The sequence below is a fragment of the Syzygium oleosum genome, unplaced genomic scaffold (assembly GCF_021117445.2).
Source record: "Syzygium oleosum isolate NSW1041296 unplaced genomic scaffold, Sole_v2.1 Sole_v2.31, whole genome shotgun sequence".
NCBI classification, from domain to species: Eukaryota; Viridiplantae; Streptophyta; class Magnoliopsida; order Myrtales; family Myrtaceae; genus Syzygium; species Syzygium oleosum.
The window spans coordinates 2,442,742-2,513,084 of record NW_026607515.1 but is presented as its reverse complement, the minus strand read 5'-3'; the positions used below and the strand labels follow the sequence as shown (position 1 = coordinate 2,513,084).

General features: G+C 39.7%; 4 protein-coding genes and 1 long non-coding RNA gene across 5 annotated transcripts in view; 1 reads left to right on the top strand and 4 right to left on the bottom strand.

Moving 5' to 3' along the window:
- Positions 1 to 10,189: 10,189 nt before the first annotated feature.
- LOC130135312 (MADS-box protein AGL42-like) lies at positions 10,190 to 19,800 on the bottom strand. Its single transcript, XM_056304117.1, has 8 exons — positions 19,250 to 19,800; positions 18,955 to 19,176; positions 16,675 to 16,756; positions 13,611 to 13,672; positions 13,409 to 13,508; positions 12,414 to 12,455; positions 12,275 to 12,316; positions 10,190 to 10,413 (listed from the first exon to the last, which is right to left on the bottom strand). Exons 2-8 carry the CDS (start codon positions 19,137 to 19,139, stop codon positions 10,297 to 10,299), a joined length of 630 nt encoding a protein of 209 aa, XP_056160092.1. The 5' UTR covers positions 19,140 to 19,176; positions 19,250 to 19,800; the 3' UTR covers positions 10,190 to 10,296.
- Positions 19,801 to 26,174: 6,374 nt separating this feature from the next.
- Positions 26,175 to 27,036, top strand: LOC130135350 (uncharacterized). The gene is made up of 2 exons (XR_008814766.1): positions 26,175 to 26,894; positions 27,005 to 27,036. It is a non-coding gene; the product is annotated as an uncharacterized LOC130135350 (long non-coding RNA).
- A 408-nt stretch (positions 27,037 to 27,444) lies between these two features.
- On the bottom strand, positions 27,445 to 29,646 carry LOC115683211 (uncharacterized). Its single transcript, XM_030607666.2, has one exon. The coding sequence runs from the start codon at positions 29,523 to 29,525 to the stop codon at positions 27,561 to 27,563; it is 1,965 nt and encodes a 654-aa protein (XP_030463526.1). The 5' UTR covers positions 29,526 to 29,646; the 3' UTR covers positions 27,445 to 27,560.
- Positions 29,647 to 57,907: 28,261 nt separating this feature from the next.
- On the bottom strand, positions 57,908 to 58,773 carry LOC115683099 (uncharacterized). The gene has a single exon (XM_030607524.2). It carries the CDS (start codon positions 58,631 to 58,633, stop codon positions 58,229 to 58,231), a length of 405 nt encoding a protein of 134 aa, XP_030463384.1. The 5' UTR covers positions 58,634 to 58,773; the 3' UTR covers positions 57,908 to 58,228.
- A 9,754-nt stretch (positions 58,774 to 68,527) lies between these two features.
- Positions 68,528 to 70,343, bottom strand: part of LOC115683131 (L-idonate 5-dehydrogenase-like) — a 2,953-nt gene continuing 1,137 nt past the window's right edge. Inside the window, exons 3-6 of the mRNA XM_030607559.2 lie at positions 70,270 to 70,343; positions 69,446 to 69,736; positions 69,065 to 69,252; positions 68,528 to 68,883 (exon numbers count right to left, since the gene is read on the bottom strand). The exon at positions 70,270 to 70,343 is cut by the window's right edge and continues 163 nt beyond it. Of these exons, the coding sequence (XP_030463419.2) occupies positions 68,691 to 68,883; positions 69,065 to 69,252; positions 69,446 to 69,736; positions 70,270 to 70,343 (746 nt within the window). The 3' untranslated portion in view covers positions 68,528 to 68,690. The remainder of the gene's footprint in view (positions 68,884 to 69,064; positions 69,253 to 69,445; positions 69,737 to 70,269) is intronic.

The following is a 70,343-nucleotide window of genomic DNA, read 5'->3' as shown; positions in this document are numbered from 1 at the left end:
CCAGGAATGTTCAAAGCCCAAAATTGGGTAGGACTTGCTCTGGGTTGAGGGCATTTGGAGGATTTTGAAAATTCAATGCATCTCCCAAATGCTCTCCCAAAAAGTTGCTAAACTTCTTAGCAAGTTGCCGAGTGGTCTTTTAGAGATTCAAAGTCATTTCCAAAGTCGAATCGAACGCTTGGTCCTCTCTTATCTGCCATTATGTCTTACACTCATTTTCCTGTTTTCTTTAAACCGATCACTTTTTTCATAAGTTAGTAGTGAAAAATACCTTCTTCTTTTTCCATAAAAAGTCTGCACAACCCTAAAATCGAGTTATGTGTTTCTCTTAATGGGTGGATGAGTACTGGCAGCACTAGGAATCCTCGAAAATATTACCATGAGAATTTTATGGATGAATGAATACAAATGTTTACTTTAGCTTATCATTTCTTTTTGTTCTATTTTAAATTCATCATTATTGCTTATCAGGATGTTGTATAATACGAGACACAGCTCATGAATCCTCCCACAATATTCAAGACCCCAATTGCCTAACTACTTCAGAGAGCTATTTATGAGCCGATTTGGATCTAGCTTAGACAGATTTGCAACCATTCAAGCCTAACATTTTTTATCTGATAATCGCATTCGCGATATGCATAGCACACCAAAAGAGTTTGAATTGCAAAGAAGGGGAAGTATACACCATGTAGATTGCAGTATACACCACTTTTTAACCTACTTCAAGTAGCAAGCTTATCAAGTCGGGGTAGCCTTTCTTTACTTTATATTGGAAAAATAGTGATTTTTGTTTGTTAATTTCGATAATGTAATTCCATAAAATGAAGCTTATTTATTTTCTACCACTCAATATAGAGGTTAAGAGATGATTCAGCACCAAATCGCTTGCTTCTTTCTCTTCCTCTCTGAGTAAATATGAGCATTTCATTTACTAATTTAAACAAATCAAGTCAATCATATTTCATATAGAAAAAGAAGTATTGAAATTGACACTAGCCCCACTAACTGACTGATTATGACAGGAATACATTTAAATGCCCTCAACGATATTGATAATTGTAATTACTCATCGAGCAGCAAAAAGTCAAAAACAAAAAAAATAACTATTTGTGCACTTTACTAATTTTCAATGAATGTAGTAGCCACTCGGGTTATACGCATAAGATAAATTATTGGAGACATAGAGACATGGTGCGTGCTCACAGGAATCCAAGTTTTGAGTGAAGAAGATGAAAATGTTTATCGCTTAAGCAATTGTATGAAGTTCTACTAATACTTGCTTGATTGTGACATGATTTCGGCGATTAATCTATGGATATGGAATGAGGGTTCATTGGCTATTCTTTCATTACCAATTCCAATTTTGAGTGACTCTACCTTTCATTTATCTTTCTTTGCTTTTTCTATGGCCTCTGCCGAAAAGTCTCCATACATGTTTATTACAATTACATTCACCCCAATCCTGTAACTAATGTAAAGAACTTGGATAGGATCAACTGCAGCTATTAAAGACCCCAATAGCCAGACTATTGGATGATTCAAATTTTTTTCTTACGGAATATATGTTGATGTATCTTCTATATTATTAAGCCAAAATCGAGTTTTGCCTCACTTTCATCTTCTTCCCAAATTTATTCGCACAACAAAATGTGAGATAGTATAACAAATAATGAGGTTTTGAAGGGTTTATATGTCAATTACTTCACATCTTGGCGAGGACCACTAACCCATTTAAGTCTAGTTTAGAGAAAGAGACATTTTCCTTATTTCTGATCTTCTTTCCCTCTAACTTGTATTGGAAGCTCCAGTGTGCGTCTCCCCTAGCTTTCTAATTGCTGATGACATTCTTCTCCTTTTTCCCAAGTTCCCATTCCTATGATTTTAGTTTCTTGAATTTTGATGGAAAAATCTTGATTTCAATTTAAAAATAGAAAGTGTGAGGACGGTGAAGCTAATGCATTGCGGGGTTCATGAGGACACCACAATGGCATGGACCCTTAATTAAATCGCATATCAGTAACGTCATATGTACAATCATATTAAGCCAAAACATGCCCTCATGCATATAACCAATCTCTACCCACCGTTTAGTCCCACTAGGCTATTCCACATTATCTTTTTCAATAACTAAGTATTATAGCGCAAACATCAACACTAGCCCAAGAGTCTCATTCCCCTACAAACTCAATACAAGAGGCATGTCTTCGAAACAAGATGCAATCAAACTTCTACTACTACTAATACTGATTGAGCTTCTTGGACGACAAGCAACAACAACAATCTCAATGAACCTTATACAAAGCTAAAAGGCTCCTAAGCCAGATTCAGAAATCCAAATACCCCAGGAATCACACAAATCTTTGTCAGCTTGAGATAGAGCAGATCTTTTATCATTTAGCAACTAGCAACCTTAAGTCGGGCTGACAAATAGACTGCTTTTAAAAGCTTTATGTAACATTTGCAGTTATCTCTCTGTTACTCATAGTTATCTACAGGTAGTAGTTAATATTGAGAGATATATGTTTGTCTAAATTAAGTAATGGCTAAGTAACGGAAAAGCAATGCTAAATCGTGCATTGACACGGTTTACACATCGTTGGTTGATTAAAGACTCCAACCCGCGGGTCATCATTTCAACATGTATAAAACTGAGTTTTGAGGAAAGTCATCTTTTGGCTTTTTGGTAGGATGATTCAAAAAGAACTACTCATTTCAAATAACATTTTGCATAAAAAGATAATCCGACTGTATTTGAATCATTTAAATGGAATCTTGTCATTTTGATCAATGTGATGCATCTCAACAAGTTTTGCATTTGAATTTTTCAAAACTTTATACTACAATTGATTTGTTTGCCTACGTGTTATTACGAGGGGTTGATTCGAAGCTCAAAATCCCTTCTTCTTATTTATGAGGACACTAAGGTACTATTTTCTGGGCATGGAATTGACTCGTCCAAGACAATGTTCTTGTTTTAAGGAAAGGAATTATATTTGTACTGTAGTATAATGCTTAATAAAAAAATATATATCACTTTAGTATTATGGCTGACAAGCTAGCCACGGATCTTGACGAGGACCACCCAAATTCACTCCTGACCTGTGACCAGGGAGAGAGGCATATTGTCTTTCTAATCCAAGCAAGAAAAAGGAAAAGAGAGGGAAAAATAGAAGCTTATACATAGATTGTTGGGTTTATTACTTTAGAGTATTAGCAAGTTGGAGATATTTGTGTAAATGTATTAGGCTTAATCCTAAGCCTATAAATACTCTTTGTTATCTCTGAAATAAACAAGTTACTCTTTTATCATTAACATGGTATCAGAGCCTAAATTAAAAACCTAAACCCAACCCTTCTCACAGTAAACCCTAGCCACCATCACTGTAGATCTCGCCGGCGACCTACTGTAGCTCCCTCCGGCGACCTCCGACCGGCGTTGCCCAAGGCCGGCGACCCTCCGTCCGGCGTCGCCCAGGGCCGGCGACCTCATATCCGGCGAGATCTAGGTTCGGCGACCTCAGATCCGGCGAGATCTAGGTCCGGCAACCTCAGTCCGGCGTAGCCCAGGGCCGGCGACCCTCCGTCCGGCGTCGCCAGACCCCGGCGTCCTCCATCCAAGGTCGCCCAGCTCCGGCGCACCTCCGGCGACCTCCATCCGTGGTCACCGACCTCCGGCGACCTCAATCCAGGGTCGCCCAGCTCCGGCGAATCCAAGAATAAGGCTACTGGAACTCATCTAGGTCAGAAATCAGTGTTGTCTGACCATGGTATCACTCGCCTCAGATCTCTCATGTGTTTTGATGTATTGAAACCCAGAAATCGATGTCATCAGGGGAGTTTCTGAGGCCGAGGATTGTGTGGAAGTGATTTGTGGAGTTGAATTTGCTGTTTTTCATTGTGGTTTGTGAAGATGGAGCATTGAATTTGGTGGTACTGGTTCTTTTGGCTGAATGTGATGTTTTGAAGCGTCAGTTCTCTGAATTTTGTGTTCTGTAGTTGGAGTGACATGTAGGGTTACTGAGATTTGCGGATACTTGCAGAAGTTATATAATAAGTGGGGTGTGTTATTTATTACATACGCGGGTCAAGTTTCCAGTGATTAGTGGTTTGTGAGGATGTCTACTGGTTCATCTAATTCACCGTCTATTACTTCGGGGTTGGGCTCCTCTAGTGCTTCTTTGAGTTCAGTATCTTTTTGTCCATATTATAGTATGACTAATCTGCACAATACCTTGGTCAAGTTGGACGGTGCCAATTACCCTTCTTGGTCGATGGCTCTTTCAACTTTTATTTATTCTAATCGCCAGTCTAGATGGCTTGAAGAAGAACCACCTGCAGATTCAGCTAATCTAGATGAATGGAAGTACGTAGATGCTACTTTGCGTACACTTTTATGGGGAAGTATGGCTGAATCTATTCGTCATCTTTTCATGGATTGCACTACAGCTCGTGAGGTATGGACAAAGTGTGCTCTACTATATTCTGGACAGAATAACATGAGTCGAGTTTGTGACATGTGGGAGGCTTTATTTGAAGCCAAAATTGGTGATGCTAGTTTGGCAGAACATTATGCTCGTTTTGCATCTTTGTATCAGCGCCTCAAGTCTTATTTTCCACATGCTACCACAGTTACTCAGATACAGCAATGAGAAGCGGACATGATAACCGTGCTCTTTCTTCGTAGCCTTGGTCCAGATCATAGTGCTCTTCGTCAACAGATTACCTCTCAGAGCACTCTTCCTTCCATTGAAGAAGTGTATTCTCGAGCTGCTCGTTACACTTCCAGTCCCAAGACTTCAGTAATTTCAGATAGTAGTGCTACGGTGGCTCGTGGAGGTCAAGGGACTCGTGGTCGTATTAACGGCCGTGGACAATGGAATTCTGATAGTTCTTACCGTGGTCGTGGTCATGGTTTTCAAGGCCGAGGTGCCGTTCGTGGTGGTGGTAGTAATAATTCTAGAGGAGCACGTGGTGGTGGTCGAGCGAACCGTTTTTGTACTCATTGCCAGCTTTCTGGGCATACTGTTGATTATTGTTATGGCCTCCATCCTGAACTGCGGGGTCTACATGCTTCTATTGATACTGAACCTTGGGCTCCTTCCCTTGGATCTTCTTCTGGACAGGGTACAATACAGTTGACTCGTGCAGAATATGATGAGTTGGTCAGAGCACGACAGAGTGAGAGTGGTGCTGTCTCTGGTCCTACTGCTACTTTAGCACAGCGTAATGATCCTACATGTCTATTGTCCAGTACAACTCCTCCTCGTTCTTGGGTTATTGATTCGGGTGCCACTCATCATATGACTGGTGATCCTCGTCTTCTCACATCCACCTCATCTGTTCCTTCTATATCAGTCACCTTAGCAGATGGTTCTCAATCCAAAGTTACTGGTACAGGTTGTGTATCATTGAGTTCCTCGGTCTCCTTACCTTTTGTTTACCATATTCCACACTTTCCTTACAATCTATTATCAGTCAGTTCTTTTACTCGTGATCTTGATTGCAATATTATCTTTTCTTCGTCTTCGTGTGTTCTTCAGGATCAGAAGACTGGACGCCGAATAGGTGGTGGGAGTGAAGCTGGTGGGTTGTACATCCTGGAACCTGAGATTATAGCTGCTGCTACAACAGTTCAGAATAAAGCCGTGGATGATCCTTATCGATTACATTATCGTCTTGGTCATCCATCAGCAGACGTACTCCGACGGTTTCCTTTCGTGTCTAGTTCAGGTCTTCAGTTTAATTGTGAAACGTGTCAGTTAGGTAAACACCATCGTGAGTCTTTCTCTCCTCATATTTTGAGTCGTGCGTCTCATCCATTCGAGTTAATTCACTCCGATGTGTGGGGTCCTAATCGAGAGTCTTCATTTGGTTTTCGGTATTTTGTCACTTTCATTGATGATTGTACTCGTACAACTTGGTTATATTTAATAAAAGATCGTACTGAAGTTTTTCATTCTTTCTGCCAGTTTTATAATGAAGTACGTACGCAGTATGATTGTTCTATTAAGTGTTTGCGTATTGACAATGCTCGTGAGTACTTTTCTTCATCTACCTTTATTCCGTTTCTCAAATCTCATGGTATTTTACATCAGAGTTCTTGCGCTCACACTCCGCAACAAAATGGAGTTGCTGAACGTAAGAACCGTCATTTGTTGGACGTTGCTCGTTGTCTTCTTCTTCACACTCATATACCTAATCATTCTGGAGCTATGCTCTACTTACAGCGTATCATCTTATTAATCGTCTTCCGTCCTCCGTGCTGAAAGGAGCTATTCATTATGCTCTTCTTCATCCTGATCGTCCTTTATGGTCTGTTCGCCCTCGTATCTTTGGATGTGTCTGTTTTGTTCATTCTTTGTCTCCTGGATTAGACAAATTATCACCTCGTGCTGAAAAATGTATATTCGTTGGTTACTCCCGTACTCAAAAGGGATATGTTTGTTATAATCCTACTCGTCGTCGGGAGTATGTTTCTGCTAATGTGACTTTCTTTGAGGATAAAGCATTCTTTGGCGATGATCGTCCTCAAGCACCATTAACCCTGGACCTTCTGCCACCCTCTGCACCTACATCTCAGCCGGAGCCACCGTTTGTTACTTTTGGTGTTGCTCCACCGGATCCAGGCTCACCAGCACCGAACCCTCTTCAGGTCTATACACGTGGTCCTCGTTCTATTTGGGGTAATACATCTTCACCAGCAAGTATTCCACCACCACCACCAACTTCGGTCCAGGCTTCCGATCCTCTTCCACCGTCTCCTGACAGTTCTCCTATTGCTCACCGTACTCGATCTCGGTATCCTCTTTCTAATTTTGTGTCTTATCATAACTTAAGCCCTCAGATGTCTGCCTTTGTGTCATCTCTTGCTTCTGTGTCTGTGCCTAGTAATGTCTAGGAGGCTTTGGCCCATCCAGGGTGGGCTAGTGCTATGGAGGACGAGATGGCTACTTTACATCATAATAAGACTTGGGAGCTCGTTCCTTGCCGGCTCATAAACAATTGGTAGGTTGTCGCTGGGTCTTTGTTGTTAAACACCATCCAGATGGTACAGTTGAGCGCTTAAAGGCGCGTCTTGTGGCCAAGGGCTATACTCAAACTTATGGTATTGACTATGATGAAACTTTTTCTCCGGTAGCCAAAATTCCTTCTGTTCGTATCATTATTTCCTTGGCTGCTCGGTCTCAGTGGACTCTTCATCAGCTTGATGTAAAAAATGCCTTCCTTCATGGTGATCTTCACGAGGAAGTATATATGGAGCAACCACCTTGGTTTGTTGCTTGGGGGGAGAAGGTGTGCCGATTGCGAAAAGCTCTTTATGGGCTTAAGCAATCTCCTCGTGCTTGGTTTGGCCGGTTCAGTGATGCGGTTATTACTTTTGGCATGCATCAGTGTAGTGTGGATCACTCAGTATTTAGTATGCATCTTCAAAAGGATGTGTTATTCTTGTTGTTTACGTTGATGATATCATTGTCATAGGCAGCGATGTTGAAGGCATACGACGACTTAAGCAGTTTCTTCAAAAGGAGTTTAACACTAAAGACTTAGGTCGTCTGCGATATTTTCTTGGCATTGAAGTTGCCTATGCCAATGGTAGCATTGCTCTCTCCCAGTGAAAGTATGCTCTTGACATTCTTAAGGAGGTTGGCTTACATGATTCTAAACCTAGTGACACACCTATGGATCCTGGAGTGAGGCTTGACAATGAACAGGGAGAACTTCTTCATGATCCAGAGAAGTATCGTCGGTTAGTAGGCAAGTTAAATTATCTTACCATTACCCGTCCGAATATTTCATTTGCTGTTAGTATGGTGAGTCAGTTTATGAGCTCTCCTCGTACTAATCATTAGCAAGCTGCTCTACAAATTGTTCGATATTTGAAGAGAGCACCAAGTCAAGGACTTGTGTTCCATAATCAAGGTCATCTTCGTATAGCTGGTTATTCCAACCCTGAATCTTTGGAGGTGACAGGATATTCTGATGCAAATTGGGCTGGTTGCCCTATGGATCGCCGGTCTACTTCGGGATACTGTGTATTTCTTGGTGGTAATCTTGTGTTGTGGAAAAGTACGAAACAGTCTGTTATTTCCCGATCTGGTGCAGAGGCCGAGTATCATGCTATGGCTAATGTTACCAGTGAACTTCAATGGGTTCGTATGTTGTTAGCTGAGGTTGGACTACCTATGACCGGATCATCTATTCTGTGCTGTGATAATCAATTTGCTATTCATATTGCTAGCAATCCAGTGTTTCATGAGCGAACGAAGCATATAGAGGTGGATTGTTATTTTGTTCGAGAAAAGGTGAACTGCGAAGACATACGGTTGGTACACACACGTTCTGAAGAGCAACTAGCAGACATTTTCACAAAGCCTCTTTGACGTGGACGAGTTTCATATATTTGTCATAAGTTAGGACTTTTTGATATGTACGCTCCAACTTGAGGGGGAGTGTTGGGTTTATTACTTTAGAGTATTAGCAAGTTGGGGATATTTGTGTAAATGTATTAGGCTTAATCCTAAGCCTATAAATACTCTTTGTTATCTCTGAAATAAACAAGTTACTCTTTTATCATTAACAGATTTTATTTCTTTTTTTCTTGTTTATTTGTATATCTTCTTAGTAAGTTTTTTTGGTCAAATCTATCTTCCTATTAATTGCTAAGCAGGGTGCACTGTACATCTTAGTCATCTCATGTGTCACTTAGGGTGCGCATGAATACCATTCTGTGCCCGGGCGCTATTTCTGAACAGAAATGATTTTTTTTTATTCTGTGCCCGGAAACAATTTCTGAGTATTTGAAGGCGTTTGATAAATGTCCAAAATTTCTATTCCTAGAGTAGAAAAGAACAAATGCGTTTGGTAACTACACAAAATTTCGTTCCCAAATAATATTTTAATAATATTTTGAATTGTTTAAATTTTTTTTTCTTTTTACTTTCTTCTTTGGCCATGGCCGTCGCGCGACCACCACGCCTGTGGCCGGCGAGGCGTCACGAACCTCGCCGGCCGCCGGCGGAGCGAGGCGAGGCGGACCTCGCCGCCGGGCGAGGCGGCCTCGCCCGAGACGGCGAGGCTCGCCTCGCCCGATCCGGCGAGGCCGAGCCTCGCCGTCGCGACCCACGGCGGGCCGACCTCGCCGCGCCGTGGGTCGCGACGGCGAGGCTCGGCCTCGCCGATTTGGGCGAGGCCGAGCCTCGCCGTCTCTTGGCGAGGCCTTGCTCGCCGTCGCGACCGACGGCGAGGCTCGGCCTTGCTCGATCTGGGCGAGGCCGCCTCGCCCAGCGGCGAGGGTCGACCCTCGCCTCCGCCGGCGAGGGCGACGTCGCCCGCCGCCGCGGCCCTAGAGCGCGTGGCGCCTCGCCGACCCTAGGTCGGCCGGTGCCGGTCGCCGCGGCGGCTCGACTAAGAACAACACCACAAAATAAGAAAAGAAAAAAAGTAAAAGAAGAAAAAAAACTGATTCTCAAAATTGTGCCGAGAAACAAGAAGCAACTTTTTTTTACTTCTTGTTTCTCTTCCAAAACCGTTTCTCGGCACAAATTTTTGCAAAAATGTGCCGAGGAACAAAAAATTTTACCAAACGCATTTCTGTTCCCAAACTATTTCTGGGAACAAAAGAACAGAAATTTTCACTATTTGGCACGTTACCAAACGGGCCCTTAGAATCCTTCATTGTCTGTCCCGCCAATCCCTTCCAATTAAGGCATCGCATAGGAAACATGTCACGACTCATGAGTTCACATGTTGAAAAAAGTTGGACCTCGTTGTTTGGGATGCATCGCAAGTCAACTGAATAGCCTTACGTTGCAACATGACAATTTTGACTCCAGAGTAGTTCAGATGCCCATGACCCTTATGTCTGCATGTATCTACGCTGAAGAAAATTATTATGTGATCGGATGAACATTTTTTGGCTTAGCCAACCTCTAAGAGGTGACCAGTTAAGTTGAAATGCAATCAAGCCGTTTGAGATTATATGCTCAAAAGAGAAGTTTCTTTCTTGGAATCAACTGTTGTGTGACTCAAATGGGAAGCCCAAGGTGCAGGCAAGTTATTTCTTTTGTTTCACTGATCTTCCTCGTATTGATCCTGTTAATTGCTCATTTCTGAACCGATCTTTCTTTGCATTCGCTATTCTAACTCTCAGATTTTTGAAATGACTGCCATGAATCCCGTGTCTATGTTGTCGTGAAAGTGCTGAATAAAGATATCACTAAGTGATATTGCAGTGATTCTCATTACATTCTATACAGGAATTATTAAACTTGTGTCGGGTGATGGCAAATCAGTTCAACTCTCCGGCAATCCGATGGACAACCTGGTCTCAACATGTGTACTCCGGCAGCTCTGGCTATGTATTGCTGCTGCTCTCGAATGAGCTGTTGACTCCCAACGATTTGCATGGCACTGAAATTGGAAGAAAGAAAAATAAAGACGCAAAACGCTCTGTTAGATAAAAGAAATAAAAAATGCAATTGAATGATGATGAGGGACCTAGAAACCTTCACTGAATTAAAATGGGAAAAAGCTGAAACTCAATGTGAGATTTACAGGCATTGAACAAGCCTTTCACTGGATCTAAATTAGATGATGCAAGCATCGGTCTATGCACCCAGATCTATCAATAGTCACTGGGAAATTTCAATTCCCAACATCTGACTCTAGAAGAGATTCTCCTAGGTTGCCGGAAAAAAAAACAAAAAAAGTGGTTAGCTACAACAGACATGACTACAAACTTTGGTTCCACCTATAGTCCATGTTTAGAGTACAGACTAGTATCTCATGATAGTAATATCCTCTATGTTGTTGTAATTTTGTCACCATGGGTTGGTATTTCAAGGCTAGTAGTTTTTGTTATCGAGTTAGTATTTCTAAACAGATCAACTAATAGTTACAAAATCAGAGAAAGACAGGAACTTTCAGTCCTCCAATTCCATGTTAGAAGCATAGAATTGTACCCAATGATAGTAAGTTGGATAGTAGTTTTCTCAACATTGATTACTCAGCAACATTGTGCTACTGATTTTTATTACCATATTGGTAATTACTAACTTTCTGATATTTTCACTAGGAAAAATTCAATATTCCCAACAGCTAACTTCAGAAGTGGTTCTCTCTTCTGTTCTCAAAAAAGATGAAGGATGAAAAAAAAAACTAAAAAGCTCAAAAAGTGATTAGGTACGCCAAGTGTGATCACTAAGTACTTTGGATCCGTCTATAGTCCCTAGTTGGAAATATAATATATTCTTCCGTGAAAACAAGATTATCAACATAGTGGTATTTCACAATGCGGGCTACTAACTTAGTGCTAGTAACCTTTTTTTCTCGAGTCAGTAACTTTCCAAGCATATCAAGTAATGGTCATGGGATCACAGAAAGACATAGATTTGGGTCCATCTACATTCTTACAGTACCATACACATAATTGTATCTCATGATCGTAATTTCCTCAACAGTAATTTTCTCAACATGAGTTAGTAAATTTGCATTAGCAACTTCTATTATGGAGTCGATCACTTTCTTAACAGATCAAGTACGGGACCATAGTCCAACCCAAAAAATAAATAATTATGTGACCATAGTAGAACACCCAGAGATTTGAGTTTGTCTACAGTTCCCTGTAAAAAAGAAAAGTAGAATTGTATCTCGTGACAGTAAATTCGTCAATGTGGTGGTAATTTTCTTAGCATTGATTAGTGCTTAGAGCTAGTGGTAACTTTGCAAGCAGATCAAACAGTCGCAAGATCATAGAATTCTTTGGTGATGTTCAACGTCTGCTCATTCTAAATTATGCTATCAAAAATCAAAACTTCTCATATAAAGAAAGGCTTAAAATAAAACCGATACAACACCCTGAAATTTTGCGTTGTCCTTCTCATAAAAACCGATCATGTCGCAAGACCCTTTATCGGTTTTACCACCAGGAGTATAGAGAGCAAGACAAACTGATGACCACCACATTTAACCAGTACATTATACTGTGCAGCACATAATCAACTAATATTGGTGGATGGACAAAAGCAACAAGCTTCTTCACTACACAAGCCTATTAAAACATAAGAGCAAAAGACATTCTTAATCATTGAAGACCTCTCTGGTCCTAGCAGATCATAAAACTACGCTGCTAGATCATACATGAAATTCATTGAGAGATTCTATTGTAGGTTTCACAAGTTTGTGGAAAGTGGTTAATTTATGCACAGAAGAGTGATGATGTATGGCAAGTACTAGGTAGGCAATAAAAGCATAGATGAGAAAGAGGGTTCACCTTTGCAATAAGCTTTGCATTCTCTTCTTTCAGAGACCTCTCCTGAATTACACCAAACAAAGTTGCTAGATTAATAAAACCAGGAATTTAACAATGCCTGATGAGATCAGAAATGCATTCATCTTATTCCTCCATTTACCTTTGCTTGTAACTGCTGTATTTGATCGTTGAATAATTGAGCCTGTAAAAGAATCCATACAGACATTTTAACTTTCTTGTGTGTGCACGTTGTCCACATACCTTTCTTAGTAAAAGGAAAAAAATGAGAAAATAAGTTCAGATGATGATCGCTAGAAATGAAAGGACAATGCTTTGCAACTTGCCAAGAAACACAGTTCAAGGGAGCAATTTAGACAGAAATTAATCAGGTTAATAAACTAAAATAACTCAAAGAATTCTATTGTTCCATGGCAAAGAACACGGATTTTTTATTTGTGTTGGTAAGTTTGATTTAGGGTTAATAAGCATCAAGAAACTATTGGTAAAATATAACCGATGACTTTTTTTCCATGCAATATATTGATAAATCACAGACACTTTTATGAAGTTACATATTTTTTCATAGGTTACAAACTACCAACTTTTATTTTCATAACTTATTAACACTTTGAGTTTATTTGAAATTACAATCTAAATCATAGTGACTTATTAACTTTTGTCAATTTAAACTACCAACTAGTTTTGGATTATCAATTTTCATTTGACTTACTTACCAACGTTTAAGCTTCTTTTTTTAGTTTTACCAACTTTTATTGGAAAAAGAGTCTTTCAAATAACTCAGGGGAAAATGATGATAAAAAATAACCATGATCTTTTCCCTGTTTATTGGAAAAAGAGGACAGGTCAATAACAATGAAGAAAAATTGAATCTCTTCTTTCACACGCCAAGTTTGACATGTTTAGTCTATTCATTTTCAATCTTACAATGCAACTGCAGTCTCTATTGAAATTGGTGTTTCGGTTCCTGTATTTATTAGGTCAGTCTTGTTAGTCGTTCGTGGGAAATTGTTTCTCTTAGTTTTCTTTCACTTCTCACCATCTCCATGCCTCCAAACACAGCGGCTACTTGATGAAAAGTTCTCAAAACATCTTTAGGCATAGAGAAAAGGACAAATATGCCAAAGAGGCATGTACCTTTCTTGCCCTAACGCTGCTCAAACTTCGCTCGAGCTGATCCCCTATCATTTGGATTTCGTCGATCGAACAAGATGCAAGACATTGTCCTGATAACTTCCTGATGAGAAAAAGAAAAGGAGTACCATAGTTTAGGGAATTAGATATCAGGAAGCCATTTCAATCCGTAATTTATAAGAGAGAAGTCTCAAAATTTGCGGACCGTAGAGAAACTTCAAGAAGCTCAATCTTCCTCTCCATATCCATGGTTTCTTGCTTCAAATGCTGCGCATTTATGGAGATTGTGATATTTATGAATCCAGTGAACAGAGCAATACAAATTGAACATATGTGAAATCATGCAATGGATAAAACCAATCATAGTGAACAAATCTGTAACACCACAGGATCCTGCAAAACTAAGATTGCCACTGCAAGAACCCTAATGTTCTTGCAAAATTTGTAGCTGGACAATGTAAACCACAGTCAATTAATATGGCCCACCACCTCAGTAATTCTTGGGATCAAGAAGAGGGTTCTTATCAAGAACACGGTTTCATATTATTACAATCTGCAAATACATATACATATACATATATATATTATATATATATATATATAGAGAGAGAGAGAGAGAGACAACAACAGTAACTTTTAAAACTTCCTTCAGAAAACAATAAGAGTAAGGCCCATGGAGGGCTTGTAGTCGAGGTATCAAGTGGTGGATGATGAGTAGAATTTCAGAAGCTGAAGCATTTTAGAGGACCAGTTAATGTCCTGAGGACATGTACAAAGATCAAAATAGCATTTTTAAGGATTTAATTCACTTGAAACCTATTTGTCACTCTATATATATCAGCAGTTTCTCCTCTCTTCTTCCTAGTCATTACCAAACCACATGAATATAAGAGTGTTGTGGCTTGTAATTATAGTACAAGTCCTTTATCTAACTATAACAGCACTTTGATAGCAGAGCTTTGATGGCTCTCTCAAATTATTCCCTCCTGTACTAGACTCACATTTTTATGAGAAACTTGACTTTTGCTGTAAAAAATAAAATTTGGATGAGTTTTCTAGAATTGGGTTCACAAAGATATGCATACTTCAAGAATAATTCTAGACAAATTAAGACTTGTCTCCTAAATTTGTTTACTAAGTGAGGTAGAGTCCTGATAGGTACTTAAATGAGTTTACTAACTTAAATAACACTTATGCAATGCAACATTGCTTAGTAAACCAATGCAGAAAGTATCCCAAGTTTTCCTCATGCTTATAAACCATGAAGCATCTCTCATGTACCAAAGCACATGTATCCTATGTATATTTAACACTGTGAACGTTCATAAGTTTCACACTTCAGAGAACCATTCCATAACACAAGAAAGAGTTACAATCATCCATACGAACCCCTCTAGGATTGATCATACTCCTAATTCAGATAGGAAGACTCCAAACAAGAAATAGAATTGAAATAGAATTCATCTACACAAGAAACTTAATATCGCACTTGTGACAAAAGTAGAAAATTTAATAAAATCCCGACGGTACCCAAATCCTAATTGAGAAGACTACCATAAATTCAACTAAAAGAAGAATCCAAATCCTAGTTGTCACAAGCCCCTAACGTCCATCCTCATCAAAGCCTTGTAAAAACAGTGGCCTGTTTGATCTTGTTGCCTTTATTAGTGGCTATAGTTAATGATTAATCCTCAATATAGTAGAAATCATTACAACAAACTCAAAACAGAAATCGATTCAGAAGTTTGAAATGACACATTGAGAATTGAGGCCATATCTTTTCATCTCTTACAATGAATTAACACTTATAGAGTGCCAGATCACTTAGTCAACAAGTTTAGAAAGTATCCCTAGCATTCCTCATGCTTAAGAACCATGAAGCATCTCTCATGTGCCAAAGCACAAGTATCATGTATATGTATATTTAACATTGTGAAAGTTAAACTTTTCTAACTGCAACGTGTTTTGCTATAACTTCGCCAAAAGATGTATCCACTATCCATGAATGTGCCTTCCATGTGAGTGTTTCCATCAATAGAGATATACTATTGATGCAGACAAAAGGATTTACTATGTTGATATTTGAAATATTGATGTTTTTACCAAGCTTTGGTGAAGATGGATGTTGTGAAAATCCACAACTTAAATAACCTAAAAGATCATATTGAGATCAAATTTTCAAATGTCTGCAGTAACACATTGAGAATTGAGATCATGTCTTTTCATCTCTTGCAATGCAAATAAACCACACAAAGAAGCATCTTCATCAAACAAGAGAATTATGAAAGTGAAGTTTAAAAGATATTCAAAGAGAGAGAGAGAGTCTTTGATCTGCCCTAAATACGAAGGTTCATGATCCGAATTTTTTTTGCATCTATTTAGACGTTTAGCAGAACAAAGGTTGTAAACTAGTACCTTGCAAGTTGCTATTTGTGAATTAGAGATATTATAAATTAAAGAGATATAATTTTTTTAAACATGAAGAATGAGAAAAAATGATGCATAACCTTTCATCAACATAGTTTTATTGAACCTGGTATGGTTCTAGATTTAGCATTTGACTGGTAAGTCAGTATGTGAAGACAGTAGCTATCGCTCTCATGAAGGTGCTTATTTCTTCATTTTATGGTTTCACTTGAATTGATCAAACGGAAATGAAATAATTGATTTGGGACAAAATAAGTTTATCCGCAACTTATCTTGGATATATATCTCTCTTCATTAAGAGAAAACTTACTATTTTAAAGATTTATTCAGAAATTGAATTTTACTTGACTCTATCCCTCATTTTACAACTATATCATCATCATTAGTATGATCCCTACTTTATGGTTCTAGTGATCCGTTTAATTCGTGTACACAGTTAGATGCAAGCGTGATTCTTTGCATACAAGACGACTATTTATGTATATATGAGTCTATATTATGAGATTGTTGGGGAAATAGATTTCTTGCCATTTGTGTTCGTATGTTTGACTTTTTTGTAAGTTCTATCCAGAAAAATGTTTTGTATGTGATGTTTATATGTTAATCCACACCAAAAAAGCATGAAGTTGCTTTCTTTTATACAGCAAAATGAATAAAAATCGAACTGCTCGACTTGGTTAACCTTTAAGAAATGTGCATAAAAAGTCAAAATATTACTAGTCGGACATTTTTGACTTCTTATGCCTAACAAACTTGGCAACTTGTTTAATTATACTGAGAATCTCACTGAACTCCTTACGAGTGCACCCAATGTAGCATCATGGAAAGGTTAGAGCACTGACCAGAATATATTGTTCCATATTAGCCTTGTATGAATCCACATCATTTACAGATCTACAATATCGATCAATTATCTTTTGGATTCTGAAAAATTGCAAAGACAGTATATGAGCTCAGGCACTGGGAATGCATTCTCCAAATTAATCAAGTATCATCAAAACTAAAGTAAGCGAACATTAAACAAATTAATGATCATTTTTGTGAACCATGCATGACTTCCAGTGAATATGTATCACTATTACTCACCAACAGAATATGCAATAGGTACAAGCCACTGCAAGAAGCTTTTAGCCTCTAAGCAACTTATATGCAACGATATGAAGTACTTGTAAAGTCTTGGATGCCCACCTTATACTTTGTAAATAATCATGCCAGCAATATTTTTCTTCAAATTTTAGCGTGAAAACATTCAAATTGATATTATAAAAGTATATCATGTGCGCAGGCGAAGTATATTTGAACGTAATCGCAGAGTGAATTAATGCAATGTTTTTTGCTCAAGCCCAAAGTCTTCAGAATTCTACATGCCACCCCATGTCATTAAGAAGTAAGAACAGCACATGATGCATGTAAAATCATCAGTTACAATGTGAAGCAGTACAAGGGCTTACCACTTCTCGGAGAAATTATAAGAGCAAGCAGTTGCATCTTCATTAACTTGTGATTTCTCAAGTACTTATTTTTACCCGGTAAATGAAGAACAGTGAGTACTTATATAATGGAGCAACTAAAATGGCAAACATGTACGATTGCAGTCACTTTTTTTTTAACATAAATGCCCTATGAATTAGAACTCCAAGAGATCAGTGTGTTGTGTCATGTTTGCCTTAGTCTTTTATATTAGAGAATGCACTCGATCCCTTAACATCATCAGTACACAAATGTAGTCAAGCCCATAATTTTATTCACCCTTCAAAGCACCATATAACCAAAAGTACATAAAGTTGAAGATATCTATTACTGGTTTTTACAGGCTTTTGTTTAGGGTTAAAGTACCATTGAAAAATCAACTTGAACAACTTTTGCCGGATTGGTTTGATTTGGGAAAGAGATAAATTAATCGCATAAGTACATATGCTTTAAGTTTCGATTTCAATGAACCATGACCAAGCGGATAAACCAACAAATGCTTTTTGTTTAATTCGAAATGCTTCATATATATGGCGGTAGATAGATAACAAATTATTCGATTTTCCGACTAATATAATATGTTTCATATGAATTTCGAGCTTTTGCATCGTGGAATGCTCAAAGACTTGAAACACCAATTTTTATGATTTGTGAGATAACCATTATCAGATAGGGTACATACCATAGTTTTAATCCATGTCTACGTGGTGTAATTAGAACAAACTGAATCAAACAAGGTATCGTTTGAAGGCTTCCCCCTTATCAATTTAAGTTTGGTTTCCTTCAACATTTTTCCAACCAATCTACTTTGAATAGAATAATACCTAACCGTGAATACGCTTACTACCATCAGCCCCAAGCATTACTTAATGGAGATCAATCCCTAGATAGCAGATTACTAGATGCAATACTTAAGCAGCCTTATAAACTATAAAACTTTGACACTAGTCGGCATGTTCATTTGATATCAATGTGGAATTGGGGTGAAGGCTAAATTATAACTTGTCAAAACCAGAAGGACCCAACAATACCAGTCCCTAGTTCCACTAACATCAATATATGATTCATTTCCCAAGACAAAGTACTAATCATCCTAACATGTGAAGTGGCTGGAGGAGATCAGTACTAGCAAGATATTCAACAATTTGTTTCCTCAGAAGAACCATTAAGAAAGAGAGTCCAACTCCAACGCAACAGCGTACACAATGAATGCCTTTGATCATCAAATCCCCCGGATCTAGCCTTTGATTAGGGTACACCTCAGTGCATTGACTATCCAGGAAAAAGCGAAAAAGAAGATTTTATAGTTTTATACTTCATTTTCTCAGCTACTTTCGACTAGGATATCTGAACAAAAGTCATATTGTTTTTAAAAATTGTCCGAAAATGAGAATCTAGATTGGTCATCATGGTGGGTTCAGTCCATGATCGAAGGGGAGAAGCACTAAACATTTGATCAAAACAAAAAACGATACAAAAGAAAACGAGAATAAGAAAAAATCCATCCCATGATGCTGTCCCTCACAATTTACAAACACAGCGTATGTGTGCACATGCCCTTATCTTGGAAACAAGAATGTTAAAATGGCTCAATCATGCTTCCCCATCTAAAATCAACTCGAGAAATCGAAAAATCAGTAGAGGAACATTACTCGGAATTGCTCGCGAACTCGTAAGGCCTTCCTTTCTGGGAAAAGATGATCACGGCGACTTCGGCCTCGCAGAGGACCGAGAGCTCGCGAGCTTTCTTCAGCAGCCCGCTCCGGCGCTTCGAGAAGGTGACTTGCCGGCTCGTCGGGTTCTCAATTCGCCTCATCTGAATTTTGCCTCTCGCCATGATCAAATTCTCCCCACAGACGTTATGATTATCAACCCTAGAGTGACAAGTACTCAGGAATAGGGATATACTTAACAAATATAGCACAACGTTAAAAAACGAAGACTCACCAAGTACTTTGTGCAGCTTCAACCAGCTGAATACTTATCTTTTCTTCCTCCTCCGATTCTGAAGACTTTAGACTGAAGCACTGGAGAAGCTAAAAAACCCTGCAAAATTAATCACACTTTCTTTCCACACAGAAATGGACGAACATACCATTCGAACCCAAGCAAAAACCACAGGACAAAGATTTCACAAAATCAATGGTCGGAGCATCAAAGATCTGCACAGCATATTAGAGGGAGGAGCTTCTCTTCTCTATGTCACAAAGATGACCATGAATTCAGAAACCCTAGAGACGGGGATGAGAGGGCAAAGACAAAAACCGGAAAAAAATAAAATGAACGCAAAGGATCTATTGGCAGTTGATAGATCTCTCTCTTTATTTTGCGGCCACAAACATAAAAGGAAAAGAGAAAAAGGCCTTTTATTACCCATAAAGAGGAAATACAAACAAAAAAGGAAAGAAACGAGGAGGAAAGCAAAGCATCCGAGTTCGACCGAAACGGCATGGTTAATTTGGTAAAGAAGATTCAAAGACGCAGATGTGTTATCTGAGTTATCTTGTTTTGATAGAGAGAGAGAGAGAGAGAGAGAGAGAGAGAGAGAGGAGATTTTTTCCCTTTTTCGAAAAGAAAAATCTATATTTGCAGTGGTTTTCAGCTTCAGCTGTGGCCTTGGGGACCTGCGAAAGAGAGAGCACCAAGAAACGAAAACCCGGGGGGGGGGGGGGTGAAAAAAAGGGGAAAAAGGTCGTACGATAAATATGGGAATTGTCGACATCATCGTACCATGACGTGCGCAGCTAGCCAATGGGACGTTGACAATTCGGGACACAGGCTATTTCTTTTTTTTTTTTGGTCGAATACTACCAGGCTATTTCATTTTTTTTTTTTGGACATAACTACCAGGCTATTTCAGAAAGCTACTCATGAACCGATTTGGATTTTTTGCTTTGGTAGACTTACCACCATTCTCAATATAGTCTGGACTTTATTACCCAATATTTATCTGATAACTGGCATTGGCGATGTGCGTAGCACACCAAAAGAGTTTGGACAGCAAGGAAGGGGAAGTTGCATTTAAAGAAGAGATGATCCCTATCATCCGCAATGTAGATCGCAAAGAACACCACTTTAGCCTACCTCGACTCGCAAGCTTATCAAGTAGTGATTTTTGCTTGTTAATATTGATAATATAATTCCATAAAATGAAATCTATTAGGGTTTTCCAGCACTCAATATAGAGGTTAAGAGATAATTTAACACCAATTCACTTGTTTCTTTCTCTTCGTCTCTAATCTCAAGTTATACCTCTTTATGCATGCATGAATACAATTACTTCATTCATTAGTTAGAGACCTTTCTCGCTGATTAAATTGTTTCTCTCCCTTTCTCTTATCTCTCCATTGTCTTCTTCAAGCTTCAGCAATGGTGGAAGGTTTAAGCTAGTCTCACCCTTCCCTACCATTGATTTTGTTGGAGTTTTTTTTTCTTTTCATGTGTTTTTTTCCTCTCCCGATATCTAGAAGCTCTGTTCTCTCAGTCTAATTCTAGATCTGAAAGTTTAAATTCTCTTGATTTAGTTTTGGATCTAGAAGTTTTTCTCTCCCCATTTAGATATAGGAGTTTAATAATGTTTTTTGGGATTCGAAACCCTCGTGCTATGTCTATGTACAGATGCTTTACCTCCGGTTTGAATGATGATTGTAGGAGTTATGGGGTCTCGCTGAACTACGAAGATTTGCTTTTCCAAAAGTTAGATATGTGTTTTTTCAACCCGTTTTGGTTGTCTTCGTACGATGATAGTATAAAGGAAGCCGAATCTAAGCAGGCACCGCCATAGTTATTAGAGAAAGAATTTCCAGCGTGTGCTCATCACTAATGATAGTACGAGATCCAGTGATCGACCGCCAATTATTTTACTTGACAGATCCGGTTTTATGGAACAAGTGTGTGCTTAACTCTGTTGGTGCTATGTTAATCCTCCTTGTTTTCCAGATTTGGATTTGTTTTGTTGTATTCTGCTTTGCTCTTCTTCGATTTGCCTTGTTATAAAAGTCTATGTACTTCTCATTTATGCTTTTGAACAATGAATAAAATTTTTCTTTCAACCAAAAGTATTGGAGTCAATACTAGGGCAACTAATTGGCTGATTGTAATAAGAATACATTTGAACGCCTTGAAGATTATAATTACTCATGGTGCACTCAAAAGTTTAATAATAAAAATTATCAAACGCTTATATTTTTTTTGCTAATAATAGAGTGTTGTCACTCTTTGATCACGTAATTAATTCCCAATGAGTGTAGTGGCCTCCCGATTCATCGCGTAAGATAATTATCGGAAACACACAAATATGGTTTGTGCTCACAGGAAATGTCCTAAAACAAGGCAGTAACATGGTAATTTGAATCCAAGCTTTGAGCTAGAAAGATGAATACTTGCTTGATTGTGCCATGTTTTCAATGTGGTGATTATGATTGATTTGGAATGAGGGTTCACTTGCTATTCTTTCATGACCAAATCCAATTTGGGAAAATGATACAAATTATCATTTAACTTTAGCTCAACGTGTAATGTTGTCCCCTAACTTTTAATTTGTTCAATGTGATTATGAACTTTTGGTATATGTTCAATATGGTCCCTAAAGTATATGAAAATATTCAATGTTTGTCTCTGAACTTGAATGAGATAAATTAAACAAATTAAAAATTTAGAGACCACATTGTACATTGAGCAAAACTTTAGGGATCACATTAAACAAGATTGAAGTTCATGAACGAGAATACACATTGGGCGAAATACAAGGACCATTTATGTAATTATCTCTTTCAATTTTTGGTGACTCTACCTTTCTTTTATCCTTCTTTGCTTTTACTATGACTTTTTTGCCGATAAGTGTCCGTACAGGTTTACTACAATTACATTCACCTCAAGCCTGTAACTAATGTAGAGAATATGAATAGGAGCAATTGACGCCATTCAATCTTCTTTTTCACAAAAATTCTGATGTTTTAGTTTATTTTTTCAGGTGACAAAAAACCATATCTGTCTTCTATATTATTCAGTCAAAAGTGAGTTTTATCTCGGGAAAATACCACCAAAAACCCCAAACTATGCCACTTGTGACAAATTTACCCTGAATTTTTTTTGTGACACGAAAAACCTCAAACTATGTCATTTGTGACAAATTTACCCTGAACTTTTTTTTTTTACACGAAAAACCTCAAACTATACCACTTGTGACACATTTACCCTACAATACTTTGACCCATAAGCATTTTTGTCTTTTTCCTTTTTCTTTTTTTCTTTTCTTCTCCGGCAAGGGCAGCCATCGCCTGAGTCGGGCGAGGGCTGCCCTCGCCCGAGAAGAAAAGAAAAAAAAGGAAAAAAAATAGAAAAAGAAAAAAGACGAAAATGCCCATGGGGCAAAGTATGTGGGGTAAATGTGTCACAGGTGGCATAGTTTAGGGTTTTTTGTATCACAAAAAGAAGTTCAGGGTAAATTTATCACAGATGGCATAGTTTGAGGTTTTTCATGTCACAAAAAAAAGTTCAAGAAAAATTTATCACAAGTGGCATAATTTAGAATTTTTGGTGGTTTTTTCCTTTTTATCTCCCCTTCATCTTCTTCCCTAGTGTATGCGTACAAGAGAATGTGAAATAATTCGAGAAACGACGAGATTTGAAGGTTGATATGTCAATTCCTCCACGTCTTGATAGTTACCTTATATTGAGGATGATCTCTTGAATAAAATGGCCACCCCTCAAACTTAACATTAACCTCTAACTACCTTTTCCAAAATAATTGACCTCTTGAACTCCACGTGTGTAAAATGTAAAAAATTAGGGTTAATACCACGAAAAATTTCAAACCGGTACACCTGTAATAAATTTACCTTAAACTAATTTTTTTACCACAAAAAATCTCAAATTGGTATATTTGTGAGAAATTTACCCTCCGTTAAATTGGATTAATACCACAAAAAATCATAAACCGGTACACCTGTTATAAACGGAGAGTAAAACCCCAAACTGGTACACCCATTAGCTGCCACGTGTCATTCAACTTAGAAATTTGACGATAAAAATTTAATGAAAACTGACAGAGAGTAAAATTATCACAGGTGTACCAGTTTGTGATTTTTTGTGGTTAAAAAATTAGTTTTGGATAAATTTGTCACAAGTGTATCGGTTTGGAGTTTTTCGTGATATTAACCCAAAAAATTAACTAATTTTCTAAATGCTCACGCTATTTGCACTACACAAATAACTTTAGACACACCTTAAAACTCAAATTGTCCAAAATAGCCCTCAACGAGAACTCATTACTGTTAAGATTGATGAAAGGGGAAAAACGTACTTTTAACGTGGATCAATCAATTTCATGATTTTTATCCACATTTCCTTAATTATATCTTCTTCTTTTGTGTTTAAATCGGAGAAGTTTACAGATTCTTTACTTTCTTTTATTAGTATCCTCTAAGATTCGAATATTTTACTATACTTTATGATTGGAATTATGACCGCGAATACGGCACTCCAAAATCTTCATAGCTAGAATTTATAAAACATATAAAGTAAAATAGATTTGCTCACCTGATTTGGAATCCATCTTTTTGTATGCGGAATAGTGACGATCCACCGGCTCAATAAGTTTGCCTTTCACAGTTAGCGTTTGCTTCTTATGTGAGATAATTTGTGTGTTGTGTTTAGATGAGGGACTTGAGCAATATTTATAGAGTTTTAAGCCAGACTCTCTCATCACGGGTCGGGCCTTACTTGGCTCACACTAACCAGTCCCGTATTAGACTATTTAAGAATATTTACATCTTACCTTATTAGATTGATCCCAACTAATCCCGTAAAACAATAAATTACAATCTTAACTAATGTAGCCCATATAAAAAAAATCTCTTACACGGAATTCTATTTGAAAAGAATATTAAGAAATCGATGATGTCTAGAACATTTATTTATAATGTCTCTCCAAAATTCAATCTCTAGCAACTCGGTTGTTACATACAATTATGTGATTCAAATTCTTTTTTGAATAAAATTCTTTGGTTCAAGTTGTGAACTCTATATGATTACAATTTGGATTTGAGATATGTTAATTAACAAAGAATACTGATAAAGTTTAGCTTAAGCATGTTAGTAAGTATAAGGGAGGAAATGAAGTTTGTCTAAAAACGAAAATAAATAAAACAGAAGACGGTGGAGTAAAACAACAATTTTGACTGATACGGACAATCTTGTATAGTTATAATAATATGCGACTTTTGTATTTTCAATAAATAACAACTTTCACCATTCCACCCAATAACTTTGATCAATCAGTTCTTTTAAGGTTATTTTCGTCAACCCAATAAGATAAGGTGTATTATAGCCATTTAGAGTGTGAAAATAGAGTGAGCTTTTTCTAAATCATGTGATCAAAATGCACAAAAGCGCGACGATCAATAATTTTTTAAGTCTAATTTAGAGACAGAGACCTTCTCCTTATTTCTGATCTTCTTTCCCTCTGACTTGTATTAGAAGCTCCAGCAAGCTTCTCTCCTAGCTTTCTAATTGCCGATGACATTCTTCTCATTTTTCCCAAGTCCCCATTCCTATGATTTTAGTTACGTGAAATATTTCGATGGGCAAATCACGATATCAGTTGAAAAGTTTACAAAAGACGAGAATGGTGAAGCTAATGTAATGCGGACACTAGGTTAAGTCGCACGTCAATAACGTCATCTGTACTAATATATTAAGCCAAAACGCGCACCTTATGCATATAGCCAACATGCCCTACTCATCATCTTCCTCCATCACAACAATCTCTACCCACTAGACTATCTCACATTATCTTTTCAATAACTAAGTTCATTTCGTAGGGCAAACATCAACACTAGCTCGAGAGCCACTCCCCCCTACAAATCAATACAAGAGGCATGTCTTCAAAACGAAGATGCAATCAAACTTCCACAACTGCTAATGCTAATCGAGTTTCTTGGACAAACAGGCAAACAAATAACATTTGCGAGTTGTCTTTGTCAGCTTGAGGCAGTGCAGATCTTTCCTCCTTTAGCAAACCAGCAACTTCAAGTCTGAATGACAAATGGAGTGCTTTTTGAAAGCTCAAACGTTTGTGAGCTGTCTACACCCAGCAAAGCGGGCGCGCGAGGGTTGGTAGTTTAATACTGAGACAAAAGTATGTATGTGTTTGTCTAATTTAAACACTGGTTAAATAATGAAAGAAGCAAAGCTAAATCGTGCATTGGCATAATGTAAATATCCCGGATTGATTGAAGATTACGATGCGTTTGTTGCCGTCATTTTTGACAGGTAATATTGAGACAAGTCATCTTTTGGATTTATGGAAGGTTGATTCAAATGTTTGAAAAAAGAACTACTCGTTACAAATGAGGGGAGATTGTCTAATTAGTCTTGAATCTATTGAACGGAAGTCAACTCAGTCATAAACTTTCCAATTTTATCAATTTAATCCTAAACCTCTGCTCGAATTCCAATCTAGTCATTCCGATCAATTTTCACCGGAAATCATTGACGTGGTAATGTGCCACATAGGATGGCCGGCAACGACTGAACTGCCATATCAACCATTTCCAGCAACAATCGGTCGAAAGGACTATGTTGGAATTCCATACAAAGATTTAAAATTAAATCGGCAAAATTGAAAAGTTTAGAATTGACATCCGCACAATAGACTTAGAACCGATTAAGTAATTTTCCCTTACAAACAACATTTTGCATAATAAATAATCTAACTCGATTTGAATCATTCAAACGGGACGCTTGTCATTTCCATCAATCTAGTGCATCCCGACAAGTTTCGCATTTGAAAGTACTCTGAACCACTATTAATTTGTTTCCCCACGTGTGATTGTCACGGATTCATTTGATGCACGAAATCCCTTTTTTTGGTTATCTACGAGGACACCAAGGTACTTTTCTTGGCATGGGATTTACTCATCCAAGGCAAATGCTCTTGTTTTAAGAGATGCAATTATTTATGGTCTGCAGTATCATGCTTTATAGAATCGCTCTAGTATGGTAGCTCACAAGCTGGCCACGGATCTTGGTGAAGACCCACCAAAATTCACTCCCTGACCAGTGACCAGGCAGAGGGGCCTGTTCTCTTCCTCATCCAAGCTTGTCCATAGAATTCTTTCAAGAAAAACGAACAGAAAAAGGGGAAAGTCAGAAGCTTATACATAGATTTTCTTTCTGTTTTTTCTTAAGATATCTGTCCCTCCAATCCCTTACTTTTGAGGTATCCCATAGTAAACATGTCATCACTCATGAGTTCACATGTAAGCTTAGCTTTTGTCAGATGGAAAAAAGTTTTAAGACTTCATTGTTTGGGATGAATAACCAGTCTGGTGAATACCCTCAATTTGCAACGTGACAATTTTGAACCCAGAATAGTTCAGATGTTGATGATTCTTATGTCTAGATGCGTCTATGCCGAAGAAAATTATAGAGGTGATGGATGAACATATTTTTTTTTTTGGGCTTAGCCAGCCATGAAGAGGTGTCCAATGATGTTGTTGGAATGCACGCAAGCTGTTTGTAGATATGCTCGAGAGAGATGTTTCTTTATTAGAATCGACTGCCGTGGGATTCAAATGTGAAGCCCAAGGTGCAGGCAAGCTATTTCTGTTGTTTCGCCGATTCTTCCTCGCGTATGTGTCCTTGTCACTGCTCTTCTCTGATCTGATCTTTCTTTGCATTTGCTATTATTACTCTCAGATTTCTTAAATAACTACCACGAATCCCGAGTATATGTTGTCATGATGGCGCTGAGGCTTCTATTTATGAGTCACCCCGTCAAGTATGTATCTCCTCTTTCGACGCTGAGCTTTTATCCTCCTTATACAATTTGAATTACTAGCTTCTTCACGTGACAATAATAATCTGAGATTTGTTGCTGCCCAATGAAACATGTGAACTTGGCCCGAGCGAGAAAAAAGATCAAACGAACTGCTTTGATATTAAGAGTAAGAGTAACAAGTCGTGGCCACAATAAACTACGGCTTTGACTTTCGAACTGTCAATTCCTGCCAAGAACATAGAAGCAGGAATACTGGTATCGTCATCATGTTAGCTGTGCATGTTTCTCGCTCAGTTTGATTGATCAGTTCGTAAATGAGACAACGAAACAAGTTGGATGCAGCGACTGGAACAAGGTATGAGAAGAAGGTGAGTTTGTATTGGAAATGTGCTCGGTCTTGACTTCCCGTACAGACTCACAGTTGTAGAAATCAATCCATTACATTGAGAAAATAAATAAATGGCTTTTCAGAGGCTAAACTTCGATAGTCTTCTGGTTCAGAGCAGTGTATCTCCATCTTTCCTTCTCCACAAAATCTGCATCCAGAAACTGAGAAACAAATGCCCATAACTTGTACACGTCCTCAAAATCGGATAGAAAACTAAGAGCTAAGGTGACCACTCTTACGCCCTGGTTGGCTTTGTCCTTCTTGTTCGACACAGCCACATTTGCTCCAGTCCCTCTTTTCTCTAAAACTTTCAATTTTTCTTCATTGTGTTTATCCAAGAAGCAGATGTGGCGCAAGAATCCATAGCTAAGCGAAATGCTGCTTCTGTCGGCAAGCTTCTGCACAAGAACAGGCTCGACTTTTTCCCCTTTCCAATCAAACACATTGAATGCCAAAGCCGGTCCACGATCGAACTTGATCTTCGGTCCGTATATTCTGACCAGGCGAACACCTTCTGTGTTGGGATGCTCGAGTTTCAACATGGCGTTCACAAGCCAATTGATCAGGTACCTTGCTCTGTTGCTGATCAATGTCATTCCTAGTGAATCCACATGATCCAAACCCGCACATTGGAGCTCCGAGTTTCCGTTGCTGCTGTTATTGCCAACATTTTGTGGGGCTTTGTCATCAGTCTTCTCTGATAAAACAATCTCAGAAGTTGCTGGTTCTCTACTTTTGATGGGCGGTAGTTCAACAGCTTGGGGGAAAGAGGTTCCCAGTTGCTCAGAATCAGATGGTCCACAATGCGTCTCAACAGGTATGGGACCTGAGAAAGAGTTTGAATTAGAGTATGTCTGATCAAGTTCTGTGTCGGTACCAGAGGACTCATCCGGCGGTTTCAGCGAATTCTCAGCCGGAACAAGACTGACAACTCCCATAGCGAGCGATGTTTCAAGGCTCGGAAGGGTGGATTTCTTGACGAAAAGGCATCCGAATCCTGATGGGTTCTCGCTAAATATCTTATAGAATGAACAGATGATGAAATCTGGCTTAAACAAAGACAGACCCAAGCTGTCCATGTCCTTTGGTCCCAGAGCACAAGCATCAAGCAGAACATGCCACCCATTCTCCTGCGCCATGCTCATCCACAGATAAGGATATCTAGCTCCCGTCACTCTCGAATGGACGGGAAAGACAAAAAGCCCTCTCTTGTCTTTCTTCTTCTTCTTTCTAACAATCGTCTTCCTCAACTTGGTCGATTGGATCCTGAGCCTCGGCCACGAGAACTCAGCCGACATTACTTTGGCTCCTCTCTTGGCAGAGCCATTTACCATTGCTTCCACCGCCTCGCTCTCGTAGTCATAGACTGTCAGAAGCTTACGGCTGGATGGAAAGGGGTACGACTCTGCCAGGAGCTTGAAAGCCGACGTTCTGTTCGCAGTGAAGACCATGCAGTAATCACTCTGGGAGACGTTGAGAAAACCCATGATCCTTTTCTTCATGGATGATTCCAACTGGGACTCCTCGCCGCCCAGAAGCAGCCGTGTCTTGAGGCTCCCTGTCTTGTAAGATAAGCTAAAGAAGGGGAAATCTGGTTTTTGGGGTGGAGATGAGGACGAACCGGCTTGTGGGGATCTTGAGGATTCCGGGTTCTGCAATTGGGAATGAGAGAAGAGGCCTACGCCTATATAATCAAGGCAGGTGTGATTGGAAGCAGATAGGTGATAGTATTCCCGGGATCGGAGCTCGTCCACCTGAACGGTCCCGGTGTATTGAGGATAGACCCTGGTGAACTCGGTGAACGACTCTTTCAGGGATGGGAGTGACTCGTGGTTTGTGAATTGAGCATTCGGAAAGATAGAGGACGAAGTGGTGGTCGCGAAATTGCGCCGACAAGCCGAGAAGGCGCTCCTCGGCTTGGGAACCGCGGAGCTCCGCTGCTCAGGTAGTCCGAGCAGCGGCGTCGGGCAGCACCCGTCGAGGCAGACCTGTTTCACCTCCCCCGTGCCATTGCCAGAGGTCTGCATACTAAACTTTGTTGCAGATTTCATCTCAAAAGGGACCTCAATGCGGCACTCTCTCTCTCTCTCATTGGTTTCAGATCAAGATTTGTTTGCTTTGTTGAATCAGCATTGATGGGTATATAACGAAATCTGATTGGCCTGAAAATCTGCCACGACCTCCTTTTGTTTGTAGTGGGGTGGTATGGACAGGGTTGCCTGATAGCTTTTGGGGCCTGATGTGAACACATTGAAAAAGTCTAACCTGTGTACTTGTTTGACCTTGTCCTTGGTATACATTCACCAGGGATGATGGGGGGTCTCCCGTTCATGTCCCAGCAGGTATGGTGGATACATCACTGGGCCTTGGTTTTAGTCTAAGGCGCATCAAGTGGGTGGCCATGCTTCCCATGGATTAAAAAATTTAGAATTTAATGATGATGTAGACTCGTTATAGTAAACCAAGTCAATCGCTGTTCCTTATACAATGATACGCAATTACGCGCACGCGATCTGTGACCCCGTGCCGGGTCATGTTATTATCGAGATGGCACGAGTTTGACAACATGTTATTGTAACTGTGTGCAATCTCGCTCATACACGGAGACGGAGCAAGTTGTATGTCCTAGATAATTTCCTCGAATCACTGATCGATGCAAATTATGTTTTCCAAACAAAACGAGTATTTAGCTGAGTAATGCTCAACTCTATGTTTGATCTACGACATTAGGATTGAGATCACCTGTAAAAAAAAAAGTCAGAAAGATCATTGGGGAGCCAAAACACTGTCATGGTTATTGAGGCCTTTCCTCTTTTGCTTTTGCTTTTCCCCTTTTCCTAACTTTGTTTTGTTCCAACAACTTACTTTTTCAAAAGGCAGCGGGAGTGAAATTGGAAGGGGACAAACATGAGTGGACGACAAAGCGAGCTGTATGCTGCCCGGCGTCATCGACCTTGTCCAAAAGAAACAGCCAGTTTTACTATGCTTCTGATATGATCGATGGCGCCAATTTACTAATCCATCCCTTTCTTTCTTGGGTCTTCCGGGATTAGGAAAACGAGCCTTGCTTTCGACCCCCACATCTCTGTTTTCTCTTGCGGATGAGGCCAAACTTTCGCCAAGTTTTAATTGGAATTGCGCAGGAAAAGTCTGAAAATGTCTCATGGGGGTGATGATATAATTACAACAGGGTCGGTTTTTGTTGACGATGTCCGATCATTCCGGCGTTTCATGGAGATGCAAGCGAAGCCGACGCATTGGTTGTCAAAAGGCCTCTTTTGGAGCCCCTTTTGCCCCGTGCTTTCCGGCTACCATACATCCTTGGCATGTAAGCTACTTAAAAAGCAGATTTGGTTTTGCTTTTCATGATGAGAAGTGGAGCCAAAACCTTAATGCTACGAACCCACATAGAGATTTATAAAAACCCATAAGTTAAGGCCGCGGAAATTACTAAACGATACGACCCTAATGCATTAAGAATCTAAGAATAATTAAAGCATGCTCAGATCACATGATTAGCAACAGTTAATCAGTGATGAAATCATGGGTGCTTGATTCTTGGGGATAATTGTTCTAAAAGTCCTAAACCTATTGTACGGCGGCCAGTTTAGTTCTAAACCTTTTTGACAACTTGCAAATTTAGTCCCAAACCTTTCAATTGTCTCAATTTAGTCATAAACCTTTTGAAGATTTACCAATTTTATCCTAAATCTATTATTTAGATATTTCACCGGAAGGACTATATTGACAAATCGTCAAAAGGTTTAGGACTATATTTGCACAAATGAAAAGTTTAGGACGAAATTGACAAATCGTCAAAAGGTTTAAGACTAAATTGACATAATTAAAAGGTTTATAATTGAATTTGGCCTCCGTATAATAGATTTAAAAGTATTTGGAATGTTGTCGTGATTCTTGGACAGCAGTTCTAGCATTTGGCGTGAAACATATGTCCTTAGTACATAAGATCATGGCGACTCTTTTGAGGTTATTGGTTGTCCACACCCTGGAAAAAACAGCGTAGCTTCGGCAATGAGTTGTGCTGCATTTTTGTATTCACTTTGATCGTCTTCTTTAGTAACAAAGCATGGTGATAATCTTTAATATGTAGAAAGGAAGAAGAGGGATCTTCTCACCGGCGTGCGCGTTTTGACTGCGTAAGCAGAATTAGTATGAAGCCAGCAACGCCAGGACTTTGATTAATCAATGCAATCCCAAGCTCTAATTATGTTATAATGTCATGATTAGTAGAAGGGACATTTGCAATCCCCCTTTAGCGTCCAGCCCAAGGTAGGGGACTCCCAATTGTCCTCCGCCGTCCCCGGCATTAGAGGGTTAGAAACTTATGTAACCAATGATAATTGAGTACGGGAGAAAAATTACCGAAAAAGTCATAAATATATTATATTTGTGTCAATATAGTCTTAAATCTTTCGGTTTGACCAAGTTAGTGTAAACCTTTTTCAATTTTGACCAAAAATCGCTGATGTGGACACTCAACGTCCTATGTGACATAACCGACGCTAACGTGAACAATTTTTGAATTTTTTCTTTTTTTTTTTTTTTTTATTGTGCCGTGACCCTCGTCGGCACCCAGTTTGGATGAGGGCGGGAAGGCCCTTGCCAGATCTGGGCAAGGGCCACCTCGCTCGTGGTTGACAGGCCGTGATGGCCACACCGGGGGCCATCGTAGCACTGCCGACAACAGGCTAGGAGGCCCTCCCCTCATCTGGGCGTGGCCTTCGCACGGTGACCTTCGCAGGCTCAATGAAAAAAAAAAACATAGAAAAAAAAAAGGAAAAGAAAAATTCAGAAAATAATAAAAATTTTATTTTTATACAAAATTCACAAAAGTTACCTATGTTAGCACCAATTCTGTCACAGAGTACGGTTGGCGTCCACGTCCTTTAACGTCCTTAGCGGCATGAATTCTCACGTTAGGTTCGTAAATTTTCAACCCATGAAATGATACAAAAATCGCGTAAGAACAAAACGAGACATGGGGTTGAACCGGAACGGACGGCTCTCATCGATCCCACAAGATCAAACTTCTATCGAGGAGCGTCGGCGCATCGTTCCGTTCCGTTAATGAAATTATTGCATCGGACCCGTTCCTGTTCCCATCCTCACGCTTGGTTTTACCCAAGTCAAGGTGAACAGAAATAAATTTCGACATTCAATTGATGCCAGACATGGGTGCCACTGCGTACCATCATATCAGCTAGACTGGGGGGACGTGCAGCTAGGGCATGGACCAGAGCCAAACAAGGAAGGACCGACTGGGGAATTGATCGTTGGGGGGTCCCCCGGGGCGTCACGAGGGGTCTTGCAAAATTCAATCATTGTAGCTGCCTTGAGTAGGCACTCCCCGATCGATCCCGATCTCTACTCCTCGAAACGTGTCGTTAGGGTTTCGACGCGATACGTATATCCGGGACAGGTGTTTTATTGATTTGAAGAAAAATTATTTAAAAAGTTATAAATTTATCCCATTTTTATCGATGCAATTCTAAACCTTTCAATTTTATCAATTGAATTCTAAAATTTTTCACATTTTGCCAATTGAGTCAATCCGATTAATTTTAGCTGAAAATTACTGATGTAGACAATATTAATAATTTTTTTTTAAAATTTCTGATTTCTTTTTAAATTTTTGTTATATTTTTCTTCTTCTTTTTACTTTATTATTATTATTATTATTATTATTTTAGGGTTGCCAGCGAGGGTTGCTAACCATCACTAGTCATAGGCTTGGGCCGACCAACTGTCGCTCGCGACTGGTGAGGGCTTCATAGCCCTTGTTAGATCTAGGCGAGGGTGTCGCCTAGTGGCCAACGAGGGTCGCCGACCTTTGCCCAATGGTCGGGCGAGGATCGCTCTTGCTGGACTTGGTAAAAAGAAAAAAGGAAAACAAAGAAAGAAAAAGAAAAAAAAATTATAAGAAAAATTTCACGTCAGCGCCGGCTGTCTTATGTGGACCTACGTGACACTACCGGCGTCCACGTAGCGATTCCTGATTAAAATTAGCCGGATAGACCCACTTAACAAAATTGAATATGTTTAGGACTGAATATGCAAAAGTGCAATAGATCTAGGACTTTTTGGACAATTTTCTCTTGATTTGCATCGCGATTCGCGGAGACCGAAAGACGAAGGAGCCAAAAAAGAGAGAGAGAGAGAGAGAGAGAGAGGAAAGAACGCGGAGGAATCGCTAGCTTTTGGCAGAAATGAGTGGAGCCATCATGATTCGATTCTAGATATACTCTGTTGGGTACGGCAAATGAGTCAAAATGTCATCTTGAAGCAAAGCAAATGAAAGTCTAGGGCAAATTTCAAAAGACTAAGAAAATGAACAAAAGGCAACATTTTTTTTTTCCGCCCAAAATCATTGGGTAGCTTGAATATGATGCCCGAAACTATCGCGTGAATGCACGATTGTTAAATAGACATTCCAAAAGAAAGTGGTATGGCCCATCACACCGTTTATGGAGTGGGGTTCGTATTTTTCCACATTTTCGTCAGATTTTGTGTGATTTTCATAGTATGATTTGCACGTACAAATAATTCAAACAAGTATTTCGTGTGTTCTTGGTTCACCATTGTGGTCGTTTTTTGGAGAGACCATGCTTGCAAGCATGGTAAATGACAATATCCCTTTATTTTCACGAGGAGAAAAATATCATTTCTTGATACGAAAATATCATAAGATAAACACCATATAGGAAGAGGGAGATATTTTTTTTTCGAGCTTTGGATCTAACAAATCGAAACCTCTCTGCCTCGTCTCTGTCTGGTGTTGCCTTGCTAAAGCCATGGGGTTAATGCGTCGCCCTTTCCCACCATTTCTTCGGGGGTTAATACCACAAAAAGTCTCAAACTAGTACATTTGTGATAAATTTAGCTCAAAACTAATTTTTTAACTACCAAAAATCCCAAACCGGTACACCTGTGACAAATTTACTCTCCGTTAAATTGATTTGATACCACGGAAAATCACGAATTGGTAAACCCATGACAAACAGAGGGGTAAAACTCCAAACTGATATGTCCGTCAACTACCACATGTCATCCAACTCAGCAATTTGACGATAAAATTTAACAGAAACTAACGGAGGGTAAATTTGTTACAGGTATACTAATTTTGGATTTTTCGTGGTATAAACCTTTTTTTCAATAGAAAAAATCAAGGCCATGTAATTTATACATTTTTTTGGTGCTTTCGTCATCGTGTAGAAGACCTACGGTTTTCTAAATTTGCTCTTATGTGCAGCTTTTTCACAATTATCAATATAAAAAGCTATAAAAAACACAAACTCGGGATTATAAAATTTTGTAATATGACTAGATTTTGATAATTAAGGATGAAACTCTGATCTAATACCTAGAGCAAGTAAGTTGAAGATGATATTTCGCCTTCGTTTGAAGTCATCGTCTTTCGAAGAATCAGTCCTGCCCTTTTGATCAAGAGAATATTTTATTTCTTGTACAGTTGTCACATCAATTGACACGAGCGAGCACGCCCTGTAATTTAAATAATAATCACCTTTCTTCTAGCTTTCCTCTTCTTTTCTTTTGCACAAAAGAAAAGTTACTTTGAATGCAGATTCGACTTTGACCATAATAAAATTCTATTGACTGCCCATGCTTTCAAACCACTTGCTCATTTTTTTTTAACCACTTGCTCATTGAGTCAAATCCAATTATTCAGAAATTCATACTAAAATTGTGAATGAGGAGTCATGTTTTCCCATGGCAATCTTTCAAGTACGTTATAATTAGGGGTGTGCAAAAGAATCGGAAACCGCTCGGGACCACTCGAAATCAAATTTTTGGGAACCGATGGATACCAATCCGGTTCTCGTTTCCAGGTTCCAAATGTGGAATCGCTCGCCCGCCTCCTCGACAGGACCATAATATAATAATAAATATAATATATTTATTTAATTTTTATTTTTAAAAATAAGAAATATCATAAATCCCTAAGCTTCCGATCCCGGTTCCTGATTCGTTCCAGGTTCTAGGTGTGGAACCAGTCCGCCTCCTATTCGGACCGAGGACCAAGTAATATAATAATAAATAAATAAATATAATAGAATTATTTAATTTTTATTTAAAAAAGAAATATCAATATATGACCTAAAAGTCGCAAAATAACACTGCCTTGATATTTATTTTACATTACAAATGGGCAAACTTTATTTCCCACCTAAATAAAAGGGCGAAACATTCTAATTTCACACACTTTCTGTAAAGGAGAGAGCCGAAAATATATAAGTGAATTTCTAATTGAACACGTCTAACTTGCAAGTGAATTGTCATTTCTACTTAAGGCTCCGTTCGTTTGGCGGAAAATATTCTCCGGAAAATATTTTCCGGGTTTTCCTTTGTTCGGGGCGGAAACGTTTTCCGTGGGAAAATATTTTCCTTCCCCCTCACAAAATACTAAGACTCTCCATCTCCGTCTCCGTCTCCATCTTTCCGTCTCCATCCTTGGCTAGTGGGACCGGTTCCATAGACCAACTAGGGAACCGGATCGGACCGGCGATCCAGTTTTCCGATGGATCCATGGAACCAACAGGCGGTTCTCGATTCCAATTTTTAGGAACCAGTCCTTAGTGGGCGGTTCCCGGTTTATAGGGAAAATGCCTCAAATGACTCATATTCCCAACCCGACTGGCAACCAATTCGGTTATAATCACCAACATCCTTTTTAATGCACTTTTTCTTGTTAAATCTAAATAGCTAAAAACTTAAAAAACAACGACCATTGACATATTGATAACATATGACCTAAAAGTCGCAAAATAACACTGCCTTGATATTTATTTTGCATTACAAACGGGCAAACTTTATTTCCCACCTAATAAAGGGGCGAAACATTCTAATTTCACACACTTTCTATAAAGGAGAGAGCCGAAAATATATAAGTGAATTTCTAATTGAACACGTCCAACTTGCAAGTGAATTTTCATTTCTACTTAAGATGCAACAAAATTTTCCTAAAATGCATGTATTCAAGGAAGCTGTTGGCAATCAGATTCAGGGTCCGAGTTCATAAGTCACCAACGATCTTCTTTTTAATGCGAACTTAGGGCTTTCTGGGTCGTGATTCTATTTAGGTCAGAAAAGACATCAAACCAAACTATTTGGGTTTCGGGGAAAAAAAAAGAACCCAACCCGATCCCTTCACACCTAAAATTGGCATTACTTATTCTCTTCGGAAAACATGACCCCTACTATTAAGGTTTGAAAATTGTTGCATCCAATATCAATTGCCTATGAACCATGAACAATAGTTTAGTAAAAACAAGACTATAAAAAAGGGGGAATTTATCAAATGCACCTTCTTATGGAGACAAGAATTGCTGCCACCAAGAGAGATCTAGAATCTAAAAATTGGAGCAGAGACCCTTGAAAAATGGTAATTAAGCTGAAGCAGTCAATGGGTAACTCTCCTTTGGCATGTGATTGTGACGAGAGTGATACATTTTTTATCACCCATTTCATACATGCCAAGCGAGAGATGCCCTATCACTAATTTAGCTTCTATACGACCTCAAACACAGTGCCACTTTCCTCTCGCAATGTGCTGCTCACCACCTGAAATTTGAAATCGCTTAGTGCATGATGAATTTGGCTCTTGAAGGAGGTCGGTTTATAAAGCAAGGTAGAGAGCAAGATTTGCCAATTTGAAGGCCCTTAGCATATGCTCTTGGATATCCAATTCACATCTTTATACCTTCCTCCACTTCGTGTCTTCATAAAGCAAAGCTATCCAGATTCTCTCTCTCTCTCTCTCTCTCTCTCTCTCTCTCTCTCTCTCTCTCTTGTTTGGGTGTGAAGTGGAAAAAAGCAGCTGCTCTTCAAACATATATGAACATATATAGGTCATTAATAAGTGTGGAGGTGACCTCACACAAGCATAAAATCACATAAAGGTATTCTCTGAGTCCAATATATTTATAGCATACGACTTAGCGTTGTGGCTAGAACCACATCGATAAGACAATCGGCGGAATAGAAAGATACATAGAATAACAGGTACAAGAAAATTAAGAGGGAATGTCAGACTTCGAACCCCTGCTGTATGCTCTGAAGTCGTGTCAGACAAACTGTGTTTTTCAAGAATTTAGACCGTTGGGCAACGGGCCAACAATGTATTTATAGCATATGAGTCGACGCTATTTTTATTGGTTAGTTTTCATTTCATCAATAAGAGACACCAAACCAAGAGTGTTCATAAGTTTGTCCGTTTTCTAAATACTACTATTAAGTTCATAAGTTTGTCCGTTTTCTAAATACTACTATTAAATCCTATGAAGAAAAGAATCAAGTGGAAGTTCCATATCAAAATCTAGAAAAAAAATTGTCAAATGACAAATTGAGCTAAGTTAATTCATGACTCTTCAGCAAGTTGTCAATCTCATGCTATAATCTGATCAGCCGAGTCAAGCAAACTAACAAAAGAATGTTTCCGGTTGTCTTTCAATATCAAATGTGCCCAAAATGACAATTTACATTGATTTCACGAGACCAATGTACAGAGGATCGGTCCATTTTTTAGCTCAGTGGCATGTACCATCCACCAGTGTTATTTTCGCAATCCACTTTACTGAATCTAAGATTATAAAAAAGAGACGATTTCTCATAAATCTCTTAATCTCGATCGCAATCCACTTTACTGAATCTAAGATTATAAAAAAGAGACGATTTCTCATAAATCTCTTAATCTCGATATAGGTGCTTGATCCTTGATCATCTCACCAGAGTAGCTAGACTCACTATGATTTACAAATTTTTCATCCCTAACTTCTTCGTGATGTTGAAAATAAATCTTGAGTTTGAGCCCGAAAAAAAAAACTTTCCTAATACAAGTAGATTTCCTATTTGAATGATTTCCCAGTTTAACTAGGCTTTCTAATTTGAGATTTCCTATTTTGGATCCAATTCTTTTCAATATAAGAAGTGGGTTTTCTTCATGAAGAGTATCCAAGAAAAGCTTGTGTTCGCGAATTACATCTCGAAGATTTTTTGCAACTGCTTTGTGAAATTGAGAGATTATTTTGTAAGGAATTGTGGAGGCTAAATATTGTGTAGGGAAAATTGCCAAAAAAGTCCTAAATCTATTGAATGGATGACAATTTAGTATAAATCTTTCAATTTAGCAAATTTCGTCCTAAACCTTTTGAAAATTTGCCAACATAATCATTCCGGCCAATTTTGGCCGAAACTCACCGGTGTGGACACTGGTTATCTTATGTGACACGGTTGACGATGACGTGGATAAATTTTTTTCATTTTTCTTTTTTTTCTTCTTCCTCCTCTGGTGGCCGGCCATAGGCAATAGCTGGTGAGGTACCCTCACCGAATCCTGAGGTTTAGTGAGTGATGGATTTGCTTTTCTGGGTCCTTCTGCTTCTGTGTTGGGAAACAAGTTTTAATGGCTCTAGGTTATTTGTAAAACTCACCGAGTATCCTAATGTAGTTTCACATAGAAATGCGATTGCATTTTCATTTATTATATCCAGTGAGGCTTGCCTTTGCTAGATCCAACGAGGCGAGGGTGAACCTCGCTTGTGGCCGGTCGCCAACCATCGCCAAGACTCGGTGATCGATGGAGGAAGAAGGAAAAAAAAAGGAAAGAAAAGAAAGAAAATTCATTAAAAAAATTGAGAAAAATTGAAAAGAAAAGTAAAAAAATTATCTACCTCAGCGCTAACCATGCCACGTAGGACGACTGGAGTTTATGTCTGCGATTTTCAGTCAAAATTGGTCGGAAGGATTATATTAACAAATTGTTAAAAGGTTTAGAATGCAAATGGTCAAATTAATAAGTTTAGGACTGAATTGGAATCCGTATAATAGGTTTATGACTTTTTTGATGATTTCCCCCATCGTGTGAGTTATTGAATGTAACTGTGCGTTAGGAAACACTAAAAGTGTTTGGGTGCCCTATTGTATAATTTGATCTATAGTGAAATTCTATACTGTTCTCCTTATGGACGTAGGTCATGTCGATCGAACCATGTAAATTCGATATCCGATTTATTTATTTATTTTATTATTCAATCACTTGTTCTAATGACTGCCAATGAAATTGTACATTTTGTTCGGTACATCAATGGGTCAAAATATCATTTGAACCAAAGCAAATGAAATTGTACCGCAAATTTCAAAAGACGAAGAAAATGAACTTGTCACTTGAACAAAAGCCTACAATTTTTTTTCCGCTAAAACGATGGCATAGATTGAATTTGGTGCCCGAAATTATCATGTAATGGGGGGTTCATTTGAGATTTAATTATATTTCCATAGATCGATTTGGACCGAACATGGAGTCCACTTTAAATATATAATCCAACTACAAAATGGGATGGTCCGTCCAATCATTTGGGGTCATATTTTTCCACCTTTCAGTAAGATTTTATGTGATTTTCATAATATGAGTTGCACTTATAATAGGGGAAGATAATCTTTTACAGCTTTGAACCGAACATATCAAAACACCTATGTTTCGTCTCATGCTGCCTTGCTAGAGCTATGAGTTTATGCATCGCCCCCTCCCACCTTTTTCTCAATTAAAAAAGCTATGCGACATATGCAAACACCATCAGATGACGAGTCGTGTAGAAGACCTAAGCTTTTCTAAATTTGCTCTATAAGCGGCTTCTTCACAATTAGCAGGGGAAATTATTTAAAAAGTCATAAACATATTGCTATTGTATCAATTCAATCGCCTAAATCTTTCAATTTAGCCAATTTAGTCCTAAACCTTTTAACAATTTGCCAATATAATCCATCTGGTAAATTTTAGCCTGAAATCGTAGACGTGGATGCCAACCATTCTATGTGGCATCATTGGCGTTGATGTGGACAATTTCTTTTAAATTTTAACCATTTATGAATTTTTATAATTTTCTCTTTTTTTCCTTTTTATTTTCTAGTTTTTTCATTGTGGCCAGCAAGGCTTAATCTCACTGTTGCTGAGCAAGGTCGGCCTCGCCAAAGGCCGCGAGGGTTTAACCCTCATCAATGGCTAGGCGAGGCACAACCCTCTCAAGATCCAATGAGGGCGAGCCTCGCTAGCCCAGTCGCTGGTGAGGTCGTGCCTCGCCCTAGCCTCGTCTTGCCCAATTGGCGAGGGTCCACAATGAAAAAACAAAAGAGAAAAAAGAAAAAAAGAGAAAAAAATAAAAATACTAATAAAAAAATTCATAAAATTTTAAAAAAACTGTCTAAGTCAGTGGTAGTGGCGTCACGTCAGACGACTGGCATCAATGTCGGCGATTTCTGGCCAAAATTGATCGGATGGACTAAATTGGTAAATTGTCAAAATGTTTAGGGTAAATTGACCAAATTAGAAGGTTTAAGACTGAATTAACATAATTGCAATAAGTTTATGACTTTTTGGGTAATTTTCCCACAATTATTAATATAGATGTGACTCCATCACCTTTCTTCTTGCTTCTCTTTTTTCTTTTGTCAAAAAGAAAGTCCCTTTGAATCTAGATGCAACTTTGACCATATTAAAATAAGAGTCGCGCTTTTTCCACTCCCATTATGGCTAAAACACTTTCTATCACAATGTTTTGACAATATTAATCTTTGTAGGTCCCATCTTTTTTTCAAGTATCTCTTTTTGTTTGCTTGTGGTGTCTTGCTTGTTTTCCTCCGTCTTTTTTTATGGGTTCCGTTTTCCTCCTCCTCCTTCAATTCTCTTTGTTCCTTTTAATTTTGATCTTATGGTTCAAGCCTTGGTAATATCTGTAAAAAAACTTATAGAGAGCATGGGCAGATTCGGTGACCGGCGTAGAAGTAGGAGAGACCGCGGGGGCGAAAAGAGGCAAATCCTCGCCGATCTTGAGGATGCGATTGTCGTTCTTGAAGGTAGCATTTTCGGTTTGCGTAAACAATATAGTGAGAGTAGAGGCAAATTCGAGCCATAGATCTGGAGGCTAGTAGGTGATGGTGAATCGCCAATGATCGTGACGACCAAGAAGATGAAGATAGAGAAGCGGACATTGCCAATGAGCTTGATGAGGATTTCAGTGAGGACCTCAGCTCTTGGGTTTGAATCTTTATTGGGGTTTTTCTTGTCTTCGTGATCAATCAATCGAAAAGTTTAATGCGAAATGGGACAACAAATAAAACAAAGAGCGAAATGGATGGAACGGGGTTATAGAGTGAAGAGATATGAGATGGGTTTTTATAGTTGAGCTTTGAGTTGAGGAAATGGAGATGGAAGAGGACTAGTTGGGTGAGGAGGAGGTTTCTGCAAATCCGGGCTTCAACTCTGTGAGTTGCTTGTGTTGGTGATGGACTTGTTTTTTTTGTATTCCGGTGATGGAAGTAATTACAGGTAAATAATCTACATCTCATGGTTGAATTTGAACAAAGGGGGTAAATTATGAGACTCACACATACATCTCAACTGATGTCGTGCACCCAAAAAAGCATATTGCAATAGCAAATAGTAAGTGTTTATTGAGAAAAACAACAAGAAGCAATCCAATTACGTAACAAGTTAAAATGCAGTAGAGAAATTCTATCAGAAATTCGCTGAAACTAAAGATTTCGTCATGCCATGTCCAACTTTCAAGTTTAACGAACAAAGAAACCGAGTGCAGAAAAGAGAGGTATGAGATGCAAAGAAAATTTTAATGACTGAGCCTCACTTTCTCTCAGTAACGATTAAACTCAAACTGTGATCTCAAAATTTCAAGTCTGAATCCAAAGAATGCACGGAGAAAGAAGGAATTGGACTCAATTCCACTTGCATAGCTCACTGCATCAAAAACTCGTCTAATATTGGCATGAGAGGGGTTGTTTTAGAAAGAGAGAAAACAAAGAAGGAAAGTGGCACAACGAGAAAAGAGAAAGAAGAAAAGCAATTGAAGAATGCTTAAGAAAAAGACGTGACCCACAGAGGTTAATATTGTCATAACATTGTCACAAGAAGTGTTTTAGCCACAATGGGAGTGGAAAAAACGCGACCCTAAAATAATAATCGATGTTAGATGACCCTTTTTTCCCAAAAGTTTAAGTAGTTACGAAATGGACCAACCACTTATTTATAACATATGACTTAACAATCGAGAAATGACACTTTCTTGTCATTTCCTTTGCATTGTAAACGAGCAAAACATTTTTTCCACCTAAAAAAAGGGGGAGAAACATTCTAATTTTACACACTTTCAGTAAAGGAGAGAGCCAAAAATATATAAGGGAATTTCTAACTGAACACATCCAACTTCCAAGTGAATTTCCACTTCAACATAAGATTCAACAAATTTTTAAGTCCACTTGGGGTCCTCTTTTGAGAAAAAGGTCCCACTTGAGGTCCTTAATTGGAATTTTCCCAAAAATATATAAGTGAATTTCTAACTGAACACATCCAACTTCCAAGTGAATTTCCATTTCAACATAAGGCTCCGTTCGTTTGGCGGAAAATATTCTCCTTTTGGAAAATATTTTCCCGGAAGTCATTTTCCTGGAAAATATTTTCTCGGAACATAATTTTCCGGTGTTCGACGACCAATATTATTTTCCCTCCCATAGGCAATTTTGCCTTCAATTTGGGGGAAAATGATTTCCTCTTTGTGAAAAGAGGAAATCATTTTCCTCAAAACAATGAAGGATTTGGGGGTGGGGAAGGAAAATGTTTTCCCACGGAAAACATTTTCCGCCCCCGAACACCGGAAAACGCGGAAAATATTTTCCGGAAAAATATTTTTCCGCAAACGAACACAGCCTTAAGATTCAACAATTTTTTTCTAAAATGAATGTATACAAGGAAGCTCTTGGCAATGCCAATTTGGCATTCCCCAACCCAAACCGAATTCTCTGCTATGGTTTTATCTGGGCCATGTTTCTATTTAGGCCAGAAAAGACATTGAAACAAACGTTTAGATTTAGAGAAAAAACCGACCCGACAGCCAAAGTTGGCATTACTTATTCACTCCCGAAAACATGACCCGTACTATTAAGGTTTCATGGAACACTTTTGCATCCAATGTAAATTGTGTATGGAGCATGATATAATAATTACTAAACGCAAAATTAGAAAGAAAAAAAGAGGGGGGATTATCAAATGCACCTTCTTATGAAGACAAGAATTGCTGCCACCAAGAGAGACCCTTGCAAAATATGTGCAGTTATGTTAGACAAAAGCTAATTAAGCTGAAGCAGTCACAGGGTAGCTCTCCTTTGGCATGTGATTGGTGATGACTTAGAATGATAGCATTTGGATCACCCACTTCATACATGCCAAGCGAGAGATGCCCTTTGACTAATTTAGCTTCTATATGACCTCGAACTCAATACCACTTTCCTCTCTCGCAATGCACTCACCACCTGAAATTTGAAATCGCTTTGTGCATATGATGAATTTGGCTCTTGAAGGAGGTCGGTTTATAAAGCAAGGTAGAGAACAAGATATGCCATTTGAAGGCCCTTAGCATATGCTCTTGGATATCCAATTCACATCTTTAAACCTTTCTCCACTTTGTGTCTTCATAAAGCACTGCTATCCAGATTCTCCCTGTCTGTGCTTGTGTGGGTGTGCAGTGGAAAAAAGCAGGAAAAGTTCAATCGGAATAAAATAATAATAAAATAAAAGAATAATATTTTTTAATTATTATTATTTTTTAATCATTTTTTATTAATCCGAATTTTATAAATTCTGAAAAATAACTTTTGAATAAATACAACCTTTCAACATTGAAGGAGTTATTCCGAAAAGACATAACCTTCCAAATTGAAGTAGTTATGTCTAAAGGGATACTAATTCTTCCAAAGATTGTAAGAACGCTGGTAACCGTTAGGCTAAATAACAAATTTCGAAATTAATTAATAAAAAATAACCGCAACTGGCATTGCGAACGGTTACACTGTTTCAAAAGGTTTAAATCGTTATTTTATAATAATAAATTTAGGAAATTTAATAAATAAAATAATAAACGAGGATTAATGACTAAATTGATCATCCAATGCAAAGGCTAAGTGCGCTAATATTCGCACAAAAGACGCGTTTATGACTAAATCTGGCACAAATGCAAATGTTATGACTTTTGACACTTTAAAAGGAAGCAGCTGCTCTTCAAACATTTATGAACATATATAGGTCATTAATAAGTGTGGAGTTGGTCTCACACAAGCATAAAATCACATGAAAATATTCTCCGAGTCCAATGTATTTATAGCATATGACATACGTTTGTGGGCAGAACCACATCAACGAGGTAATTGGCAGAATAGAAAGATAGGCAGAATAACAGGAATAACAAGCACAAGAAAATTAAGAGGGAATGTCAGAATTGAAACCTCCGCTTTATTCTCTGAAGTCATATTTAGACAAACCGTGTTTTTAAAAAATTTAAGCCACTGGGCAACGGGGCAACATATGAGTCAATGCTTTTTTTTTTTTGGTTAGTTTTCATTTCATCAGTAAGAGACACCTAACCAAAAGTATTCATAAATTTGTCCGTTTTCTCAAATACTACTATTAATTCCTATGAAGAAAAGAATTAAGTGGAAGTTCCATATCAAAATACAGAAAAAATTGTCAGATGAAAAATTGAGCCGAGTTAATTCTGCAAGTTGTCAATCTCATGCTATGATATGATCAGCCGAGTCAACCGTACTAACCAAAGAACATTTCAGGACCTGTAATGAAGGTCGTCTTTCATAATCAAACAATCCCAAAATGACAACCCACATTGATTGCCATGAGCCCAATGTCCACAGGATCGGTCCATTTATCAGCTCTGTGGCATATACTCTTCATAATGGTTCATTTCGCAATTCACCTTAATCTCTAAGATTATAAAAAGAGGCGATTTCTCATTAAACTCTTAATCTCAATAGAGATGCCTCATCCTTGACCATCTCAACAGAGTGGTTAGACTTACTGTGATGTACAAAATTTTCATCCAGGATGTTTTCGTGATGTTAAAAATATGTCTCGAGTTTGAGCTTGAAAAGGAAAGTTTCATTATCCAAATAGATTTTCTATTTGAGTGATTTCCCAGTTTGACTAGGCTTCCTAATTTGGATTTTCTATTTTGAATCCAATTCTCTTTTATGTAAGAAGTGGGTTTTCTTCAAGAAGAGTATCCAAGAGAAGCTTGTGTTTGTGAATTATATTATGAGTATTTCAAACCATGAAACCTCGTGTTAAGATTCAATACAGTTCCTTCATAAAATTGAGAGATTATTTCGTTGGGAATTGTGTAGGCTAAACACCATGTGGGAAAAATTACAAAAAAGGAAGCCCTAAACATATATTAAGGATGCCAATTTAGTCACAAACATTTTAATTTGGCCAATTTAATCATAATCCGTTTGACAATTGGCTAACGTAGTAATTGCGGCCAATTTTTGGCCAAAAATTGCTGATGCGGTCACCAGTCGTCCTATGTGGCACGAACATCACTAATATGGATAAATTTTTCCTTCTTTTTAATTTTCTAATTTTTTTCCTTTTTTCTTCTTGGTTTTCTTTTTTTTTTTTTTTTTTTCTTCTCCTCTGACAGTCGCCAGGCCTCGGCAATGGCCAGTGAGCGGCCATAGGCAAGGGTTGTCCTTGTCGAATCTTGAGGTTTAGTGGGTGATGGGTTGCTTTTCTTGATCCTATTGCTTCTGTATTAAGAAACAAGTTGTGATGGCCCTGAGTTATTTGTAAAGCTCACCACATTCCTAATGCAGTTTCGCATAGAAATGCGACTGCATTTTCTTTCACTAGATTTTGCGAGGCTTGCCCTCGCTAGACCCTCCAAATCCGGCGAGGTCAATCCTCGTCGACCCTCGCCTGCGACCGGTCGCCGACCATTATTGAGGCCGGCCACCGGCGGAGGAAGAAGGAAAAAATAAAAGAAAAAAAATAGAAATTCATAAAAAATGAAAAAAAAATTGTTCAATTTAGCGCTAGCTATACCACATAGGTAAAGTGTATTTTAAAAACACATTAGGAAGCAACTTTGATTTAAATACCGTTTGGTAAAAACTACGCTTTTTGTTGTTTTTTTTTTTTTTAAGAAACAAAAACTTTTGAACTATTTGCTGACGAAACTCAGCCGCCGGTGGCTGAGGCCTTCATCAGCAACGTTAGGATTTTTGATGACCTTTCCGTAATAATGAAAGTATAGTGGGGGTAAAAGTAAAAGGAAAAAAAAGTCTATTTGCATTTTCGAAAATGTAGAATTACAAAGCACCTTTGGATTGGCCTTAGGCTAAAGCCTTTTGGAGGCCTTTGGAAATACAATTGCATTTCCCTTAAGCTCTCCAAAAAATTTGTCAAATTGCATTTGCATTTGCCCAAGAGATTTTGGGGCCTGAAAGGGTTTTGGCAATGGTGAACCAAACACACTAATTGCCAAATTGTCAAAAGGTTTAGGACCAAAATTGACCAAATTAAAAAGTTTAGAACTGAATTGGTATCGTACAATAAATTTAGGACCTTTTTGGTAATTTCCTCCACTATGTGAGTTATTGAGTGTAACTAAGGATTGAGAAAAACAGATAGTATTTGAGTGTTCGAATATGGTTATAATTTCCATTGAGTCGTTTGATATATAGTGAAATTTTATACTTTTTTTCTTGGGGAAAAGTGTTAGAAAAGTCTTAAACCTTTTACATTGGTGCCAATTTAGTCCTAAACCTTTTTCTGGTGCTAATTCAGTCCTAAACCTTTTGTCTTTGTGCCAATTTAGTCCTTCCGATAATTTTGGCAGATTTTGTTGACGTGGACACCGATCGGCCTATGTGACACCGCCGACGATGACGCGGACAACATATTATTGATATTTTAATATTTTTCGATTTTTTTTATATATATTTTTCTTTTTTTTTATTCCCTTTCTTCTTCGTCCAGTTGGTTGCCAGACTGGCGATTGGCTAGAGGCCAGAGTCGGCGAACCTCGCCGACCTCTTGCGAGCCTCGCTCGGCTGGCCATTGGCGAGGGTGGCGAGGCTCAACCCTTGTCGAATGGTTATGAGGGCAGCCTTGCGCTGGGCTGGGCGAGGCTCGCCCTCGCCGGATCTGGCGAGGGTTGCCTCGTCGGCCATGGGGGAGGCCCGACCTTGCCAGATCTGGCGAGGTCGTGCCTCTCCCAGCCCAGCTTGAGGCCGCGCTCACGACCATCCGGCGAGGGCTTGAGCCTTGCTCTGGGCTGGGTGAGCCTCGCCAGCTATGAGGGGGGCTCGACCTTGCTAGATTCGGCGAGGTCGCGTCTCACCCAGCTTAACTCTAGGCCGCCCTCGCAGCCATCCGGCAAGAGCTTGAGCCTTGCACTGGGCTGGGCAAGGCTTGCCCTCGCCGGATCTAGCGAGGGTCGAGCCTCGCCGGCCATGGGTGAGGCCCGACCTTGCCAAATCCGGCAAGGGCGAGCCTCGCCATTGGCCAGCAGGGCTCGCCGGCCCTGGCTTCTAGTCGATTGCCGGACCGACGACTGGCTGGAGGAAGAAGAAAGGGAAAGAAAAAAATTTTAAAAATAAAAAAGTTCAAAAAATATTATTAAAAGTTATCCACGTTATTGCCGGCAATGCCACGTAGGCCGGCCGGCATTCACGTCAGCAAAATTCGGCTAAAATTAGCCGGAAGGACTGAATTGACACTAAAAAATAGTTTATGACTAAATTAGCACAAATGCAAAAAGTTTAAAACTTTTCTGACACTTTTCCCGTTTTTCATGTGACTGAGCCACATAAATCTAATATCCGATTTATTTCCTCATTTTGCTTATTTTATTATTCAATTGCTTGTTCTAATGACCGCCAATGGAAATTGTACATTTTGTTGGGTACGTCAATGGGTCAAAATATCATTTGAACTAAAGGAAAGGAAATTGTACCGCAAATTTCAAAAGACTTAAGAAAATGAACTTGTCACTTGAACAAAAGGGTACATTTTTTTCCACCCAAACGATAGTATAGATTGAATTTGGTGCCCGAAATTATCACGTAAATGGGGTGGGGGTGGGTGGGTTTCTTTTGAGATTTAATTATTTCCAAAGAGTCGATTTGGACTGAACATGGAGTCCAAAATAAAATATATAATCCAACTAGAAAACGGAGAAAATAGTTTGGTCCGTCCCATCATTTGTGATTTTCATAATATGATTGCACCTACAAATAATTCAAACAAGTATTTCGCGTGTTCTTGGTTCCCCAATGCGGTCATTTTTGCAGGGAGACGATGCTTGCAGTCATCGTAAATGATAATAGCCCTTTATTTTCACGAGGAGAAAATTATTGTACCTTGACTTGATACGAGAAGCAAGAATCTCCAAAAGTATACCATAAAATTAACATCATAGGGGAACATAATCTTTTAGAGCTTTGAATCAAACATATCAAAACATCTATGTTTCGTCTCTTGTTGCCTTGCTAGAGCTATGAGTTTATGCATCACGCCTTCCCGCCATTTTCTCAATGAAAAGAAGTTATGCGATATATGCGTTTTTGGTGCTTTCTTCAAACGCCATCAAACGACGAGTCGTGTAGAGGACCTTAGCATTTCTAAATATGCTCCACGTGCGGCTTCTCCAAAATTATTAATATAGTTGCGACTCCATCACCTTTCTTCTTGCTTTTGTCTTTTTTCTTCTGTAAAAAAGAAAGTCACTCTTAATATAGATGTGACTTTGACCTCAATAAAATCCTAGTGACTACCACCACTTACTCGTTGAGTCTATTCACTTTGATCTCTCAAAATGGATTTACAAATACAATTATTCAGAAAATCCTACAAGATAGAAATGAGGGAAAATTCCAAATAAGGGTCTAAAGTGCCATAATTTTCTTAAATAAATGCCTGAAGTGAATATTATTTCAAATAAGGGCTTGAAGTGGTCATGGCATTTTAAAATAATGACCTGAAGTAGTCATGGCAATTTCAAATAAGGGTTTGACTCGCCGGCTAGCTAAATATTCCGGCTTGTCAGAGGCATTTTCGTCCAAAGATAATTTAAGTTTAATTAAATTAAAAATTAAAAAAATCTTTTAAAAAAAAAGGCACCAGGGCTGGCTGCTTTCCCCATGGCTGGCAGGGTCACCAGCACCTTAGCGATGGGCAGCAGCCACAGGCGGAGGGCCTTGATTTTTTGTTTTTTGTTTTTTTTTTTTAAGTTTTAGCCTTTTTTTTCTTGTCTTTTCTATGAAAAAAGGTTTAATTTTTTAACCTAAATTAATTAAGATTTCATATAAAAATTAGGATTTGGGTCAAAACGACGTTGTTCTAATGCTTTAGTTAACCTTAACGTAACATTGAAGAGATAAAATATTAGAAAAAACCTGAACACGCAATCCAATCCTGGGCGAAGCCCTCATGGGCCACTGGCAAGGGTTGCCTTACTCAGGTCCTCGCTAGCTGCGGGCGAGGCGGTACTCGCCCAGATTTGGCGAGGGTCGGCCTTGCCTATGACCAGCAAGGGTCGCTCGCCCTTGCTTGTGGGTTTCGAGGGCGGCCTCGCCCAAACCTCTCTGGGTATCATGGGTGGCTGGCCATCGCTTGAGATCGCCACCGACAAAAAGGGAAAAAATAGAAAAAGGAAAAAGAGAGAGTAAATGATGAAAATGCCCTTTCGGACCATTCTTTGAGACTGACATAGCCACTTCCCGCTCTTATTTGAAACAAGATCCATTTTAAGCCCTTATTTGAGAAAATGTGAGTACTTCATGCCTTATTTGGAATTTTTCCTAGAAATGAGGTCTCATATTTTTCCAAAACAATCTTCCAAGTACATAATAATGATCGATGTTAGAAGACCCGTTTCTCCTAAAAATTTAAGTAGTTGTAAAATGGGTCAACAACGTATTTATAAAATATGACTTAACAATCACGAAATAACACTTTCTTGTCATTTATTTTGCTTTGTAAATGAACAAAACATTTTTCCCACCTAAAAGAAGGGGGCGAAACATTCTAATTTCACACACTATCAATAAAGGAGAGAGCCAAAATTCAATAAGTGAATTTCTAATTGAACACGTCCATCTTCCAAGTGGATTTCCATTTCAACATAATATTCATCAAAATTTTCCTAAAACACATGAATTCAAGGTCCGGGTTTTACCTGGGTTGTGATTCTGTTTCAGCCAGATAAAGGCATTGAACCAAACTGTTCGAGTTTCGGGAAAAAACCGACCTGACCCATTGACACCCAAAATCGGCATTACTTATTCTCTCCCGAAAACATGACCCATACTATTAAGATTTGTATTTTGTCAAGCTAGCTTTGAAAATTTTGCATCCAATCTCAATTGTGTATGAACCATGATAGATAGTTTAGTAAAAACAAAATTAGAAAAAAAAAAGGGCAAATTTATCAAATGTACCTTCTCATGGAGACAAGAATTGCTGCCACCAAGAGAGAACTGGAATCTAAAAAATTGAAGCAGGGACCCTTCAAAAGTTTGAGCTGTGATATTTGGCAAATGGCAATCAAGCTGAAGCAGCCACAGGGCAACTCTCCCTTGGCATGTGATTGGTGATGACTGAGAATGATAGCATTTGCGGATCACCCACTTCATACATGCCAAGCGAGAGATGCCCTCTGACTAATTTAGCTTGTACACGACCTCAAAGTTACTGCCACTTTCCTCTCGAGCAATGCACTCACCACCTGGAATTTGAACTCGCTTTGTGCAAATGATGAATTTGGGCTCTTGGAGGGGGTCGGTTTATATGCCAATTTGAAGGCCCTTAGCGTATGCTCTTGGATATCCAATTCACATCTTTATACCATTCTCCACTTCCTTTCTTTATATAGCAATGCTATCCAGATTCTCTCTGTGTTTGTGCGCTCGCGCGTGTTTGAGAAGTGGAAAAAAGCAGCTGCTCTTCAAAAAGAAAAAATTGTCCAAAAAAGTACTAAACCTATTGCAAGTCACAAACCTTTTAATCGCGCCAATTGAGTCCTAAACTTTTTTACGTTTTGTCAATTGAGTTCATCCGACCAATTTTGACTGAAAATTGCCGACATAGACGTGACACGGCCGGCGTTGACGTGAACAAGTTTTAATAATTGTGTCCATCCATCCAATCCAGTCACAAAACTTTTAATTGTGCCAATTAAGTCCTAAATCTTTTCACATTTTGCTAATTGAGTCTACAAGCTAATTTTGGCCGAAAATCGCTGACGTAAACACTTTTTAATAATTGTGTGTATCCAGCCAATTCAGTCACAAACCTTTTAATTGTGCCAATTGAGTTCTAAACATTCTCACATTTTGCCAATTGAGTCTACTGGCCAATTTTGACCGGAAATCGTTGACATGGACAATTTTTAACAATATTTTAATATTTTAGAGTTTTTATTAAATTTTTATTTTTCCTTTATTTTTCTTTTCTTCTCTTTTCCTTCTTTACTTGCTTTTTTTCTTCTTTTTTTCGTTTTCTTTTCTCTTCTTTTCTTCTTTTCTTTTTCCCACCGCTTGCCTTAGGCAAAGGCTACCTTTGGGTGAGGGACGCCCAGGCCTGGGTCGGCGAGGCAAACCCTTGCTTGAGGCCAGCAAAGGCCACCCTCGCCAGCCTAGGCTCGAGCGTCTCTCGCCTGAGATCGCCAACCTTTGCCGACCATCGACGAGGCTTGGTGATGGCCGACGGATGGAAAAAGGGAAAAAGAAAAAAAATAAAAGGAAAACAAGAAAAAAAAGCAAAAATAAAAAATTTGATAAATATTAAATATTAAAAAAATTATCTACGTCAACACTGGACGTGCCACGTTGGATGACTTGCATCCACGTCAGCAATTTCTAGCCAAAATTGACAGGATGGACTCAATTAGCAAAATATGAAAAGGTTTATGACTTAATTGACACAATTAAAAGGTTTGTGATTGAATTGGATGGATGGACACAATTATTAAAAATTGTTCATGTTAGTGCCGATCATGTCATGATTGCAGGCGACTGTTGCCGGGGTTGCACGACCCCAGCGACGAGGCCTGAGGTCGCGCGACCCAAGCGGCCGTCACTTGGGTGGTCATGCGACCTCGTCAGCCCCTCGCTGGCCCGATCTAGCCTAGTCGGCCGCATTCACGCAAAGAAGATGAACAGTCATAACTACGGGCAAAACCAAAAAATTAGAGAATAGGTGATGATAGTTTGGGAAGAAAAAAATTTAGTTTCAGCATTTGGCCTAATGCTTGTCCCTACTAGCATTGGGCTTTCAGCTTTCCCAAGGTTAACATTTAGCCGGAAGTCCCTTGGGAAGGTTTGCTAAATACGTCAGCATTTCCCCAAGGGGCTTTAGAGGCCGAAAGTACATTGGGAAAGCTTAATCAAACGCACCCTTAATTGGCAAAACGTGAAAATGTTTAGGACTCAATTGATACAATTAAAAGGTTTAAGACCGAATTGACAAAAGACTAATAACTTTAGGACTTTTTGGACAAAATTTCCCTTCAAATACGTGTGAACATATATATCATTAATAAGTGTGGAGGTGGCCTCACACAAGCATATATTCACACAAAGATATTCTCTGAGTCAAATGTACTTATGGCATTGACTTAACGGTTGTGGGTGGAACCACATTCAGTAGACAATTGGCAGAACGGGAGTATAAAAGGAATAACAAGCATAAAAAAAAAAAAATCAAGAGCGAATGTCATGATTCCAACCCCGCCCGACACTCTGAAATCATGTTAGATCAATCGTTATTCTCAAACAATTTAAGTCGTTAAGGAACAGGCCAACAATGTATCTATAGCATACGAGTCGACGTTTTTGTTTTTTGTTTTTGTTATTTTTCATTTCATCGGTAGGAGACACCGGTCGGAGAATGTTAATAAATTTTTCCGTTTTCTCAAATACTATTATCAATCCCTATGGAAAAAAGACTCAAGTGGAAGATCGGTCTCAAAATCTACAAGAATCTGTCAAATGAGAAATTGAGCTAGTGGCTCATCAGCAAGTCGTCCACCTGATGCTATAATCTGGTCAGCCGATGGTTGATTTCAACTCTTATTCGAAAGCTGGTTTTGCGAAAAGCACCACAAGCAAGAGTTCATTTGCAACTTACACTTGTTACTCCATTTTATGATTCAACGTGCTGTGGTTTCTAACGATCATCACACTGTCGAAGAAAATCCATTTCACTCCAGAAGAAATTTAGTTTTGCTCCTAAATCAACACAAAAGCATTCGGTTAAGTAATCATATAGCAACTTCGCGAATTAACAAAAGAACGTTTCGGCCCTGTAATGGGCCGTCTTTAAAAAATCAAATGAGCCCAAAATGAGAATCCACATTGATTGCCATGTGCCCAATGTACAGAGGGTCGTTCCATTTATCAGCTCTGTCCCATATAGTCTCATTATTGTTTTTTTTTTTAGTCCGGGCAATGAGGAACCGGCGACACGTCTGCACCCGTCATTATTAGAGGAAGAGTCGCAGTTATCTCATTATGTTAGTTTAGTCTAGATTATGGAACAAAAAAATTGGTGATTTCTCACGGATCTCTTAATATCAAAAGAGATGCCTCGTCCTTAACCATCTCACCAGAGTAGCTAGACTTACTGCGATGTACAAATCTTTCATCCCGGACATCTTCACGATTTCAAAATCTACTAGAATCTCGGTTCTAATTTCATCTGGGTTATGTTTCTATTTAGAAAAAAAGATATTGGACCGAACTGTGTAGGCTTCGAGAAAAAAACCGACCCGGCTAATCGACACCCAAAGTTGGCATTACTTATTTAAGGTTTGATGGAACAATTTTGCATCCAATGTCAATTGTGTCTGGAGCATAATAGAGTAACTAGTAAACGCAAAATTAGAAAGAAAAAAAAAGGGGGGGTGGGGGGATTATCAAATGCACCTTCTTAGGAAAACAAGAATTGCTGCCACCAAGAGAGACCCTTGAAAGATATGAGCAGTGATGTTAGACAAAAGCTTAATTAAGCTGAAACAGTCACAGGGTAATTCTCCTTTGGCATGTGAATGGTGATGACTGAGAATAATGGCATTTGGATCCCTTCCATTTCATACATGCCAACCGAGAGATGCCCTATCACTAATTTAGCTTCTATATGACCTCAAACCCCGACACCACTTTCCTCTCTCGCAATGTGCTCACCACCTGAAGCTTGAAATGGCTTTGTCCATATGATGAATTTTGGCTCTTGAAGGGGGTCGGTTTATATGCCATTTGAAGCCCCTTAGCATATGCTCTTTGATATACCTGAGGGCAAAACAAACATAAAAAAGAGGGAATTCTTTCAGCAATTCACATCTTTATACCTCTCTCTACATCATGTCTTCATAAAGCAATGCTATGTGCCTCTGTGTGTGTGTGTGTGAAGTGGAAAGAAGCAGCTGCTCCTCATATACATATGTGAACATACACAGACCATTATTAGGTGTGGAGGTGACCTTACTCAAGCATATATTCACCCCCACAATGTTCTCTTTCCTTTTGTTACACAAAGTCGAATGAAATTACAGCATATCACTTAACCGTTGTCAGCGGAATCACATTAGCGAGATAACAGCCGTAACAGGAAGAAGAGACTGAATAACATGAATAACAAGTGTGGAGGTGGCCTTCCTCAAGCATATATTCACCTGACAATGTTGTCTGTCCTTTTGTTGCACAAAAGTCGAATGTATCTACAGCGTATCACTTAACGGTTGTCGGCCGAATCACATTAGCGAGAGAACCGTCGAAACACGAGAAATAGACTTAATAACATAACTAAGAAGCGTAAGGAAATTGAAAGGGGAATGGCAAAATTCGAATCCCAGTCTTATGCTTTGAACATTGTCAAACAAACCGTTTTTCCCAAAAATTCAAACTATTAGGCAACGAGCAGATGATGTACTTATAGCATATGACTCCGATCGGTGAGAGAAAACAGACCGAGAGTGCTCATAAGTTCTTCTACTATCAAATCCTATGAAAAAAGAATCGAGTGGAAGCTCGATCTCAAAATCTAAAAATTTGTCAAATGGCAAATCGAGCTCAGTTAATTCTAGACTCATCCGCAAGTTGTCCATCTGATTAGCCGATGGTTGATTTCAACTTCGATTTGATAGTTGGCTTTGGGAGAAGGTGCTATGGTTTCTAACTATAATCACGGTGCTGAAGCAAACCCATTTCACTCCTATAAGAACTAGTTTTGCCCCCAAATCGACATAATCCATTGGCTTAGTAATAGGCCCGGACCAAGTCTGCTAACAAGAGAACGTTTCGGGCCCCGTAATGGGCCGTCTTCCGAAATCAAATGAGCCCAAAACGAAAATCCACATTGATTGCCATGTGCCCAAATGTACAAGGGTCGGTCCACTTATTAGCTCTGTGGCACGTACTCTCATCAAATTTCTTCTCGCAATCCACCCTACTTAATCTAAGATTTCTGAGACAGAGGTGATTTCTCATGAATCTCTTGATCTCAAAACAGATGCCTCATCCTCGACCATCTCATTGGAGTAGCTAAACTTACTATGTTGTATGAATTTTTCATCCCAGACGTCATCATGGCGTCGTGCACAAATCCATCATAGTAAATTATGTAACATCTATGTACTTCCCAAGACTCACCTGCAATTAATTTCGATAAGATTCATGAGATTGTAAGCACCAATTAAAATCCAAGGAGAAGATCAGAAATTTTCTCACGTTTTTTATAGAAGGAAAAAGAGGCCAACACCGCCAAATTCGGTCCATGTCGGATATGCCCTCGACTCTCTATGTGCTTCTACGACCGTCCAAAATTGCTTACCTAAATCACCTTTTAAATGAACGGATATTACACGCTAAAATCGCCGCCACAAAAATTAAAAAAATCTTGGCTTTATCGAAACAGTGCTAAGCGGAATCTTAATCGTAGTGGCGCATTTACTCTTGTCATCTCCCTCTCATTTGTCCAATTTCATGCCTTTTGACAGGGGGAAAAGAAAGTAATGATTGAGATAATTGAATTCGAAAAATTCTCCTAATGCTCGAGAGACGTCGAGGAATATCACGGTTTTGTGGTCGAGCATTGGCCCGACTACGACATATCTCGCGTTTGAATCACTGCATCTTCTATTCAAAGTAATTTCGAAACGCTCGACTGTCACCTTAGGGAATTCGTCGAGGATTGTAATCCAACTTACATGGGTAAATATTGGCCAATGGTGAGGATTATTAGGGAGGAATGGTCCTGTATTCATACTATAAAATCAAAATGAAGATTAGAAATGTTGAGGATGGAGATGAAGGTATTTGTCGACAAAGCCGCACGAAGTGGATACGTCATTATTGGTGAGAAGGGCAAGGAAGATGTTTAAAGTCAATTTCAGCTGCCCCAGAAAGGAAAAAGTTAGTGGATGAGTACCATTCAATGCATCAACTGTGTTCCCCGTGCATCAATGGTGGTATGCTTTGTCTACAAGTTTGTTTTTTTTTAAGAGTGGACCAACAATTTCAATGCCGTTACATATGTATGAATAACAATCTGGGTAAGGAGAAAATATTTCATATATCAACCGTGAAGTTGAAATGTTACAAAATTAACCGGTCACATTGTAATTGCAAATAGCACAATACCATCGATCGAGCCAAAAGAATTGGCATGATCGAGAAAACCTAGTCAGGGTGTTTCTTTTTTATTTAGTGGGAAAAAGATCCTATTTCATCCAAAAAACCATCTTAAAGAAACTTTATCCGATAAACTCCTTTTAGTCCCGAGAATTTCGTGGTTAGAACCTTTCTTCACTAGAAAAACAACTTAGTTATTACGACCCTCATTTTCTCATCCATAGGGGGTGAGTGCAGAGACATGGCTTAAAATTTTGGCCGTTGGCTAATTGGGAATTTAAGGCTTTATTTTGAATAACCGAGAGCTCGAGATTATACAAAATCCCAATAAATCCCAACGTGGAATTCACGCGTCGGCTATCCGAGGAGGGCTCCCCGCGAAGTATTCGTTCATTTGCCATGTGTCGTTCTCAACACCGGAATTGCACTGATAACTGACAACCAATTCAAGACCTAATCGAGGGTTTTCTTAAAATCTTTAAGTCCTCAATTGTTGAACTGCAACAATACTTTTGGTTGTGTTTTTGTACCATATCGTTCGCCGTGTAAGAAAGGGAAACACTAGCCCAAAACCATGATTTGGGTGCTACGGAGACATCCCAACGAACCAGCGGTTCGTAGGCGTTAAACAGAAACATACAAATATGGTCGTTTTCTTGCTTCGCTAAAAGATCACTCGCTTGAGTAAAAGAGAAACCTAAGACTTTACATGATTATGATTATTATATGTTGATCCAAGATAGTTTAGACATGTCGCACACGTTAGACGAACATTTACACCATAGTTAATTACATAATTGGCATAATCAGCAGGTTGAAGCATCCAGCTCCGGAGCATCCTTCTGACGGTTCCTCAAGAAATTAGTCTGACAAAAGGAGAAACGCTTAAAGGGGAGGACGATCAAGAACATGAACTAGCAAGCTCATCATCAGATGTATACGCGTCTCATCATTCAAATAGGTGTAACAGTCCCTGTTGGTGAATTATTACAGCACAACTATATACTTTTATGTACACATATCATGGAGCTTCTCTACATTTTTTTCCCCAGAAAATGATCAAATCCTACCCTTTCAAGCTACAACCTCTCATATGCGTTTCAGCATCGCGTGTGTAAGGAAAAAAACACACAAAAAAGGAGAGAAAAGCTAATTAAAACCACAAAATTCAAGAAGAGAAACAGCTACTCTGGCTCTGTTTGAGGACACCATGCACGTCCCTCTCGCTCTGTCAACTCATCAAGAGCTTCCTCGTCTTCTTGGTGGGGGTTATCTTGATGACCAAGCCCGGGAAGACGTCGTCCGGGTCGTGGATATGCGGGTTCCGCTCGACGATGTACGGGTCGCCGCACTTGTCGCTGATGGTGTGGAGGGTCTCTCCGTCGCCGACCACATATATCTCGTCGCACGGCCGGTCCAGGAGCTGATTGCCCCTGAGGCTATACGATCGATCGTCGTGATCGCCGCCGGTTACTATTCTATTGGCGTCGTTGCTCTCTCTATTCGAAGCCACCAAGATTAGGGTTATGAGGAAGATAGCGCACAAGGATGAGGCGGCGTCGGCTAACGCTATGGTGGCTCTAAGGGTGTTCTTGTTTGAGGAGGAAGAAGGAGAAGGAGAAGGAGAAGGAGCCATAGTCGTGTGAGGAAGGAAGGAGAGAGAGGGAGACTTGAGTTGGGGTTTTGATATGGAAAAAGAAGGGAATATACGGTGTTTGCTTTGGTATTGTTTAGCTTTTCGTTTAGATAGGATTTAGGGAAGTGGGCATGGTTATATATATATGCGAGTGTTTGATGATATTTGATGCTACGTGTTTCTTTATTTTGTATTTATTCGTTCTTGTTTCTTTGAGTGTGTGTGAGAAAAGTCTACCGAGTGCGGCCGTATGTGTTGGGTGGGGATGTTGGCCTTAACGGCACGGCAACGTTATTTTGTGCTTAAATTTGTTGTTTAAGCACAATATATATATATATAGGCGCGAGCGAGTGTTTGATTATATTTTTATTTTTATTCTAATAATGGTAGAGGTTTTGCGCTTGAATTTGTTGTTTTGTGGCTTCACAAGTGGGATGAATTGTGGGTCGTTTGAATTTTGTGCAAATGATGTCGGGATATTGAAAAACGAGGAAGTTCTATTCTTCGCAAAAATATTTGAAAGACCAAACTTAGAAAAAAAATACCAACCTTCAAGGTTCCAAATTTGAAATCTGCTTAGGCATCGATGGAGTGAATCTAGCCACGTGGGTTGCTTTGATTGGCGGGGCAGGTGGCTTCTCTCGAACCCCCAAATTAAGTTAAGCGGAAGAACTCGTCCCCATCCTATCTCTGGCTTTGGTTAGGTGAGCAACTTTTGAGGACAGCTTCCGAATTCCTCCGTCCAAAAAGTGATGTTTTCGAGCAGGACTTAGACCCATAATATATAAAAAAAATCACATATCATATGAATAATAATATTTTCTGTGGTTATTATACGGCAGTGTTGGTCTACCTTCGAGAAGTACATAGACAAGCCTTCTTTATAATTACGTCATTCCAAGTCTGATTGGCCTTCTTTCGGCAGTCCGAGCTATGATTTTTACCGATTATAATAACAATATCAGCCAATCAACGAGTAGGATTGGACGTGAGTTAGTGGGGGCCATGAGGACCTTCTAAGGTGGTTTTTTGTACCCTTTTAATTAACTCGGTATTAATACTCTAAGAGCATCGTGGCAAACGAATCATAGCCAACTGAAGAGTCATAAATTCTTGTTTGAGACTCCCTCTTGGAGGCAAATTAGAGGGACACCAAAGACAGACGAGGGGTCCATCGACGAGTTCGATCGTTCTATGAAGTTGTCCAAACCAGCAAGAGGAAGAAATCATCGTTCTTTCTTCCTTATAGATGGCTAGCTAACTGTTACAAGACGATTCAAGAAGGACCTGCAAAATCCCAAATTTGATCAAGCTAAGACCAAGCTCTAACCCAGGTGAGCAGTGACCCAACTACCAACTATATCTAAACTAACCAACGTACGTGTCCCCCACGAACGTCTTTCGTGGGGGGTAGCCCTTTGTTTAATTCGAACTCTCTCCTGTCGACATTCAACCTTGTGCCAAGACGAGAATCAATGGAAGAGGGGACCCAGAAGATCGAGCCTTTCTACTTCACTAGCTCCCTTGGGGAGACCTTGGACTTTTGCATTGCTCTACGCGTGCCACGGAAAATCGGCCAATGAGGGACCATCTGACCAAGTCTTCCACTGAACGAGATAAGGGGTTCGCAACTCTCTCGGTGGAAGTCCAAAAGGACATCATTTTCTCCGTCCACAACTTGGAAAAAGCGATTGGCACGTCTCTTCTTGCGAGGAGGTGCGGTCGGTGTCCGAGGCTTCTTATAGTTTGGACATCTTCATTGGACGTTGAGAGGGAGGAGAATATGAAAGTAAGTCGGACTGGTCGGAGACGGCAGAGGCTTTCGAGGGTTATCGTTGAAATGGTCATGAGGCCTGCCCTCGGAGGAGAGCTTAGACGAGGTCCAAGGGAATTGGCGTATGAACCAAACCACACATGTTGTTGATTAGTACGGCCCCGATTAGTACTTTAATCTGTTTCTATCACACCACGCTAGAAACGACACATTATACTGCCGTTATAAAACATTCTTTTAATCGTATATGACAAATTGGGTGGTCTTGGATGCTTGTGGTTGGCCTCTCCTTCTAACCTAGTTAGAGAAATTAAATGGACGGACGATTTCCATATCTTGGTTAATTATAGGTTTCGGCTTTTAGGTGTGGATTTATATATCGAGGAATCTGCTGGGATTGACAGACTTGATCTGGGAAAGCTGAATTGTAGAAGTTGGCAATGATGTAGACACATTGTGGCTCTAGGTAAAAAGAGAGAATAGGGTTTCTTACTAAAGATACGTCCTAATTATAACTCATTAGCACCAGCATGCTTGGGGATTAGTTTTTGTTAATTTTTGGTCATTAATCGTATTGATAAGATTCTTCAAGTCCGTTGGTTTCTTGGTTTCTTGCGGTGCATGGGATGTTAATCGGCTTTCGTTGGGGGTTAATCACTTTTTGATTGTAGTTTATACGCAAGCCAGTCAAAGCTCTTCTTTTTTGGGCTTCACCACCAAGTGATGAGAGAATAAGATGACATAATTAAAGTCATTATACGTAAAAAGCCACAAAGACAATCCGGCGGCCTAGAGCTATGGCCTCCGTTAGCCTTTGTCGCCGCTGTTATTAATTTAGGAATACTGTCACGTGATATTCACGAAAGGCGTCCGAACAACTTTTTATAAAATAGAACTTGTGTTTGTATAAGATTTTACGGATACACTACAAGTAAAAATTGTGTTGCTCTTTTCGGAGACGTGTCGATCTTTGTTCTACACAATTATCGGCATGAAATATTAGGAAAGAAATGTAACTTCAGGCCTTGTTTATTTCGCAACAAATATTTTCCGGGAAAACCTTTTCTTCATTCCGGCGTTTAGATCACTTAAGAAAATGAGTTAACGGAAAATATTTTCCTAATCAATGGAAAATCTGTGCTTATATTCAAGAAAATGATTTCATCTATAAAAAAAAATCGAAAATTATTTTCTAAAATATGATTAGGTATCAATGCTTGGACCATAAACTCTACGTTTTGGCATGAGAATCCCAACACTTCTTCTCGAGCCCCTAACAGCGGCCTCGAGGCAGGGCTGGGTCTACCAGGGTCCATCAAGGTCAAGCTCAAGTCCAAAGAGACCGGGCCCAGAACCCTGATGCCCGGGCCCGAATCCATAGAGATTGGGCTCGGGACACCAGCATTTGTGGCTGGGCCTAGGACTCCGGAACCGTTGCTTGACTCCCCAATGCCTCGAGTTGGGTCCACAAAGGCTAGGCTCAGGTCCACAAATGCTCGGGCTCGAGACCCCATGCTCGGGACCATGACCTTGGTGCCAATGCCTGGGTTCCCAGTTCCTAGGCCCATGTCCATTGAGGCCACGCCCGGGACCTTGGCGCCTTGGCTAGTTCTATCGAGGCCGAGCACAGGTCCTTGATGCTCGTGCCTATGTCCATCAAGGTTGGGCTCGGGACCCCTGCGCCCATGCCCAAGTCCCTAGCGCTTGGGCTTAAGTCTGAGTCCATTGAGGTTGGGTCATGGACGTTAGTGCCCGCCTGGGTCAATCAAGGCTAGGCTCGAGACCCTGGCGCCCACGCCCAGGTCCATCGAGTCCGAGCTTGGGTCCTCAACACCCGCGCCCAAATCCATCGAGGTGAGGATCATGACCTTAGAGCCCGTCCTTTGGTCCCCAGCACCTGGGTCGAGGTCCATCAAGGCCAAACCCGAGACTTTGGGGCCGATACTCGGTTCCTTGGTTGTTCATGCGCAAGTTACTGGCGCTCAAATATTTAATATTCATTATCAAACGACAGACAATATTTTTCAATTTATTTTTCAGATTTCAGCCAAACATCGAAAAATATTGTCATTTTCCTGAAAAATAATTTCCCTAAAAACATTTTCTAAAAATGCCATATTTTTCGCGAAACAAACAAAGCCTAAAACCCTTTCAAATCTCACAACCTTCTTGGTTTTCAAATCTCACAACCTTCTTGGTTTAGTCTTTTAAAAGGCATTTCTTTTGGTACGCTTAATAAACTCTGAGGACCAAGCGGTTACTATTTACTAAGCCACCTTGTTGTCCCATATAAATAAGAATAGAGTAACGACACTTTAGATCTCTAATATTTGAAAGTTTCACCCTAGCTTCTTATTTCATAAAGTCGAACGATTGGTCAAGTGCGGCCTCTTCCTCTTTTGACATTTTTGTTTCGTTTTGACGAAAGATGAACGAATGAAAAATTCTCAAGTGCAACTGTAATTAAGGCCGAAGCATTGGCCGACCAAATTTAGTTTGGAGCCCCATAGCTATTGTGCTAGACCCTGTTATGACTTAAGAGAAGGGTATCGTAAGTCAACTTCTGAGGCAAAAGGACATCAGAAGTGCCATAAGTTGTGTACAGAGATCACTTTGGTGCCATAACTTTTTTTCGAATTACTTTGGTGCCAAATCGGAGGAAAATAGACCACTTTAGGGCGCGCATGGAATCCATTCTGGAGTAGAAATTTTGCTCCAGAATGCATTCCGGAACAGAAATGTGTTTGTTAAAAAATTTCCGGAATGCATTCTGGAGCAATTTTTGCATTCTGGAATAAAAATGTGTTTGTTAAAAATACTTGATTCCAGAATGCATTTTTGATTCCAGAATGAGTTTTGGGCAAAAAAAAGAGAAACTACTTTTTGTAGCTTTTCTCTTCTAGAATGCATTCTCCCTATTTTCTCTCTTTTTCATGGCCTTTACAACACATTTTGAGATCTCATTAATTTTTTTTTCAGAAAATGCGTAAAAATTGAAAAATTCCAGAAAAATTCATAAAAATTTCCAAAAAATAAAAAAAAGTCAGATTTCCAGAAAATAGGAAATTTGGTGAATTTTTTTCAAAAAATATAAAAAAATCAAAATTTCAAAACTTCACAGAATGGCTTAGAATACCTTTGGGCACCCACTTTGAGTGAAATTTAATTTTTTTGAGGTGCCCAAAAAAATCAAAAAATAAAAAATTTCAAAACTTCACAAAATGGTTTAGAATACCTTTGGGCACCTACTTTGAGTGAAATTTAATTTTTTGAGGTGCCCAAAAAAATCAAAAAATAAAAAATTTCAAAACTTCACAAAATGGCTTAGAATACTTTTGGGCACCCACTTTGAGTGAAATTTTTTTTTAGGTGCCCAATAAAATAAAAAAATAAAAAATTTTAAAACTTCACAGAATGACTTAAAATACTTGTGACCACCCACTTTGAGTGAAATTTAAATTTTTTTAGGTGCAAAAAAAAATCAACAAATCAAAATAGATTTCTGTTCCGGAAATCAATTTCTGGAGCAGAATTAGTCATGTTTTATCAAACAGATTTCTCCTCCAAAAATTAATTTCTGGCAAGAATTCTGGAAATCAATTTCTGGCAAGAATTTGATTTCTAGTGCAGAATGGTTACCATTCACGCCCTTAGTGACTTCGGCCAAAAAGCTGATGTGGCATTTATATTTAAAAAAAAATGGTCTGACTTGTACACGTGGAAATTATGTGGCTTTTTTCGAATTTTTTAATCTTTTTTTTTCCTAACTTTTTCCCGGTCGCCGTTCCGGCGACCGACCAAAGGGGAGGGTTGGCGAGGCCGACCTCGCCGGTCTCTAGAGAAGCTCACCCCGCCGGCCACCGGCGAGGGCTCCTCACCGGCCCCTGGCTGGGCGAGGTCGGCCTCGCTTGTGGCCGGCAGGGCGAGCTTCGCCAGATCTGGCAAGGCCGACCTTGCCATTGCCTGGGTCGCAACGGCGAGGTCTCGCATCGCCAGCAAAGGCGATCGCTTCCTCTCGGCGAGGGTCGCCGAGCCCAGACCAGGGGCCGGCGACCCTCGTCGACCACTCCGCTCACCACCGTCGGCCCTTCCCAGCGGTGGTGGGGTGGCAGCAGCGCCGCTGCTGCAATGTTTGATGTTTTTTTTTTTAAATATAAATAAATATAATATAAATTTTATTTTTCTAAAAAAGTACACGTCGTGACTAAACAGGCGTCCTTTTTGGTTTTTAATGCTTGATTCCACCTGGACCTCTCCGGTGAGCCATGTCAACGCCACATAGGATTTTCGGCAAGCCATGTCGGCATTGACACTAAAGTGATCGTTTTCAAAAAAGTTGGCACCAAAGTGATCCGAAAAAAAGTTATGGCACCAAAGTGATCTCCGTACATAAGTTATGGCACTAATAGTATCATTTTGCCTAACTTTTGATGAGCCTTAATTATTTATTTATCTAAATATTTTATTAATTCACACATTGCTTAATTAACCAGGGATACTGGGCTAGCAAGCCGGTTAATTAAGCACTGTGCAACCCAACAGGAACTGAAGTCACTCTCCTGTCACTCTAGGCGCGGAGGCTACTATTGTAACAGTCTGAATTTTCGATCCTTTTCCCGGGATTTAAGAAATTAATTTGACCAATGCGCTATAGTGAGATCTCACCCGGGAACCGCGCATTCTCGGGATGCTAACCTTAGGGGTAGGGCCGTTACGGGATTGAGTTCGCACAACCAAAGAACTCGACTTGGCTTCGATCTTCGACCATATGGATTGACGAGGGAATGTTTTGAGCCAACCGAGACCGGTCTACTTGATTGATCGTGTCCAAAGGGCACTAGTGACAGACCTTGCAATTATATGACAATCGAGGTCGTCTTGGTTCGAGCAAACTTAAACGTGATTTGACTTAGTGTCGATCATGGGTCGAGAGCGCGTAATCCCAATGAGCCACCCGTTAGCCAGAGATAAGCTAAAGTTGCGATTGCTCGATTTTAGTCATTTCTTGGAATTCGGGCCCGGGAATCGAGAATTTTGAAAGTGACAATTTTGGACGGCCGATGACGTTTTGGCTTGGCCAACCTTGGGGCCACCCATTTCGCAAAAAAATGGATTTCGATCCGGGCAGGAAAATTACGGTTTTGCCCCCGTGGGAGGCCGGATTCGGAGGCCGTTTGAGGTTATTTTTCGCGGCCAAGGTCATTTTGGGGTGGCCACGCACATTCAGTGGTTTTGGCCAAAAATTGGAATTTCGACAAAAATTGGAAAAATAATATTATTTTATTCCCGAGACTTTGACGTGGATTTTCGAGGGCTTGCGCGATGAATTTCGCGATTCCGACGCCATATTATGTTGGCCACGCATATATGGAACGCGTATGTGCAAAAATTGGAATTTCGGTTCGGGATCGGAAAATTACGAAAATACCCCTAGGCCATTTTTAATTAATTCCGAAATTTGGATTAATTTTAGGATTAACCAAGGTGAGTTAGGCTTAACTCAGGTCTGGTCAACCATGGTTAAGAGCAAATGACCATTCTACCCCTAAATTATTGGATGAGAAGGAAAGAAAGCCATTGGATCAAGGGCAAAATTGTCCAATGGGCTTAGATTGAGACACATGGATTCCACTCACACCATCTTTGACCCATTTGACCAGACCATCTCTCTCTCGTGGAAGACCATTCAGCCATTTTTCCCCCAAAATTTTCTCTCTTTTCCCGTTTCCATTTCTGCAGATTACGTTTCTCACGCACCCTTGGACCTCCCTCTCACTGTTCGGCCCACCACGATCCGGTTTTTGTCAAAAAACAGCCTTGTTTCTCTCTTTTTCTCTTTCCCGCAAAACAAGATGCACTGCCGAGACCAGGAGCTCGATCACTGTCCGTCGACACCGGCCGTCCAGGCCTCGCCGTACGTCGCCGTCCGCGCGATCCGTACGGTGTCCGTACGGTGCGCATTCACGCTGTCCGTACGGAACACTTTTTCACGCCGTCCGTACATCGCCGCCTATTCTTTCTTGCTGTCCCGACCCGTTCCGGCCCCATTCTGTCTCGCCTTTTTGGGTAAGTGTTTTCCCCAAATGTCATTTAGGACCTCGGGGTATTTCTAGACTCGTTTGAAGTTCGGTTTAAGTGATTTTAGGAATTTGTTTGTGGCGTTTCTGGTGGATCTTCGGGACTAAGTTAGGGGTTGAATGTTTGGAGGTTGTGGGCTGATTGGACGACGACGAAATTCGAGGTTTAGGAATGCTAAGTTAGGGCTGTGATGTCGAGGATCGATCGGGAATTAAATGGGTGATTAATTGGAAATGTATTGGCTTGATTGGGTTTATCGGATTAATTGTGTAGTTTGCGATCATTGGCTTGTTCTAGTTTGTGCTTGGGCCGAATGTGATGTGGTGCTATGCCGTGTGTGTGGTTGTGAGGTGTGGTGGCGTGGACATGTGAATGTGCATTGAGTTCGTGTGCCGAGTGTGGGTGATCATGTGGTGTTCGTGTGATGAGAATGCGTGTTTGTGAAGTGTACGTGAGATGTGAATTTGGTGCATGGCTATGTATGTGTGAGGCGTATATGTTTGGCCGTGCGTGTGCGATTGTGTGTAAGTGTGGTTTGAGTGGAACGAGGGTACGGAAATGTGAGATTGGTTGGAAAGGATCCGTCCGAGGCGTGTACGTTTACGCGGGACGATGCCGTCCCTAACGAGGTGACGATGCCCTAGACCCGAGGGTGTCGATGCCGACGTGGTAAGAAGACCGTTGGCCTGATGCGTTTACGCGGGCGCGGTAGAAGGAAAGTGTGTGTAGGATTCCATCCCGAGCGTGTACGTTTACGCGGGATGATGCCGTCCCGACGAGGTGACGATGCCGGCCCGACGGGAGTGATGCGATGCGACGAGTCGAAGACCATTGGCGATGCGTTTTACGCGGGCGCGGTAGTGGTGGAAAGGTTGAGAATGAGTGGGATTTGGCAAGACAAGCGAGAGGATTGTGGAAAGTGACGCATGGTGTGAGTAGCGTGCGAGTGTGTTTGTATCGCGTGATGTGATGCTTAATTATGGGGTGCCCAGGTTGCCCAGTGAAGTTGCAGGCGATGCCTAAGAAGTCTTCCGGAGGATCGAACCAGGCGAAGTAGGAGCATGAAGAAAGGAGGATGAGCCCTAGGTTTTTCCTAGGGTATTATAAGGAGTTGTTAAGATTAGTTTGACCAGTAGTGAAGTTAAGATAACGCAGGGCCTGATATTTCGATATGACGGTGACTTCGGATGCTTGATTTGCTGTATATGTTTGTAATACAATGTTTGTATATTTGGTGTTGTATAAATATGTTGTTGTTTGTACATTTCATTTGTTCTACCCGTTGTCGTCATTATTTGTCCGGGGTTTTATTATTCGCTTCCGCATGTGGCTCACGATGTTTGGGTTGGGTCGGCGACGTTCCTGGGACGTCGCATCATTTCGACCGGAGCAGGGGATGTCGCGAGCTCGATGGGGTTCGGGGCGTGACAACTATACCTGTCTACCCCGAGATAGTTAGCCAAAGCTGATATGGAGTTTACCTTCTCTAACCAAAATGCCTCTTAGTTCCCTTCCAATCTTTGTCTTCTCAGGATAGAGGGAATATGGAGAGAACTTATATGGAAGTCTTACGGGTATAAACCTAGCCACAATGTTTTTCTTGGCGTGGGACCTGCCTATACCCAAGTCAGTTTAAGGTCGCCTGACACCCCTAAAGTGGGGGCTAACCCTGCCAAACTCGACTATGTGGGGTATTGTTTGGGGAGCCTTTTGAGATATTGCTCAGGACCAAGAACTTTTGCTATTGGGAGTGAGCACATTTGTTGCCTTCATCTAGATATTCGGCCAACCGAACAAAACGTTTTAAATAATCATGCACTTTCACATCATATTATTAATCTCAAACCATAATCTCCAGAGCAAAGAATTTAGTGCTTTAACTTTAGAATTAGTGAGAGCATAATACACCTTTGTTCTCCATTAGTTTTCTCTCCAGTAAAGCGACAAAGTCACCACTTCGTGTCAGTGTCAATGTTTCACTCTGGTTTTGACTTAATCAACGTTCCTGAGGCCTTGCAAGTTGGAATGTATCAATCAAATGCTTGGTCAAGCAAATGTCATCTTCCTCAAATATCATTTTCAAGCTATGTTGGGCCTAAAATTGTACTTCGCAATCTCTGATGAGCAAGTTTTGGATGAGGGCCTTGGCCTTCTTTGACAACATAACCATGTTCAGATTTATCCAACGGTACTAAACATGACTTCCTACAGGTTAAACATGACTTTAATGGCGTTGCCGCCGCGAGCGCTGGTCTCAAAGGCTTGTTCAATCTCCTCCTGCGAGAATCCGAAGCGGTGGGTTATCAAAGGCTTCACGTCGATCTTGCCGGTCCGTAAGAAATCGATGCAGAGAGGGTATGTGTTTCTATACCGAAATATGCCTATTACATCAGTCTCCCTGCCAAAGAGAAGAAACTCAACTAGTCATAACATTCAAGAAGAAGCTATGCGCGAGTGAACAAATGCAAAATGAATGGAATCGTGCTTGCTTGTAGACAAATCACAGAGGCAGAGGGATAACATTTGCATTAATGTCATTTGCATCGTCCTTGAAACATCAAATCAAGCTATGCAATTACCTCGCTGCTGCAGGAGTAAGAGGAACTGTCATCTTGCTCAAGGCTAATCCGATAAGGCACACTTTGCCACCAGCACGAGTCGCATTCAAAGCTGTGGTCATTGTTTTGTCATAGCCAACACAATCGAAGCTCACGTCGATGTTGCAGCCCATTGCATTTTGAATGCGTGCCACTTCTTCATCCACGAGCTGTAATGTTTCAGATTAAGTCACTCAAGATGAACCTGAAGAACTTGAACATACGTTGAATATACAGCAGAATGTTTTTTCACTTGAAGAAAATCGAGGGCACTCCCAATTAGGCTGCGCAGTGGGCCAAGTCTCTAGAATGATTATGTTCTTTAGTATACAAAAGTACAAAACTTGAAAATTATGCTATCACCTTTACATCTGTTGAGACTTGAACCGCCTCATCAGCGCCAAGCATTTTCGCAATCAACAATCTGTGCTCATCTACATCAGCGATGACGATTCTCGGAGCTCCAAAAGCACGAGCTGCTAATAAGGTAACGAGGCCTATCGGCCCTGATCCCATTATGAGTATGTTGGTCTCAGGATTGATATTTGCTCGGCGACAAGCGTGGACACCAACACTGAGGGGCTCGCACATTGCCCCTTCCTCCAAGCTCACATTTTCCGGTAGCTTGTAACACAGATGTGCGGGATGCACCACCTACTCCCAAACAATTAGACAGGGAAAAAGAAGTGTTTTCATCAACTATGTTCACTTCATTTCTTTGTTAGCAAGCAAAACGCTCTCTACCAACGCGAACAATCTGAAAAGTTCAAGGAACTCGAAATAGGGAGTTCTACAGAAGCCTAAACTGTAATTTGAGTCCCCAGAATAGCAAAGAAACATAAGGCCGTATTAACTTTTACCCAAGAAACTTAAGATTTGTTCAAGAGTAAGAGCAGCGTTGGCAGCACAATACTCTAGGCATATTGATGTAGTGTAAATATAGCTGGAATGGGAATTAATAATCTATGCACTGTACCTGTCCTTAGATGCAAGAACAAAATAACACAGCCAGAAACATGTCTAATATATGAGGAAAGAAATGTTAAAACAATTATTATACGTTCAATCAAGCCATTACATTCATGTAAACCTCAATACTGATAAAGGCTTATATAGATTTTAATCGGTCAAGCAAGGGCACTATTTGGCTATAAAAGCCTGAAAAACCCAAATGTCAGCAAGCATACCTTATTGGCAAGAGAACCATTAGTTGGCGGAGATCCGAAGAATTTCATTTCCGGGCAAAGATTGTAGCGGCCAT

Coding starts and splice junctions, on each gene's coding strand:
- LOC130135312 (XM_056304117.1), bottom strand. CDS start 19,139: ATGGCGAGAGGCAAAATTCAGATGAGGCGAATTGAGAACCCGACGAGC. Junction 12,456..13,408: donor GCAGCGTTAGGGCAAGAAAG/GTACATGCCTCT, acceptor ATTCTTTTACAG/GCTCAATTATTCAACGATCA. Junction 12,317..12,413: donor TACAGCAGTTACAAGCAAAG/GTAAATGGAGGA, acceptor GGTGTAATTCAG/GAGAGGTCTCTGAAAGAAGA.
- LOC115683211 (XM_030607666.2), bottom strand. CDS start 29,525: ATGAAATCTGCAACAAAGTTTAGTATGCAGACCTCTGGCAATGGCACG.
- LOC115683099 (XM_030607524.2), bottom strand. CDS start 58,633: ATGGCTCCTTCTCCTTCTCCTTCTCCTTCTTCCTCCTCAAACAAGAAC.